At 41.3% G+C, this 61,844-nt stretch overlaps 1 protein-coding gene across 2 annotated transcripts; it reads right to left on the bottom strand.

Moving 5' to 3' along the window:
- Positions 1-9,044: 9,044 nt before the first annotated feature.
- Positions 9,045-56,445, bottom strand: rnf152 (ring finger protein 152). 2 transcript variants are annotated; one of them, XM_022767228.1, is made up of 3 exons: positions 56,234-56,445; positions 24,697-24,803; positions 9,045-9,889 (listed from the first exon to the last, which is right to left on the bottom strand). In XM_022767228.1, the coding sequence occupies exon 3, from the start codon at positions 9,687-9,689 to the stop codon at positions 9,045-9,047; it is 645 nt and encodes a 214-aa protein (XP_022622949.1). In that variant the 5' UTR covers positions 9,690-9,889; positions 24,697-24,803; positions 56,234-56,445. The 2 variants fall into 2 exon arrangements, with proteins under 2 accessions (XP_022622949.1, XP_022622950.1); XM_022767229.1 differs by lacking the exon at positions 24,697-24,803.
- Between the last annotated feature and the right edge of the window lie 5,399 nt (positions 56,446-61,844).

Here is a 61,844-nt window from a genome sequence, read left to right as displayed (position 1 = left end):
TTTTATGCCATACTATACTATGACATTTTTTGACATTTTTATTCCATTCTATATTATGACAGTTTTTGACATATTTATGCCATACTATACTATGATGTTTTCAGTCCTTACTATACTATGACGTTTTTTGACATTTTTATGCTGTACTATACTATGATGTTTTTTGACATTTTTATACCATACTATACTATGATGTTTTTATGCCATACTATATTATGACGTTTTTTGACATTTTTATGAAAAACTATATAATGACTTTATTTGACATTTTTATGCCATACTATACTATGACGTTTTTTGACATTTTTATGCCATAATATACTATGGCGTTTTTTTTACATTTTTATGCCATACTATACTATGACGTTATTTGACGTTTTTATTCCATACTATACTATGACGTTTTTTAACGTTTTTATACCATACTATACGATGAAATTTTTATACCATACTATACTATGACATTTTTATGCCATACTATACTATGATGTTTTTTGACGTTTTTATGCCTTACTATACTATGATGTTTTTTGACATTTTTATGCCATACTATACTATGATGTTTTTATGCCATACTATATTATGACTTTTCTTGACATTTTTATGAAAAACTATATAATGACTTTATTTGATGTTTTTATGCCATACTATACTATGACGTTTTTTTGACGTTTTTATGCCATACCATACTATGATAATTTTTGACGTTTTTATGCCATACTATACTACGACGTTTTTTGTTTACATTTTTATTCCATACTATACTATGACGTTTTTTGACATTTTTATGCTATACTATACTATGATGTTTTTTGACATTTTTATACCATACTATACTATGACGTTTTTTATGCCATACTATACTATGTTTTCAGTCCTTACTATACTATGACTTTTTTTGACGATTTTATTCCATACTATACTATGTTTTCAGTCCTTACCATACTATAACGGTTTTTGACATTTTTATGCCATGCTATAGTGTGACGTTTTTTATGCCATACTATACTATGTTTACAGTCCTTACTATACTATGATGTTTTTTCGACATTTTTATGCCATAGTATACTATGACGTTTTTTTTGACATTTTTATTCCATACTATACTATGACGTTTTTTGACATTTTTATGCCATACTACACTATGATGTTTTTATGCCATACTATACTATGACATTTTTTGACATTTTTATTCCATTCTATATTATGACAGTTTTTGACATATTTATGCCATACTATATTATGACGTTTTTTATGCCATACTATACTATGATGTTTTCAGTCCTTACTATACTATGATGTTTTTTCGACATTTTTATGCCATACTATACTATGACGTTTTTTGACATTTTTATACCATACTACACTATGATGTTTTTATGCCATACTATACTATGACATTTTTTGACATTTTTATTCCATTCTATATTATGACAGTTTTTGACATATTTATGCCATACTATACTATGATGTTTTCAGTCCTTGCTATACTATGCCTTTTTTTAACATTTTTATGCCATAATATACTATGACGTTTTTTTTACATTTTTATGCCATACTATACTATGATGTTTTCAGTCCTTATCATACCATAACGGTTTTTGACATTTTTATGCCATACTATACTATGATGTTTTCAGTCCTTATCATACCATAACGGTTTTTGACATTTTTATGCCATACTATACTATGATGTTTTCAGTCCTTATCATACCATAACGGTTTTTGACATTTTTATGCCATACTATACTATGATGTTTTCAGTCCTTATCATACCATAACGGTTTTTGACATTTTTATGCCATACTATACTATGATGTTTTCAGTCCTTATCATACCATAACGGTTTTTGACATTTTTATGCCATACTATACTATGATGTTTTCAGTCCTTATCATACCATAACGGTTTTTGACATTTTTATGCCATACTATACTATGATGTTTTCAGTCCTTATCATACCATAACGGTTTTTGACATTTTTATGCCATACTATACTATGATGTTTTCAGTCCTTATCATACCATAACGGTTTTTGACATTTTTATGCCATACTATACTATGATGTTTTCAGTCCTTATCATACCATAACGGTTTTTGACATTTTTATGCCATACTATACTATGATGTTTTCAGTCCTTATCATACCATAACGGTTTTTGACATTTTTATGCCATACTATACTATGATGTTTTCAGTCCTTATCATACCATAACGGTTTTTGACATTTTTATGCCATACTATACTATGATGTTTTCAGTCCTTATCATACCATAACGGTTTTTGACATTTTTATGCCATACTATACTATGATGTTTTCAGTCCTTATCATACCATAACGGTTTTTGACATTTTTATGCCATACTATACTATGATGTTTTCAGTCCTTATCATACCATAACGGTTTTTGACATTTTTATGCCATACTATACTATGATGTTTTCAGTCCTTATCATACCATAACGGTTTTTGACATTTTTATGCCATACTATACTATGATGTTTTCAGTCCTTATCATACCATAACGGTTTTTGACATTTTTATGCCATACTATACTATGATGTTTTCAGTCCTTATCATACCATAACGGTTTTTGACATTTTTATGCCATACTATACTATGATGTTTTCAGTCCTTATCATACCATAACGGTTTTTGACATTTTTATGCCATACTATACTATGATGTTTTCAGTCCTTATCATACCATAACGGTTTTTGACATTTTTATGCCATACTATACTATGATGTTTTCAGTCCTTATCATACCATAACGGTTTTTGACATTTTTATGCCATAACATACTGTGACGTTTTTTATGCCGTACTATACTATGTTTTCAGTCCTTACTATACTATGACTTTTTTTGACGTTTTTATTCCATACTATACTATGATGTTTTCAGTCCTTATCATACCATAACGGTTTTTGACATTTTTATGCCATAACATACTGTGACGTTTTTTATGCCGTACTATACTATGTTTTCAGTCCTTACTATACTATGTTTTTTCGACATTTTTATGCCATACTATACTATGATGGTTTTTGAAATTTTTATGCCATACTATACTGTGACATTTTTTAATATTTTTATGCCATACTATACTATGACGTTTTTTAACATTTTTATTCCGTACTATACTATGTTTTCAGTCCTTACTATTCTATGACGGTTTTTGACATTTTTATGCCATACTATACTATGAAACTTTTTGACATTTTTATTCCATACTATACTATGATGTTTTCAGTCCTTACTATACTATGACTTTTTTTGACATTTTCATTCCTTACTATACTATGATGGTTTTTGACATTTTAATGCCATACTATACTATGACTTTTTTTGATATTTTTATGCCATACTATACTATGTTTTTTTTAAATATTTTTATGCCTTACTGTACTCTGACATTTATGCCTTACTATACTATCACATTGACATTTTTGTGCCATACTGTACTATGACAGTTTTGATATTTTTATGTCTTATTGTACTATGTTTTTTTTTACATTTTTGTCTCAACGTATTATGATGTTTTTTGAAATTTTTATGCCATACATTACTGTGATATTTTGTATAATATAAACAGACATACTGAAACATATTATCCTATTAGCTAGACATATATGATATTTTCCAATTTCTATCAGGTTTCATATGTAATTTTTACTAAATTGGCTATTCTTTAAATACATATTATTTTACTTCATATGTACAAATATTTCATATAGCCTATTCAAATTCAAAACATGTACATATATAACATATGGGCATTCCTGAATGTAAATTCAGATCTTATATGTTAATAAACCATTTGGTTGACAGCATTAAAAAGCCAATCTCTTTGTTTTGGAGGGGTCACTAGGTTACCAATGTTGAGACCAAACCTACATCCTTGCTTGATCGTAATGTTTTGTCATTTTTTAGTCCCCCTACAGTCCATGCAGTCCATGATGAGTGTGGTCATCATTAGCAGCTGCTGCCTGTGAGGAATAGATGTGTTTTTCTGCAGCAAAGTCGGCTGCAATTGGCCCCCGGAGAGCGTTAATTACCTCCCTGACACTGTATCAATAAATATTTGAGGAGAAAAGAGGTTCCTGAGGGTAAACAAAGAGCGCCTGCTCTTCTACCAAGTTCACTCAACTGTGAAATATGGGACTTTGATAAATGAAGCTACAGGGAATAAGCTTGTTTTATTTTAAATCTTTTAGCGGAGTTCATTTCTTTAAAAATAGAGAGCATGGACATTTACGTTACAGCTGAAAACACACGCACGCACACACGCACACAGGCTATTAGGACGGTTAAATTTAAAATAAAGACAGGAGCCCTTGTCGTTCAGATTCAGAGCATTTGCTTTAATAGTTCACCAAAAACAGCTGCTGCTTGCGTCGTCAGACCCAACGCAAACAGGAAACTACAACAGGAACTTCACAGCATTTTACAAACACACAGGCACAGAAATGAAAAGCCTCCTTTCTACGCGTCTCTAGCCTTCACTCTTTTTTTAAGTTTCTGTAAAAATGTCATACAGGGCAGTTTCTGAATTTGAAAAAACGATGATTAACAGAGGGCAGGAAGGAGATTCAGAGGCAGGATATTCTTTCAAAGTTACAGACAAATGTCGTGTGACTGAAAGGACGAAAAGTTTGAATTATGGCAGGAACAGTGCTGTGTTAAAAGATGGAATAATTTCTATTTTTTAAATCAATTGTCACATATTATCTATTAGAACAAACAAGGTTGAATTGCATCATGTTTAGTGCCTCATTCATGCTGGATTGGCAAAAGGAAAAGACCTACAACAGGTTCATTTATCATAGAGTGAGACCTGTGTGTGGATAATCACCAAGAGCATGTTACAGCTGTTTATACTGCTTTAAATTGGAAGTGGTATGGGCTTGGATCCAAGAACAATTAATAATAATTAGAATAATTTAGCATAACAATCAATGTTATTATTGGTATTGATAGTGTAAAAAATGAGAGTGATTAGGTTGTGAGGCAAACAAGCTGATTGCTTAAGAGTTTGTGCCAAGCTTGAGGGCTTAATGAAGAGCTGGTTCACCAAAATTCCTACAAAATATTTTTCCACTTAATTATGCATTTGGTAATGTCGCCATTTCAGTCTGACTCATTCAGGATTTCTGAGGTTGATACTGATGTTGATATTTGAGAGTTCAAAAAACTCTAGCTGATAGATTTTCTGACATACAAAGATTTTCTTATTTCTTTAATGATTGCAAACAAGAAATAGTTGTGGGTGTAACACAAAGGTGACAGTTTCAAAACATCTTGAGTTTCTTTTATATCGTCTGATTTATCAGCCTTGACAGCTTTTGGTTTTATTTGTCCAGGTCTTTACAGTTGAGGTGAATGGACTTTCAGCAGCAACAACTGTGTCCCCATTACTCTGGTTATAATGCACTTTCTGCACACAGTGAAGAGTTTTCAAAGGGACAACTTTTTTGTTAGAAACTAGTTTCCTTCAAATCCGTCTTTTTTTTCTTCTTTTTTTTGTGAACTGGCCCATAAACACCCCCTCAGTGTCACAGTGGATCAGAGTTTGCCACAAAGCCCAAAAGATCCCACACTGTGCCTCTCACATTGTGTGTGATGTACTGTACTTGTGAGTGTAAAAGCCCATGATGAACAGTTAAGTCTGTATCTGCCAAATAAGTCTTTATACTTGGATTTTTTTTTTAAAATTCACTTTCCCAATGGAAATACAGTAAAATTGTGACAAGAAATTGTAAGATCAAACATGTATTTTCTTTAACCTCACGTTCATCTTTAATAAACAGTCTGTAAAACAATATAATGTAATTGTAAGCAGTTATAAATGATTAATATCGTATTTGCCAACAATTGATGTTATTATGCTCCCTTAAGTGGAAGCTGCTGTATAATGAATATATAACAGTGAATAATATAAAGTGTCTTCAAGTTATAATTGTATACTGTGCATTAATATACACTTAATGTCCATATATCTGCTTACAACTACATATACGTGTTGTAAACCAGTTATTTAATGTTAATATTGCTTATAAGGGGTTTGTAACTAATAGTTTAGCACTTGAGATGCCAAAAATTTCCGTTATTTCTTATTAGTTGTCTTGGGTGAAGCCATGCTAGAAAAACAACTTCAAACTCAAGTGCTGAGGAATCAATTTTTTTTTTTTAGACCCTACACAGAGCGCTGAGCATTGGGAGCTAAAAATATTTCAACTTTCAGCAAAGGAGCTCTGAACTTCAAAAGGGCTCTCAACGTAGTCTCATAGCAACAGCAGCCACATGTCCCACATGAACCAGTTCAGCTGAACCTAACACAGCCTCTCGCTGCATCTGCAAAATAAACAGTTGCCCTATTGTGACCCCAACGCCTTTTCAAAAGAATATTCATGTGCAATAAGCCTTGAGCTGCAAAATGGTGTCCAGACTCGTTTTTTCAGGTTTAAGGAGCAGGAAATCTCAGACTTTGCTTTGGGGGAAGGTGTTGAATCAAATAATTTACAAAAGCCCCAATGAAAAAAAAAAAAAAAAAAAAAGGAAAATTTGTTAATTTTGAAGGAAAGTAAAATACTTTTTTATGTTTGGCAGCAAGGAAACTTTGGTTTAAGGTGGTATGGTCATGCTGATATGTAAGATCAAAGCAGACTGAAAAAGCGGCAGTTTGAAAAAAACATCAGAGAAAAGTTCCTGTAATTTCACTCTTTTAACTGTGAGTGAATGGATCCTCCATAATTTAGATATTAAATAATATCAAGGAATTATTTTTAAGTGAACAAGTGGATATATGTATTTATATATAACATTTCGGTGCAGTTTATAATTCTTTATATGCTAAATTGCTAAATACCAAACTTGTTTTTTTTTTTGTTTTTTTTTAACTTTTTTTCCTCATGTTCCGAGTGCCCTGAAGTGAACTGAATAACTTGTAATGTTTGTTATTTAAAGAGCAAACACACAGACAGCGCTCCCTAATCTGAGATCGGAAGTAAAACATGTCAACAAAAGAAAATGATCAGAAAAAGACAAAAATTACAATCGTTCTGTACATGACGAGGCTGCTATACAAAAGAGTTCACCCTGTTTGTGTGTGCTGTGCACTCCATTGCTGTAACGATACAGTAAACAGACAAACTGCTTGCCTCAACATATAAAAGTGGAAAAACAAAAGAGAAACATCCATCTCTGTGGATACAAGAGATATTCAAAAGCAGATAAATCGATACAGTCGTCATTAACTGGAGCCCTGCAGTGCCCACCCACTCCTGACCCGTTACTGACCCATTACTCGCACACACAAACACACACCATCGCACTGTTGAGCCCATATATCCACCAGTTTCTAAATTAAGGGAGGTATTAAGATGAGAAGTCGATAGTGTGTGGGCTGCCGGCAAAGGTTTGGTCTGACCTGGAGAGTTCGTCTTTAGAGGACGATCGGTCTGAAGGAGGTCAGGATGAAAAGCAGATGAACAGAGTAAGTAATCGCTGGAGCATCCATGGGAAAACACAAAAATGGATGCACTGCTGAGGAAGCACAAAAAAACAAAAAACAAAAAAAACACTAAAAGCGACAATGTTTTCCTCATGAAGGCTTCTGTTAAATTTCAAATTTTGTAGCCTCTTGCTTTTATTTAAAAGGAATATTTTTGACATTTTGGCTTATTGGCTTTCTTGCAGAGAGTTAGACGAGAAAATCCATACCACTGTCATATGTGTGGTAAATGCAGAGCTGGAGCCAGGAGGCCATTAGCTTAGATTGGAATAAAAAAAATTCAAAAATCTACCAACACCTTTTATCTTGTTTATTTATTCGTCTTTTCCATAGCTAATTGACGTATAAAAGGTGGTATTGATCTTTTCATCCAAGTCTGAAAGGAGGCTGATAAACAAAATGTCAAACTTTTAAATTTTTTGCTAATTCAAGTATTTGAGCCACTTATAGCATCTTTGTTTAGCATCCTACTAGAAGGCTGCACAAATCTGTTATCATCTTAGTAAATAAAAACATTGTTTAGTAAAGCCAATGTCATAAAACGGTGACCATTGCATGTTCCGAGAACCCAAGTGACGTCTTCAAATTGCTCGTTTTGTGCAAACAAAATCCAAAGATATTCACTTAACGATATAAAACTGAAAAAAAACATTGAATCATCACATTTAAGAAGCTGGAGCCATCAAACGTTTCAAACGGCAATTTTGCTTAATAAATGACTTAAAGATTAATCAGGTATTTCCAATTAACCAATCAACACATAATTTAAGCACTAAATTATATTCTTAAGCCTAAAGCAACCCAGTATCCATTTTAGCTGAGCTGAATAATATGCTGGCATGTATGAACATTACAATCTGTGTTTTGTATTTTTTGACAACCCCTTTACTAACTAAATGGAACCATTACAGCAACAGTTCATTCTGAACAGGAACAGGTTGTGTGAAAGAAACAAAAGGAGAAAATGAAAGCCGTGTTGATTTTGAGTTTCCCAGACGATGCAGATGGGGGCCAGGCGTGCATCTTGCACAGTCAATTCCTGCAGCATCAGAGAATGGAGAGCAGCCAAGTCCGGACTCTCTGTACTGCAGCACCAGCTGGAGACGGCACACTTGGAACCTACACTCATCTAAACAACACTATGATAGCTGATGTACTTCTACAAACCACAGACTAAACAGGCACTCCAACCGCTGTGAGTGTGAGTGACTTGACTGGTCCCCAGCCAAAAAACATATCAGCGGGCAAAAAACAAAGAGGAAAGTGAAGGGTTGTTTTTCTATTTCTATTTTCATTTCAGTCTCCCAAATAAAAAAAAAAAAGGGACATGATGGCAGACCATTTGTGAGTCTCCTTCTTGCCCTCGCCCCCTTCATCTGTGTCTCTCTACATTGCTCTGTAGTCTCCTTGTATGCCCATGATGTAAGTTTAGTGTCCTCTCCTCAGCAGAGTCCTGCCCTGAGGAGAGGCAGGGCTAGTGGGGGAATCCGGGGGGGGGGTCTGCGGCAGTCCGAGCAGTCTCCCCCTGCCCTCAGCCGCAGGAGATGACAGTGAAGCGTTTGGAGATGCAGGACATGTTGTGCAGCACGATGCCCAGGAGGAAGAGCAGCACGCAGGCCACCAGGATCACCGTGCACACGCCGGACCACGTGGAGCCCTTCCCGCCTCCTCCCACCGGGCCAGTAACTCTCCTCTCGCCCTCGCCTCCCTCCAGCCCCACCCCCACACCCTCTAAACCCATAGCCAGGCCCAGGGGCTGCTGCTCAGGTACGGTCACCACGGTAACCCCTTTCTGCTGGCTGCCAGGCAGGAAGCGACATCCCAGCTCCCCCGGCAGGCCGAGCGCCCGCTCCTTGGCGACGGGCAGGGGCAGCATGTAGCAGCCATTGCTGGGGAGGCGGATGAAGACAGGCGTGTGCTCAGAGGCGTGAGGGATGGCGATGACAGTGATGATGTCCGGGTCATCCGGGAGCTGGGAGACGGACAGGCCCGGCGGCAGCTTGGTGACGCCACGGCACCAAGGACAACGAATCTCCTTCTGGCTGCTGCGCATCTGGGTCAAACACACCGAGCAGCACGTGTGTCGGCAATCCAGGAGTTTGGGCCGCCGGCGGGGGCTGTAGTAGTTAAAGCAGATCTGGCACTCCAGAATCGAATCCTGGGAAAGAGTCTCCATTTTGGAAAGGTGGGTTGGTCGTCCCTTCTTGTATTCACCGGCGGATATTTTCAGAGATCGTCAAAGTCAAACACAAACAGATCTAGTAGAAAGGTTGCACGGCTCCGCGTGAAGTTAGGAAAGTACAGCTGGCTCCGATACTTGACGGTTCACCACCGTCCACGACTTCACAGCCCTTTGGTGGCAGCATGGTCATCCATCTGCAACAGAGGAGAACGGAAAGCATTCAGGATGATGTGCCTTGGTGCTCATGAAATTGAGCATTGATGTGAGTTAATATGCAAGAAAGAGCAACAAAAACTCTACTTTCTGTGGAGGCCAATATTTCTAACTTTGTCAGGGAGTTTATGTCCTGACATGCACAGTGATTTTATGTTGCACTACAGCATACAGGACGACCTTGATTAGAAGATGACCTCACCATTGAAGACCTTTTCTCCCTGGTTCATTTCTGCAGTCAACTTACTCAAATAAACAGATTTTCAGTTGTCATGAATTCATAATGTACCCAACAATTCGTATTACCCAAATTCTATACCAACGCTTTCATGAAATTTCTATTCCTTTTCTTAAAATCATCATATTTTGGAGAAACTGGCCTCACTCTGAAGGTGTACAAATCAAACTCACAGCAACAAAAGGCTTACAAACTAAATCTAAAAGTATCGTGTGTATCAGTATTGTATGTGTATGTATTTTATTAATGTACTTAAAGTAGCAAAAGTATTCATTACGCAGGAAACACCCTCCTTTGATGGTGTTGTATTATACAAAGTAATATTAATTTTATATAAACAAATAATTAATATTACTGATACATTACATTTGTAACTATCCTGTTTGCTGTTAGGCAGCAGCCCAAAACTCCAAATCTCTCCTGCGTCCTTAAAACCTTATTTTCTTCAAACAAGTGAAAAAATATGTCAGTGAATACTTCAATGAGATTTTAGTTTTATATCAATGTGTTTAAAAATGCTCTAAAAAAAAAAAAGCAGAGACTGCAGCTTGAAACGAGACAGAATGAGGCCGGTCGCTGCACAAGAATCATGAAAAATGAAACTGTTGTAGAAAATACTTGCAACTGTAAGGAAAACAGTAATTTTCCTATTGAACTTTCCCTTTTATTAAAGGAAAATTAGACTCAATTAAATACTAAAATGTCTTGAAAGAGGGAGATTTTATGCACTTAACACTTATTATTATAGAACCAGAACCTACTGCAAAGTTACTACAGCTGCCCACTAAATTTAGTGGATTAAAAACTACAATATTTGCCCTAGAAATGTAGTGAAGTAGCATGAAATGGAACTCGACCTCAAAGCAGTTGAGTAAATGTACTTGGTTACTTTCGACCACTGTTTCTATTTAAAGAGATAAAACTTGTTTTAATGGTCCCAAAGTTTCAGTTAGAGGAACAAATGGCACTTCACAGACGACTGCTCTCACAGCAGGCAACTCACACTCAGCCCTGAGTCAGGAAGAGGCAGAGGTCAAACGACAACAATGCTTCATGAACGCCAGGGAGTCATTATTATGTACGGCACACATCGTACATATCAGCCGGCAGCTGACTGCAGCAGGGGCGAGTTCATGAGACCCTTCGCCTCAGTATCTGTGTTAAGTATGGCTAATTCTTTTAACTGTCTCCTTCAGGCCACAGACTACATAATCAATTTCCTCCTCCTCCTCCTCCTCCTCCTCCTCGTACTACTCCTACTCTTCTTGCATAATCACGTCTACCGTGTTAATCCATGCGGAAGCTGTGATAGTTTGCTTTTACAGATGATTAAACCCTGTCGAAATAGCACCAAGGAAACAATGAATACCAAACAGGGCCCTGTCGACTTTATATTTTATTCTTTTTGCCCAAATTGTCAAGTGTGAAAACTGCTGAGGAGGGAAGACGACTAGATTTTTCTTTCCCTTTCTCTTGGCAGCCATCTCAACAGAGCCGGTGTTGCTCCGGGCACGACCGTGGCTAGACAGCTAGAGTGAGGGGTGAGACAGATGGATTGGGGGATGGGGGGGGTGGGGGTAGGTGGGTGCAGTGGAGAGAAAAGTGGTGAGAGAAATGGAAAAAAGGTGAGCACGGATTGCCCTGCAACACCATACATTTCAGTCCCTTATCAGAAACAAGATCTCAGGCAATTAAACTCCTCATAGCGCCCTGTGGGGACACCGACGTGGCAATGACAGATTAGAGCATGTTCACACCGAGCATGCTGGGAGCAATTTATTCACTCTGGAGACCTTTAGTTTGGTTCATTTGGACAAGACAGTTTGATCACATTCGACCTTGGGCGGTGGTAAATAACTGCACCAAGACAAGGTTTAGAATTTGATAGCATTTTACTGAAATGAAATCCCACATAGAACCTGCATATCAAATCTGAACCCTTTGGAAAAATAATTTCATTGATTGGATCCATGAGTGTCTAGGTAACAAACGTGATCGCAGCAGAATAAATAAGGTGGTCTAGACACCCTTGTCCATAGCCATGTCCTTCAGCTCTTACTTGGAGGGATCCTGAGGCATACCCAGGCCAGACGGGATACATAATCCCTCCAGTTCGTTCAAGGCCTGCCCCAGGGTTTCCTCCAGGTCGCTCTGCCGAGAACACCTCCTTAGGAAGGTGTCCAGGAGGAATCCTGATCAGATGTCTGAGCCACCTCATTCGAATTCTTTCAGGGTAAAGAAGCAGCATTTCTACTCTTAAACTCTTTCCCAATGCCTTCAATCTACTATTCAAACCATTATTGATTTAGTTTTTTAGGATGCACCGACACAATCTTTTGAGTGGATCAGGTTTTGGCAAAACATGACCAATCCAAATTAAATGCAGTGTCTTTATTTCACGCTCTGCTATCAGCAAGTACATTCATTAAGTCACAGCAGGCCACAAACCTACGGCCTAATGTGACTTGCATAGAAATGATCCCAATTACTTGGACACAGTGTGGTTGCAGAAAAGGACGATACTCGTATCAGACTTGTAACTGGTGCCTGGAGTTGGGGTATCGGAATCAGTATTGCGACAGAAAGAGTCTTGGTGAACTGAGTTTTCCACAAGTTTTTTGTTTTGGATTGTTAGGCCTTTGCAATGACTTTGGACAAGAAGTTTCCGAAGATTTATTACATCGTGGACTGCCAGACTGCTTTGAAGGTAAGGAGACACCATATTTTCAGCCACAGTAGCAGCACGGCTCTATAGATGGAAATATCTATCCGTTATCGCTCCACTACTTTGGTCATGCAGGTATTCCAGTAATCGATAAAGATTACTGTCACTATTGATTAATCTGCTGATTATTTTCTTGATTATCGGTTTTGTCCAGAATCACTATTTTCCTCCCCACTGTCGCCAAGTGCTTGCTCATTGTGGGAACTGTTGGGTTTCTTCAAATGTCTTGTTTTGCCTGACCAACCAACCTTACCTCACCTATTTTCTGGTGATCAACTAGTCATTACAGCACTTTAAGTTAACAGTAATACTGCAGGGAGTGCCCCAGTAATACTCAATTTTATTGGACATGTGTTTGAATCATGTTGCACTTTGCCTCAGACAGTAAAGAAAACCAGGACTTCTCACACTGTAAAATGCTTCAGCAGAATAAGCACTTGAGCGAATCCTCGTTAGACTGCTAAACTCTACAGTCAAGTCAACCTATCTGTGTTCGTCAGCATCATCCACTTCACCACTCAGCCTCATGTGCATCTCCTTACTCTGCTCTGCACTCCCCAGCCGGGTCCGGGGGCCAGACCCTCCACTCCCTCCTGCTCCTGCTCCTGCCTCCTCACTCCGCACTCCCCCAGCTGACCTAGTTTCTCCACACCGTTACCGAGTAAAAGGCGAGGGAAAGTGCGGAAAAAATCCTGGTAGTTTTGACAGAGAAGTGAGGAGAGAGGAAGACGAGCAGAGGGAGACGGAGCCAGAGAAAGAGACCTGCCCTTGAGGGGGCGAGACAGCCCAGGGTATTACTGAATCCTTTTCCCAAAGATAAGGATTAGCTTTGATCTGACATAAATGCTTTGTGGCTCAATATTCCCATACACCCAGTCGCTCTCTCTTGCCCTCCTTCCATCTCCCCTTCTGACTGTAAAGCCTTTCCTGCTTTATACCAATGCGTCATACTTTTCACCAGGTACCTTCTTTCCTTTTTGCCCCTCAGTTTTTTCCTCCATCAACTACCTTTCCACTCTCTATATATTTACATTAATGGTGCACAATAAATCCAAACAGAAATATTACCTACTGCAATTATCAGATCACAAGAGGCTGCATTTTCCTGTGCATAGAAAGTGATTTCCAATATTTTAAACAAGTTAATATTGTGCTGTGCAGAATCAGAGGATCAGAATTTTAGTTATGTTTGTTTTTTTCTAAAATTATTTTTTTTTTAGATTTTACTCAAAATGAGCAACACAGGCAAATAATTCCCTAAATAATACTAATTTCATAATTAATAAAGTAATAATTTCCAAAAAGCCCAAGCTGTGTTCTTGCTTTGTCCAACCAACCCTCAATAAATCCAATTTAAGTCTAATATCATAGAAGACCAAGAAAGCTACAGAACTTGAAACTTTCCCTTTTCAGAGGCAGAAATCTGAATTTTTATCATATTTTCTAGGATAAATTTACCTAAACGATTATTTGCTTATGAAAATAGTTGTTGGTCCATTTTGTGCCTTTAAAATAGTCAGGTATTTGGCTTGTTGCAGCTCTATTAAGCAGGATATATGGCACAAACTTATGTTGGTATCATTCAGCTGCCATATCTGGGTATTTTATTTACAGGTTTGGTTGGACTGTTGCTTTCAGAGTCAACTCTCCGCAGCCTTGAAACACAGTCGTCACTCAAGACAAAGGAGATCGAAACATGGACATCCAGTAACATTTTTCTCTGAATCTGCTGAAGAAAATAACACGTCTGCTCTGGAGGTGCGCTCTGAGGTCATGAAACGACGGCGAGGAGCAACTACAGCTGCTACTTAACAAAATGATTTATCGGTTCAACTGCTGAGCTGTAACCAGGGCAACCTGGCTTAGTGGCGAAAGCTTGGTTTGTGACCCATTTTCACACCTACATAGAAACACAACAAAAGTCCACGAAAGGGGGCAGGAGCTGGTTTAAACAAGAGTGTACTGAACAAGACACAAATCAGGAGAACCATTAATGTGAAAGTCAAATTGATTTGATTTAACAGATGCACAAATATATAAATAAACCATACAATATATTTTGGTAAAAACTTGACTCCTTATAATTCTACCAGTGTTTCTGTGGCGTCATCAGGGGAGCAGGGAAGGACTGATGATTTAGTAATGATGCAGAGTGACCGGGCGGAGGCCTCCACCACCCCAACATTGCCTGTGGTCCACTGGGAGTAACCAACAGAAAACACACACACACAAAGAGGACTGAATGGGAATACACACTTATACGAACACACACACTCCCTCAGGGCCTCCACACACAATCAGCCGAGGAGAAAGTGCACCCGTCCTAGCAGACAGAAGTTAAAAATAACCGCCACAGCCAGAAGTACACACATGCACAGGGAAACACACACACACTGTATATATATATATATACACACACACACACACACACACAGCTCGATGTAATAAACTACCTGGAAGCAGCAGCAGGAGGAGGTGGGCTGTGAGCAGCATGGAGGAGGAGAAGCTAGTTAATCTGCAAACCCTGAGGTGGTGTGAACCACTGAAATGTCAGCAAGATGATGACGACGACGACGATGATGATGATGTACAGTGTGATGGAACTGTTCATATAATGCTGGTCTGCTACAGAGTGTGTGTTCACATCGAACACGTGCAAAGACGTTGAACTGATCAAGACTTTTCAGGCTGTGACGTCTCAACTCAGGTGACACCGAATAAACTGCAACGTGGGTGCAAATTGTTTTTGTAGTTGTGGTCATAGTTTTTGGAGTGGAATTTGGGAATTTCAAAAATTGATAAAATTGACTGATAATAATAATTAATAGGAAAAATCCAAATAAACAGACTGATGAGAGGGTTATAGGAGGCACTCATGACTTAGATCCTTTGTTACGGCCCTGCTGCCAACATAAATACCAATGATACTGACTGTAACAAGCCAATATCCTCTTATTATACTGTATCATCTGTGATTTATTTGCATCTGGATCTGGACTTACATTAAAAAAAAAAAATCACACAGGCATAAATTGTGTGGCAGCAAATGTGGCAAAATTCTCCCCACTTTCACCTACAAAAAACACGCCATCTGGCAATTTTACAAAATCATTTTTAAAGAAATTGTCCCTGAGCCCAAGGCTGAACTTCCACCAAATTTCATTTAAATCCGTTTCAGACAAACTCCAGGCCGCACTGAGAATAACATCTGCACTGATGCTTATATTTACCGGTTCCCTCATGAGAATAGATATCAACAGAGAAAGACTGAATTTATAAAGTTGCATGACTCCTCTTCTTTCCTTCCAAAAATGTTTTGATTTACCCAGCCTTCATCAGATACTAAATACTGACAGAAGCAAAGACACACACACTCTTCTCACTTTTAAATATGGCAGGAAAATGAAAGCCGAACTGCTCCATTTGTAGTCTGTCCATGCAATTTGTGGCATCACATTTCTAATATATTCCATTATGCTTCAATGGCCACTCACTCATTCAAATGACAGATAAAAGCGCTGTGCTGTGATACAGGTGTTGCGCGTGTTGGTTCTATGCCTGTCACTTCTGCATTTCAAGGTACGAAATGAATCTTAATCTCTCTGTTTTTTTCACTTGACATGAGAGCAGTTCATCAGCGGATAAAAGCTAAAGCGGTCGATTAATCTCTAACACGGGATTTTCTGCAGCAACATATATTCTACAGTGTAAACAAAACATACCAAATCAAACGTGCTCTCCTCCGCAGTCATGACTGTGGGCAGCTTGCTCAGCCACCATTTGCATATAGCTGGTGTGTCGATTTCCTCGCCCACACATCAAAACTTTGGATGGGAGTCAACACATCTCCTCCAGAGTACATTTAGCAGCTATAGCAGTCACGCAGGAGCTGCTGAGGCTAAAGGGCAACAGCAGCTAATTCGGGGCTTTTTATGCTGTGTGTGCATGTGTGTTAATCCAGAACTCATCAATTAACTTAAACTGCAGCCCATTTTTCATAAATGTCTCCATGTCAACTGCACAGGCGAGAAGGACAAAGAAGTGCGTCCTTGAGAATAGGTCGCAGCGTACAGTATGGATATGTGTCTTTTAAGCATCTATGTCTATTTTTGTGAGGACCAATTAGAGGGAAAAAAAAAAGTGACAACATTTTTTGCAAAATCAGCTGGGATTAGGCCAACCACAGCCGTGACTTAGAGGTTAATGCAAGGGAATTACTGCATAACAATGAGGCTCCTCGCAAGTGTACAAGTCCTGACCCCGGTTTCAATTCATCGCAGTAAGAGAGATCTGCAGATTTTCAGAATCAGAGTCTCAACTTTGGTGAACTCTCTGACATGCAAATTCACACCTCCGACCAACAGCAGCTCATCCCGACATTTGCTGACCCTCGAGTGAATGACGGGCAAATAATCCGACATGGGGTCGGGTATTGCGGCTTAACACTCCACAAATGAGTCATGGTCGTTGTTACTGGCTGGCTGGGTTTGTTAGCGTGTCAGCTACAGTAGCTCCTGACGTGTACAACGATATTTTAGACAATACTGTGCCAGTAGTTTGTGTTTCAACATGAGCAGCTCCATAAAGAAATGGTTTTCCCGGTTTGATGGTCAGAGCCCTGACCTCAACCCTACCCGACACATCACGAGCATCAGTGTTGGACCTCACTGATGCGCTTGTGGCTGAATGGGAGCAAATCCCTGCAGCAGGTTTTTTAAAGAGTGGTGGAAAGACCACATTAGTGTTTAAGCTTTTTGGTATAGTGTGACGTCTCTGCTGTATGCCCCACCACCAAGTGTAATGGGTGTTACATTGTGCGTGTGTGTGTGTGTGTGTGGGCTCAGCACAGATGGAGCCCCTGATAGAGGCCTGTGCAGCCGACCACTGCAGGACACATTATGGCAATTTCCAGCCTGAGGAGCCAGAGAGCGTCAGAGCTGGCAGGGGCTGCTGGATGGGCTTGGCCCCCACAGATCCGCCCGAGCGTGACGGGGCGCCACACTAACTCCCGCACCGCTGGGAGGTCGCCCAGCCAAAGAAGACTGGCAGAGTGCGAGAGGACAGCAGTGTTCATCCAGTACATCTCTCCAGGTATTTGGTTTCATTCTCTAAAACCAATATTTAACTACAGATGACCTTTTCCAGGCTTAAACAACAAACGCACCCAGGAAAATAGAGGGGCAGAGCTGATTGAATTACCTCTGTAGTCAGAATGTCCTCAAACACATATTACATGAATGACAACTACTGTGACTGAGAGAAATGTTTTCCATGGCTGGATAATGAGGTAACAACTGAATTAACGCATAGAAGCACATAACTCTCTTTACCAAAAGAGAGAGGAAACGTATGAAACTGGATGAGTTTACAAAAGTTAACCTAACAAGTGAAGCTGTTACTGAACGCAGAGTCAGATCCACTGTTTACAAAAAGCAGTTCTGTTACACGATCCGAGCGTTGAAAAGCTGTTAAAGCTTTGCTTCAGTCAGGTTTCCCAAAGATATAACTGGCCCGATGTCAGCGGTGGCATGTTGAGGTATTTCTTCTGCAGCCGTAATGGAGTTTCACAGCAAAAATGTGCCATCGATCCAAAACAACACCATCAGTCAGTCCCTCAAACAGTGGGGAGACTCTTTCTAGAGTCAACCATCATAAACAAGAAATCCATCAGAGGTACAACACGAAGGAGTGTCTCCTCTTTCACAGACTAGAACGAAAAGGGTTTTCGAGTGAGACAGGCGAGTGACTTTACTTGAAAAAGCTTGCTCTCTCTCGCTTTTAGGGGGGTTTAATTTCTTTTCGAAAAAGTAGTTCCAACAAAAAATGGCTGACATTGAGGTCTGTGGATGATTGTGGAGCTCAAACGAGTCCAGTCTCTTTTCTCCGATGTGGAGGAAGCAAAAATCTCAAAGCCAGGAAAAATAAATCAGAAAATATAGAAATAGCTACTTCTAGAAGGACCAACAAGTCCTCCGACATGAACGACCGTGTAGATCGTTTTTCTGTTTTCAACCCTGTGATATGACCCATATGAGTGTACCAAGACCTTGGTTGTCATAGTTACAATAATAAACAAGCGGACTGTGCCGAGAGCGGTGTACCTACTTTTGTCGCCGTGGATACTGTGATAATGGTCATGGCTTGGGGCTAGGTGTAGGCACTAAAAATGCTTGGTTAGGTTTAGGAAAAGATCGTGATGTGGGTTAAAGTAGGAATTTCCTCAACATTAGATGATGATTGTTGTCATGGTTACAATAATAACATGGTTTCAACTTTGTTGAACGGTCATGGATAATAGAAACATCATAAACTGCTACTTCCGCATGGGAGTCGAACACAGCGCTCCTGTGTCATACTCCTGTGTTTTGTTGACCCATCCATCCACCTCGACATCTTTCTCTTTATACTACATCACTGCACTTTTCCCTTTGCTCCTGTCATAATCATTACGACCCCTCTTCTCCTTTAAACATGCTCAGCACCAGTAGCTGAACATGTTAAGCTACAACCCATCAAAAAAAAAAAAACTCAAACCAATGATAAACACACAGCTTTGAGATGATCTGAGGTTAGATTTGCCTGCAAAGTCTTTTGCGATTCTGTCACATCTATTATTAAAAAGCCAGGCCAGTGAGAATTTAAATTGCAATAATGTCAGCCGTAATTTGTTTTTGATGCTCTGTCATGAAAAATGGAGGAGACAGGGGGATTGATAGAGTGAGGGATGCACTTTAATTTTTTTTTTTTCTTTTTAAACCGCCGATTCAGAAATGGATGAACTATAAAATCCTGACCTTTAAAGCCAGATTCACACCCATTGGCAGGATTTGGGCTAATTTATTCATTAAATTTGAGGTGGCTGGAAAACATGGCTGCAACAGAGAGAAAATGTCTTCACACACAGTAAATATAAAGTTGGACTATTTAATTAATCTGTGACTGTGTTTGTGCACGTGCATGCATGTTGGCCTGAGCTCACCAACCCGTACGCATGTGAGTGGCAGGCTGGCGGCATATCGCTGATGCTCCTACGCCATTTCCCATCAATCCTCAGCGAGGTCACGCAGAGTCCAAAAAACTCTCATCAGCAAAACAAATCACCGGCCTTCTGCCGCTCTTTGATGAAAGGCGTCTCTCTACACTGAGAAACTGAGCAATTTTCAAAGCAGATGAAAGAGGTGAATGCTGTGATTTCAGCAGCCCCGAGGCCTGATCTCCATCTACAGATCCAAATAAAGATCCAGGAGGTCTGAGATAAAGGGGAGCACAGCGGCTCTGCCAAAACTTCAAACGGCGCTGACACTTTTAATTAAGCTAATCTGCGACGAGGCTGCTTATGGAAACTATGTAAATGAGGATTATTTAAAAACTATTAACTGTGGGACAATGGCACTGTCAATGTTTGGGATTTTTTTTTTTTGGAAATAAAAATTACATCCTGAAAAGTTTCAAGCAATGTTTCAAAAACAAAAGATAACTCTCTTGAAAACATTTCATAAGTGAAAGTGGTCTTTAGATGACTCATAACTTTTACCAGGGGCCGTAATGTGCTTTTTTCCTCTCAAGCCAGAAATCATTTTGTAAGAGCAGGTCTCATTTCTTCAAATGGAGTATATCTCGCGGTGGAATGAAACACTTCGATTCACTTATTAAATAACAGAGTTCACCACAGAGGAAGGTGATAAAAATTTACTGCTAAGGACAGGCCTCTAGGCTCAGTTCCTCCAGAGGAGATGGCTCTGAAAACATGTTTGAAAATCTAAGTTTTATGGAAAAGAGCTTGCGATCTCACGACTCTACCTGGAAGTCTGGGTTCATGCTTTTTTAAGTCTGATAGGAAGTGGTAAATAAGAGTCATTCCTGGTGAGGTGTTACCCCGGAGGGCAGATTTTTACCTCCCAGCACAGGGGCACGCAGCAGGTAGCGAACGCACCCTAACCCCCTGTTCTTGCAACTGAGTACGAGATCATTCGCACATCAGCAAGCAGCACACCAGGAGTGCGTGTGCCCTGCACATGTGGTTGAATGTGTGTTTGCAGCGCTTCCATTACACGGGCGTAATAGGAAACAGCTTGAGTTTTTCAGAAGCTCAGCAGGTAAATGTTCAGGAAAAAAACCCAAAAAAAACACCTTCACTCAAATGCTTAAAACTGCCAGCGTCGACATTTATTGTCTTCTGTTCAACCTGCACCTCGACTCGCACATGTATCGCACTTACGGCAACGCTGCGAGCTAACACCTTCAAGAGTCTATCAGTCAATTTGAACCACAAGACGGGAGATGTAGCGTGTTGCTAGGAGACAGAAGTTGCCATATTTTGTCAAAGCGTTGCTCTGTGATTCTCAGGGTGGGCGGTGGGTGGGTGGGGTGGGGGGGACCAGAGGGTGACGAGGTGACGAGGTGACGAGGCGACGGCGCGGCACATTTTTAGAGTTGCTGTCAAACTGTTTCATGTCACCTTGTCAGCGTTAACACCTCAAAGCCATCGCTGGTGCTTTGACACGTTAATTATGGGCAAACCCAAACAAATGAGGCAGGCGACATCATCTACAACACAAAGCAATCTCTCCCACACACACACACAGATGTGTGTTCTCAACAGGGAAACAGAGTTGTCAGGCGAAGAGAATCAGTGGCAAGCCTGAGGAAACCATGGATGAACCTACCTGAGAGAATTTTCTTCTTTTTTTTTGATGAACTGCCTGCTTGGGTGTCTTTCAGCACTTTCTGACAACTTAATTTTACACACAGTCTTAATTGTTGAGCATCTATTTACAGTTCTTATATAAGCATGTGTTCTACTCTACAACAGCAGAGAGAAGTAACAAAAAAGGTTTGAAGTTTATTATCATTATTATTATTATTATGATTATTCATCTTTAATTTTTCAGATTTTTGGTCCATTTGAACTAATAAGCAATAAATTGATTTACAATTAATACATTTAGATTGTGAATTAACCACATGAAATTACATTAATCTCTGTAGTCAGAGGCTGAAAACACCTGTTCAACCCTAGTTAGCATTTAGAAGGACTAGTTTATCTGGTGTTATTTTTTCATATCTCATTTTATGATTTAAGTTTTTATTTATGTGGTAACAAACTGAACTGACTGACTTTGTAAGTCAGTATAGCAACTGCTAAAAACAATGTTAAGGTGGGAAAAGACCAAACAATTAGTGAAACCAAGACTAGACAACCCAAACATTATAACTCGACAGTCAGCAAGGAGCACATAATGGATGACTGAGGACAACAGATTCAGGTCACTAGAAAAACCCCCAAAATCCCATGAAAACACAAAATCTACTGTGCTGTTGTACCAACTTCTTAACTTCTACTGCAACTACTGCAGAAAACGCAAAAAAATGCATGTTCCCAATCAGAACAACAGGAGACAATGTGATGACATATGATTAAAATCCTTCAACGCCACAAACAACATCAACTCACCCAGATGAGGAGAACAGATGTGACGCCCCAAATCATAAATATAATCAACACAATAAAGTGAAGAACAGCATTATTCCCGCCTTCAGATAGAAAACACAGGTCCAACATGCTCCAGAGACATCATGTCAAAGTCCACCACCAACAGTCAGACTCGCCCCTTCCTCTACTCTGAGGCCTGAGGCAGTAAAAGAGTCAGTAACCTGTTTTTCTGGAGCGGACTGATGATCCTCTCAGCTGTTTGGTCCGTGTGTTTTACTGAAGAATCTCAGACACACCTATAGCTTGTTTTCCTGGTGCAGGTTACAGAGCCTGTCTGTGCTCTTGGTGGGTGGGACACACCACAGTAAACTCCCCCCCAGCTGAAGACTCTTACACCAGAGAAACCTCAGTGGGAGTCAGTGGAGACAAAATGAAGTTTGAAATGTATTATTTTATATATTCTGCTTTGGCCAAATTAAAAAAAAAAAAAAAAAAAAAAAAAAAACACAAAGCAAAGGAGTAAATATTTAAAACAATTTCATGGTTTAGTTTAGGCCCCTTAGTTCAAATGAAAGGAAATTTGAATACTAAATGATAAAGTCATATTTTAAATAACAGAGTGCTTCCAACACTGTGACAGTTTGGCACTGGCTCAATATTAAAGTTACTCTCCAAACATGTTTTAAACTCTGTAAAAAATAAAAAAATACTCCGCTATCATTAACAGTTTGTTTAATGTGATTTTCCCACCAGAAAAACTGTGGCTGGAAGCACATCTAGTCTTACTTCCTCATTGAGAAATTCTGGATCAGTCATAAATACACGTTGACTGCTTATTTCACTCATAATATGTCTTGTATTATATTAAAAAACACCATATGGACATGTTAACAAGGTTGTCATGGGAGGGGTTCTTTAAAACAAATATCATATGAATCATTTTCATGGGGAAACGCAGCATTAAAAGACAAAGAATTACAATTAAAAAAAAATATGAAAATACATGCAAACAAACTGAACAGACGTGAACATGTTTTCTTCCTCAAATCTTTTGCTGTGAAGGTCGTCCTCATATCAATAAAAACACACGACTATACTCTCACATGTTACATTACACACTGTGCAACTGTCCCTGACCCTTCACTAACAGGCACATGATGGCTTCCATATTGTTCAATAAGGAGTTTAACCTTCATGCATTAGTTTCCTCTCCAGTGTGACTCATATTTAAATGGCGGATTATTTCCCTTTTGGACTGGCGTTTTCCCCCATTAGCTCTGATCATGTCGGAACCCCACTAAACCCTATCCATAACAGCTACTTCCCTTTTTAACGCAATCAAGATTTGAAATGCCAATTAAACAGGGCGTATCATTCTGAATAACATGAAAGGACATGAGGAGGTTGGAGTACCACAACAAGGCTGTAGGCTGATGGAGTGTGTGCTGTTGCCAGGCAATGGGAAGCTGAGAAAAAAAAAAAAAATCTGTCTTTCGATCAAAACAATAGTAACTATTAAAAGCAGATACTGGAAAACGTGCAGCATCCTCTATCAGTGAGAGGCTGTGTGTTCAGTAATCCATACCGTGTAAACAGTCTGACTGCAGTCATTAAAGGGACACAGGAATCAGCAGAGAGAGAGAGAGTAAACAATTACCCTGCTTAGTTTTTCGATCTAGGATCAGCAGCATAAAGACGGTGTAAGCAGACTTTATCTGAGCACACGACACTAACACAAAACATGATTAATATGGCCAGTGTGTGCGGCGCAAGCTCAATCTGAGGACAGAAGAGATGTCTGGATATTTTATAGCCTCACGATTGGATTAGATGGTGGTTCATGTTAATCCCAATTTTTGACTTTCACGCGTCTGTGATGAAAAAAGTGAAATTAATTTACCATCACCGTCATTTATCAACATAACTCACAGATTGATGTGTGAACTTTGAATATGCAGCATGGGAGAGAAATGTGCCGCTTTGACACTTGCTCGAGGATTTTCGGTTTGGCAACAACAACAACAACAAGAACAACAACAGGTTGTTTTGCTTCCAAATCCTCACAGAGACATGTAATGTGATTTCCAGCTCAGCTTCTTTTCTTCTCTCTCTCTCACTCTCTGTTTTCTTTGTAAAAACCAGAATGTGTCAATTTGGACGGACGGAAAATCCGAAATGACAGTTCAGTCTCAGGAGAAGAAAAAAAAAAAAAAAGCTGCAGTCTGGGCTCTGAATGTTTAACTAATTTAAATTTTGACATCATCTCATCAGAGCGGGAGAAACAGGAGCTGCAGCGTCAGTGTGTCAACAGGAAGACATTTCTTAGAAATACGATTTCCCTGCAATATTATATAATTAGACTTTGACTATTTGGGTTTGTTTGCCGTCTTACCAGAGTCTGATGGAGGTCTTCTCTGTGCGATCAGAGGGTAGACCGGTCCAGGATGTGTTGGCTTGTTGCAGGGGCTGGAGGTGAGGGGGGAAGCTGCTCCTCTCTGCCTTAAATAAGAAGAAGAAGAAGAAGGAGAAGAAGAAGAAGGAGAATATTCATTCAACTTTGCTAGTTGAGCCACTGGTAAGTCGTTAGGAGATGATCAACACTATTCGCTTCATCTGCGAGAGGTCGTCATGTTTTCGGTCATCACTGCGTATGAGGAATCTGGAGCTGAGAGGACGTCGAGCTCTCCATCATGTCAGCTGACATTTTTTCTTTTTCTGAACATGTTCGTACAGTAGATGATGTGATGGTTTTAGGGCTTTGGAGTAGTTTAAATCCACTTTTGACTGAACTCGGCTGTCTGTGTGAAGAATGTTACCAATGACCTCTGCTGTTAAGTAATTAGTAAAGGAGCACAATTACTTACAAAGTAATATATTATACCTACACAAAACAGTAGCAGAACTATAAGTTTTCTAATAGATCAAATGCCAAAACTGAAAACCTCGTCAAAACCCCTCCGTCCTCTACCTGCTCAGCAGCAGAACAGATAAGACTCAGCTAGAGACCGGCCGGTGAACACAGTGGAGCGTTTAGCAGCTGCTTCATGCCTTCATCTCCAGCTGGGTGGACTTTTCTAATGGTCTCCTCACTGGTGTTAACCATGAGGAATCGGTCAGAACGCTGCTGCCACATCACTCCTGTTCTTAAGTCTTTACACTGACTTCCAATTACTACTTATAGACTTTAAAGTGCTGCTTCTAGATAATAAATTGGTTTCAGGTCAAAATAAATTTCTGATCTTGAAGAACAGAAACCCAGTATGGCTGTTGGATCGATTTTAATTTTGGTTTTTATTGCTTATTGCTTTTCTTTGCCTTATGTAAAACACTCTGGTATAAACAAAGCTGTCTTGCCAAAAGAGACAGATATTTCCCTCCTGACACAAACACCGCCCCCGAGTGAAAGTTGATGTCGCTCTGTAACTGCCGGCTGTGTAAAATACAAACCTGCCTGCTAACATGTTGACCATAAACACTTAAAAAAGGCGATGATACTGTATGTCAATGTTGTGCTCACAGCTTGTTGACGCTGCCCCCAAGTGGCCGAAAAGATCAGTTATTATGACGCACAGGACAACGCTTCAAAACAACAGGAAGTGAAGACATGCTTTCAGTCGGGATTGATTGATTGAACTTGATTAAATGAAATAAAGCCAAGTGGCCCATTGGCTCGACCTGATTACATCAGCCAATAATGTTGAGTCATTGGTCGACTCCACCCTCCTGTAAAACTACTTGGAGAAACCAATAGCCGTTTTTTTGTGCGTTGATTCAGAATTTGTAAAGATGGAGAGTCACAATCCATCGGAGACTCGTTGATTTTTCTTAATTATCAATGAGGAATCAACGCTCCATAGACTGCTCCATCGTTATCAATAAATGGTGCTTTTTTAGCAGCAGCTGGCTGCAGGCGTTGTGGGGTAAACGCTCCTCGTGTCCCAGTTTGACTGTCCTTTAAAAGGAAGCTCACTTTTTTCGCTGATAATTCCAACTTTTAAGCAAGTTAAAATACTTCATTATTATAATCCTAAATCCTTTGAGTATAAACCAATTAGGAATATTTAATCCCTTTATTTAACATGCAAATTGAAATCTTAAAAACAAGGAAAAGTGAGCAAACAGCAGCACAGATAGCAGACATCATTCAGTAACAGCTGTAGTGTCCCTGGAAGGAGACGGGGATGGAGGACGTGTTGCTAAAGACATTTAAAAAAAGGACCTTGAAATAATGCACATTACACAGGCACAATTAGAGGCTATTTTTCAGCAGGATTAAATGGCAAGCTTAATGATAAAAGGCTGTAAACCAAGGTAAAGTAAGCAGCAGCATCTTCTGTGCTTTCTGTAAGAAGCAGAGCCAAGAAGTGAGGCTGCCGGCTGCCGGCCCACCTGCTACTACAAGCTCTGAGTTTGAGAAATGGCCGTGATGTCTTCCATCGGCTATTTTAACACCCTCCCCTCCCCAACCACCACCACCACCTCCTCCTCCTCCTCCTCCTCCTCCTCCTCCTCCTGCCTCCCGCCTTCTCCCTGCTCATCTCTTTCAGTGAGATAGACAGCGGCGAGGCTGAGGACGGGTTTGACACTCAGCCAAGGAGAGGAATATTTCACCGAGACTGATGTCAGCGCGGACACCTCCGGCCGGTGAAAACACAAACGGGTCGATGTGCTGATTGGCATGTAGCTCCAGAGTCACGGGTCAGGTCTCCCTCTGACAAATCCATCAGGACGGACCACATACTGACACTGTAGGTGGGGGAGCTGTCAGCCTCCTGCTAATTTACATTTCTGTAGCGGCAACCTCACAGTCTTTGTACGGCCACCTGTTAATTTGAATTTTAAACATGGATTTCTTTTCCTCGAGAGAGTCCTATCAAACAAAGTGAATACAGAGATAATGTCTCACCTTTTATCAGCGACAGCAGCTGTTCTCAGTCCTACTCAGAACTGGTGAAATACGAGAAGCTAGAGTTTATTTTTAAGAAACATTCTTCACATTTTTAGCAGAGCAGCTTGACTCTAGGATTATTTCACAATATCATCTTCAGCTGCAATGAGATTCAGATTTGAATTCAGCTTCTTCCAGCTCCAGTTGTGAGGATTTGAGGCTTTTTTTTTTCCCCCCACACACGATAGCAAACTGAATATTGTTGTGTTTTCGACTGTTGGTCGAACAAAACAAGACATATGACAACAGGTATTTTCACTGTTTACTGTCCTTTAATGGACAAACTGATTAACCGATTACTCAATAATAAAAAGAGTAGTGAGTTTCAGCTTTAACATCCTCCAACAATTGGATGGGTCAGCGTTGGACAACAGCCCAAATCGATCAAATGAACTTGCCTCACAATTTTCAATCCAATTAATGGTCTGAATCATAAAAATCAAAGCGACAACAGCTACAACACTCATTAAAAACTAATCATAATAACGTTCAACCAACTAATCCATCAACAGTTCAGTCTAGGAGTCCTAAATCCCACACGTTCATGCACGGGCCGCAGCTATAGCATGTGTTTTGAATGGTTCAGCGATTCACAGTCAATAGGAAATGATGTCATGTTGCAAGTCACAGCTTTTATGGTGCAGCGGAAGTTCGAATTAATCGCAATAAACTCATGGAATATCATGCACAGGTGAATTAACGCAACTGTTTTGACGCCATTCCATCATCAGTCTAAGCTGACCGAATCCAAATGGGAAAAAAAATATAAAGTTTTCCACGGCGGTCCAGGCGAAAGACAAAGAGCTGTGGGTGTAAACACGTGGAAACTCTCACCATATGCCCTCAGCTTCTGCACTAACACACCAACACAGCCTTAAAGCCTCTGCTCTCTCTCCAGAGGAAAACTGAAGTGAAAACACACCGGGGTGGTTGTGAAATAAGAAGCCAGTCCTCAGTGATGTATGGGGACTGGCAGCTTTGCAAGCTCTTTATAAAGGAAAAAAAAAAAAAAAGCAACACAGTTCTCTTGGCTTGCTAATTCCCACTTTAAGGACAGCTTTAAGGACGTAGTTTCTCTTCCAGTCATCCTCCAGAAAAAGTGTCCCCAGATGTTGCCAAATAAATAGGCTTTGATATTCCTACATGCCTTATCCCTGGCTGGCAAGCTCGCAGTCTTTAAAGGGAGCGCGGCGTCGGTGCGTCTGACAGCTGAGCGGGACCCTGTGATGCCGGTAACGACATGAGGGATGACAACAGAAGCTCCGACATCAAAGCCCTGCAGCTCTCTCGCACGCATACATATACAGGAGAAATTTGCAGCAGATTACCGAGGCCAGTTATTCATCAGTGCTTACAAGAGCTGGGTTACAAGTCAAAAGAGACACACACACATACTCACACAGTGCAGCTCTGAAACGACTCCTGCTGCTCATTTGTACATGGAGAAGAAAAAGAGTGCGCCTCTCAGCCTCCTATCGACACTCACTTAAGATAATGGGCCCTGTTGGGAAGGATATAGATTGGAAAACGAATCTCTGCGCTTGTGTTCACCGGCGAACGGGCGGGCGAGGCAGATACAGGCCTTTAGGAAGGGACTCTCCAGCACCCGCGCTGGCAATTTGTCAGGATTAAAGCTGGATGGTGTCTGTCATTGTGTGTGTGTGTGTGTGTGTGCATGGCCGTCACAGCGTCAGGTGTTGTTCATTACCCCCCCCCCCCCCCGAGGTTGTCAGGGAAGCGCAGCACTGATCTGCGAGCACGCTGAGGTCATTTGAGGCTGTGCTTTCATCCCGAGCTCCAGCACAAGCTCGTGTGCAGATCCTGACTGAGGCAGCATTGTTTTCATTTTCTGTTTATCTGCTGATTAGAGTTTCCAGTTCATTTTTTGCTTTCTAAAAATGACTGTCAAGCCAAGAGTCCAAAATCCAATTACATATTCAATTTACAGTCATATAAAAAAAACTGAGAAAAACAGCAAATCCTCACATCTGAGAAGCTGGAAACGCAATTTTTCTTGATAAATGATCAATTTATCAATTTCATGTTGATATAATTTAGTCTTTAAAGGGTCAGTTTTAGTGGTGAAACTATTGTAAGTCACTCAACAGTTTTAACGAAGCACTGGCTGGTTAAAGCTTCTCTAATGTGAGGATTTGATATCTTCTGTTCTGATCTACATCACTGTCAACTGAATATCTGGATATTCTTTTGTTTTTTTTACTCTTGGTGGAACGAAGCAGTAATTCTGAAGACGTCACCATGGACCTTAAGTCCGCTTATCCAAATGGCAAAGACCATTTCCCACTCTCTCCCAGTGGTGTCTTAGCATGCAGATAGTTTTAGTTTCAGCTGCTGAGGTTTTCAGATCTGCGACTTCCGCTGCCCCTGAATGAAATTTCATTCGTGATGGTCAAGCGGCGACCTTCAGGGCTGAAGAATGAAGCCAACATTGAAGTGCAAAAAGAAAAACTGCAGTTCCTTGAATGACCACTTGAGGGCTGGCTCCAAAAGTGAGTCAATCCCCTAGACTCCCCCACAGCAGAAATAAACATGTTTACAGCTTACAACTGTGCATGGAGGGGTGATTTTTTATATATAACTATTATATATAACTATTACTTTATATAATATATTGTTTATGAGAAGAGCAGGTTCATTGGGATACGTTTCTAGAAAACATTAAAACAGATATCAGCGTTTTTCAAACAGGCCTGGTGTTTACTGCGCCAGAGCTAGAATCTGCATTTTTTTTTTCCTCTCTTGTCTGGACATGAAAAACCTTAACTGCTCCTAACAATCACCAGACACTGACTGAAAATAATGTAGACGGATGAGTTACATCAGTCACTGCTGATTTGGTTTGAGCAACAGAAGCCTCCCTCCCAAACAGAGGAAAAAGGCCGGCATGGACAAGTTGTCAGACTGAATAATGGAGGGAAAATAAAATGGCAATTCGGTCTGACTATCAGGCTGCAACTGATAACAAAGTTGTCCTTCTACCTTTTTTGTTCTGCAGATTCCATCCCTGGCTATTTAATCAATCAATTAATCATTGTTTATCAAGCACAAATGGCAAACAGGGGCTGGTCCCTGCATTTCAAATGTGGGGATTTGCTGCTTTTGTCACAAGAAAAAAATGTTATATATTGGATGTTATATAGTCTAAACTATTACAATTACAATAGCAATTAATTAATAACGCTTATACCAATGTTTCTGCAGTGTTGAGTATGAACAGGTGTAGGTGGTGGAACAGAGAGAAGAGGAAAATAAGAACGAGAGGATGTTGTGATTGTCTCCGTAATCACATGAGCTGAACGACGCCCTTTGACCTGAACAGATGTCTCTCACACAAACACACCATCACTGACGAACCTGTGATTACCTCCCTCTCCATCTCCAACACCACCCTCTCTTCTCTCTCTTGCAGCATAGCAGAGCCCTGCAGCAGAGAGAGCTGGAAAAACAGACAAATGTCAAACATAAAACACACACACTGTACATACACAGCGGACACGCCTGACCTTCACCGGCGTCTCCCGGGGGCCAAACATGTGAAAGGCTACCTGTGTTCAAGCAAAGCTCCCCTGACGGCCCCGCCGCTCATGCTTTCAAGGCACCTCTAATGAAATCGGTTCAGCCTCACAGCGCTGAGCCGATTCTGCTTCACGGAGTCGGCCGATAGGAAGAAACAACAGAGAGCTCCTCAGCCCTGCAGCTGACAGTGAGAGCTGTTATCGCAGCGGTCGACAACATGTGGCCTGTAACATTAACGAAACATCTTGGTCTGAGCACAGACAAAGGGACACACTGTCGACACACTGTCGTCCCCCCCTCCCCTGGCAGAGGTTAGGAAACGTGTTGATATTATGCAAATGGATTCCCCCAGCACTTCCTCCTACACACTGTGACACAAAGCCACCGTGTCAGATAAATTCATTACAGTGGCTGTCAGAGCTATCTTTGCACAGATCCAACAGAAATCATCACGACCAGAGCTGTGAGATTCAGTTCCTATGATGTGGCACTGCAGAGAAATACACAGAACAATGTGTTTTATGATACTCTAGACTGACGAGTGTAAAGACTCTTTTTTTTCCCATTTAAAAAAAGTTTTCAAATGTGAAATGTTGTCTAAACACAAGCAACTGAACAAGAACTTGACCAAAATAAAATCTGAAATTGGCAAAAATTACAGCCAATTATCAATTGATCAATTCAAGAAGAAAATTGTCACGAGCTCTAGGTCCTAAATTGTGATGATTTACTGCTTTTCTTTATCATTTTGGGTTTTAGTCCAAAGCTTCTGCATATACTGTACGTACATACAATAATGTACACACAGAAAAATCAACCAATCCTAAAGAAATCAACAATCTAAGAACAACAGGTGAATTTTTCACATATTCGTCAATAAAAATCTAATTATCGTTCCGTAACAAGCAGCGATTTCGACTCGTGAAAAATCCTAATTCAAAATAAACCTCACAGAAATGATTGAAAAGAAATAAATAGGGTAACAAAAAATATTAGGCTTTAGGGAGTTGTGTCTGCGAAAAGTTGTGATTTTTTTTTTCTCTTTTTTTTTTTAAACTATTTCTGACACTTCAGAGACCAAACAAGCCAAGGAATAATTAGCCCATTAAAATGAGAATAAGACCACACAATTCATTGCCAGTTTTGGCGAAAAAGAAGTGAAAATTGAGGCGTTTGCAGTTCTAAGGTTCATTCAGAACAACAACAAAAAAGAAACAGCCTCCTCATTGATTTCAGTGTGACCTCTGTGTTCTACAGTGAGTGTGCTGAAGAAATAAACAGATGAAAAAACGTATTGTTTGGGGAAAAAACTTAAACTTAAAGAAAGACTTTCCCCTGAGGCAAGGAGACATCACTGGCCAGTCACATTCCTGGTAGATTATTCTGTAACATAAACAGCATATTTCTGCTGTTCATCTATTTACTACTGTTGTCAAATCTGCTCTAATGGCTTTATAAACCACTGAGCATCTGATAATACTTAAACCACTCATAGCAGTGCTTAGAGTGGAGAATGTGCATCATATTTCAACCTTTCATTGAAACAAAGAAAAACATCCCCAACCTTCTTTGAAAGTTCAATAAAATACAGTATTTACACTTTACCAGTTCCCTGCTTCTGATGAGCGTCATTTGTTTTTTTTAAACTGCAATTCCAACAGGCAGATATTAAGCCTTGAAAGATGTGTATGTTCGCTGCCGTGCTGGTTTGACTGACAGCTGTCTCAGCCCATCACCCTCAGTCAGCCGCAGCGGTTGCCAGTTGCTCGACCTCGTTCGGCTCCACGCGGGCCAAAAATGTAAAGTTTCTGCCTGAAGCAGCTGACAAAATTGCTGCCGAGTGTAAACTGAAACTCCAGGCTTCAAACGGTCCTTCCACGGGCCCGGAGGCAACGTCACAAGACACCGAATCGATCTTCATCCGCAGCTGACGTCACAAAGTCTCCAAAGACACCGATGGTTACAGTTTACAGGGATATTATCTGTATGAAGGTGCCAATTTTACAATTTTACGGGTTCAAATAAACCATTTCAGTACCGCTTCCTGATGAGGCGCCAATTATAAAAGGCTTTATGAGCTGTAACTAATTGATTTATTAACGATTTATTACTTCATTTGCTAATGCTTTTATAGATAAGTTATAGGCCATTAATAAGAATACATTTTGTGGTAGAAAACCTTTCTCCAGTTGACTGTTTGTCCACTCGTCCATCTTCTGAAAAACAGCTGCAGAACATCTGGACCAAAATCCATTTATAAACTGCTTATTCACAAACACAATTTATTATCATCTATTGCAGGTGATGAACTTTTGCGAACGGCTGATTACAAATTGAGAAACCCAGGAGCCTTTATTAAAGTCACACTAACCTCTCCGACTGCATTATTACTGAATAGAAACACACAGTCATGTTATAACCAAGAGATTCTATGCAAGAGAGCCTTTACTCAAACAACAGAGTGGGAACTTCTTCACTAAAGATGTCAGAGAAACAGCTGCTACCATCAACATTTTCACATTCACTGTGTTGTTCTCTCTATTTCAAGTTCTGCACACATACCAGCAGTTGGTCAAACTCTATGTATAAGGTAATAAATGGTTCTACAATAACAAGTCTGTTGTGAATGTTATAAGATCATAAATAAGCAGTTTATGATTAGACTTTGGTCCAGATGTCCTGCAGCTCTTGTGCGGAAGATATTGAGAGGTCTGCAGTGCTGGAGGAGGTTTTTCCACAGTTTGGCAACCCGAAAACTGTTGTTATTAATGGCTTATAGTTTATCTGTAACGAATAAGTACATTATAATTATTATGAATCATTAATAAAGCCATTAATTACAGCTTATAAACATGTTATAAATGGTGCCTTATGAGAGAGTGGTACCATATTTTTCTAACAGCTGCCGAGGAAACAAGAGAGACTCGACTCGTGTTTTAGTTCTGCTGCATCTCTCCATCACATTTCCACATCACTCTGTTCTCTGACAGCAAGCACAGGTGTGTGGCTGAGCTACAGCAACACCTGGTGAAGCATTCTGCACGGTAACCTAAATGTTAATGACTTAAGCAGTTGGTGAGAAAATTGACAGGATAACAAGCTCTGACGAGGCCGGCGGAGTTAATCAATGCCAGTGACATCCGATGAGACGGTCGTAAAGGAAGCAGGAAACCCGCACAAAGACACAGTCAATGGGAGGCAGCGAGGAGCCACAAGCACAGTCAATGAAAAGCACAATGCAAACCCAGCAAGTAAGAGCTAAAGAGCCTTTCAGCAACAATGGGGGGGGGGTCCAGGTTTCCAGGGTCAATATGGAATGAAATGCACCAACTCCTCTGCTCAAGTGGCAGTCCTCGTGGAAGCAGATGGGAGATGAGTTTCACAGCGGGAGCGTTGGAGAGGTCGGAGCGCCGGTGTGCTACAGAGGTCATAGATCAGCCGCCTGGCATCGCGTGTCGTCAGTCAGGCAGCAGAGTCTGACCACGGGCATGTTTCAATCAACAGGCCCAACAGACAAACTGGCAGCATGAGACACACACACACACACACACACACACACACACACACACACACACACACACACACACACACACACACACACACACACACACACACACACACACACACACACAAAACAACAACCCTGAGACGCCCAAGGACTACGACCAGCTCGACTGGGATGTGAGACGCCACAGAGAGAGACATACATCAAGCTTCGAAGAGGAGGGAAGAGACGAGACAATGAGTGAACTTCTCAAAAGAGAAACAACATATGCAAATCAACCCTTCCAACAGAGGTCAGATATCTCCAGAGCTGATAATCATGGCAGCTTTTAACATGCTGCTGTCACATACACCGAAGCACACAGACAGACTCATGAATATCCTCTCCTCTTTATTAGCTGATCTGTCCCCTAAAAACGCCCTTTACTCCCTCCACCTAAAATCAACATCCAAGTTACAATAGGTAAAATGAATGTTTCAGGGGCCATAAAAATGACTTCACACCAAGAAATAAGGTCCAACTCCATCAATCCAGCTCGCTCACACCATTTCTTGTTGGTTCACATGTCCAAACAGACAGCAGAATCTAATTCCAACAAACACAACAAATCTACAAATCTGCTCAAGTCTTGCCTTCTGCGGGACTCGTTTGAGATTTAGTTGGATCTAATGGGCATAATTATACATGCAAAGCCCGCCTGGTCCGGCATTAAGTAAACACAGCCGCAGGAGATGCAAAGTGTGGACATTTGCAGATGCAATCTCATAAAATCCTGCATTTGGGATTTCAAAAATAGCAAGTGCATAGGCAGCCAAAGAGATGCGCTCAATTCCTTGTGGAGATCAAGAAAAAAAACATCAATACCACTTAGAGATTCTGTGATTACAAAACCTGCAGTTTCGCAAAATGAAAACTCCACCTGCCTCAAGGTCATCAACTGTTCTCCACCTGTGATTTTTTTTTTTTTTGGCAACAAAGCTGAAAAATAATTTACTTGCCAAGGAAACAAAGGGGAGGGAAGCAAGAAGCTGGTTTGTTTGATCTGGCAGCCAGCTCGTGATTTCTCTCAGGCCACCCGAGGAGTGGACAGATTATCATCAGCTGTCTGGGAGGAAGCAAAACTGCAGGATCAGTCCCCGACCCACCGAGGTTAGGCCTCTGGATGCAGATAAAGCTTTTTGTTTTTATCAAACATCTCACACAGAAAACCAATCCCAAAAAGCTGCTGCGTGGCGAGGCAGAACTGTCAGACTTAATGCTGCAAAGTGGTTAAATTATAAAGAGAAGTAATGGCAGCCATTTCAAAGGGCAGCTTTTCTTAGAATAACCAATATGATGAGAATCAGGAAATTGCATGACTCAAAATGCTGTATTTCTATTTAGAAAAAAAAAGTAATCTGTCAAATTTAAATTCAGGTAAATCAGACTTTAGAAGGTGCAAACATCCTGTCATTTCCTTTAAACCTGAACTTCATACACTGGCAGCTACATACTCGTAGCGAGAGGTAACTTTTGAGATCGATGCCCAGAAATCCTGCGAGCTGACATCAAGTAAAAGTGAACACAGCTCGCTCATGTTTGTTGTCCTGTCCAAACTTTGAGGCCTGAACCCAAAAGGAACCCGCAGAGGCAACACACTTGCCGCTGCCGAGTCCAGCTTTCTCCGGACGGAGACACTCGCAGCTCTCTAACTCCACTTCATCCTTCCCTGTGAACGAGGATGTGATCATAACACATGCCAGAATTCAATTTGGAGGGAATCCATACCGTCTCGGTCGGTGGGAATGAACGAGACACTCTGGTGTGGCCTCTCTTTCCGGCTGATAATGGCTGCATTTTCACAGAAAACTCCACTGCAGCTTTAAAAAGTAAATTAGTTTATATGTAATGTGGTATTGTTTTAGCATTAGTATCCAATTTACATCATCATGCATTATGTGTCTGGAAAATGACATGATCACAAACATTTGCATTCACACAAGTCTGGTGTTTTCCAACCTATGTCTTCTTATAATTGTGAACAGTCTGGAAAACATGCTCATTCATTTTCTTGCAGAGAGTTTGATGAAAAGATCAATACTCTACGCTTTATGTGTTAATCATAAAACGTAGAGCCTGCTGGCGATTAGCTTGGCTCAGCTCACTTTAGAGACACGGGGAAACAGCTAACCTCGTCTTGTCCAAAGTCCAAAACTCCACCTAAAAGCAGGTCTAAAGCCGACCAATTAACACATCTTGTTTACTTAACATACAAACAAACAAAAATGGCAAGTTGTGGCTTTGCATGGAAGCTAGCCGTTGTCTTTTGCTTCCTGTCTTTATCCTAAGATAAGCTTATCACCTCCTGGCTTTATGCTGCATGTGTTCAAGCATTATTCCAATGTAGTTATCTCCAGTGCTGACCTTGTGGTCACACCAGACAAACAGCCTAAATTAGCTACTTCTGTTGTGTTCCTATAAAACTAGCCAAATCAACTGTATTAGTGTTCATATTAGAGTATAGCATATATTTTATTAGGATGTATCTACAAGTGGTGGTGGATTTGCAGCGGTTATTCTGCCAAGGGTTTGTTGACATGTCTGTAAACGGGAAATATCGTCTGTGTCAGAAATTCCTGATATCTCAAATTCAAAATTAGAAGTCTGTGGCTGATGCGAACGGGTTTTCTCCACTCGGTTGATCGTCATTACTGTTTAAATGATATGCACCAACTGTAGATGTGATATAAATGAGTCTTTATCCAAATAAAAATGTCTCAACGGGGAAGAAAACTCCTCGTTTCTTGGGAGAATTCTGCAGCCAATCCAGGTGAGCTGCTCCTCCACAGTGTGGATAAACAGCACCTGGTGCAAAGTGCTGAATGTAAATCCAGCCCACTGAGGGAATAGCTACCTCAACAAAGATATCAATATGGACACCTGTGGGCCCTCCTGTTGCCATGACCACCAGCAACAGAGGCAGCAGCAGAGTCGCTGTAGCGCTGTCATCACCGGCTGCCGGCGGGGGGAATCAGCGTATCCTAAACAAATTAGCCCCGAGAAAACTGCTGAGGCCCGAGCCCTTTAATTACATCAACCTGAAACCAAATTATAGGCCGACACTGCTGCGTGTAATAACTAATGCACATCAAACAAGCCTCACTCTCCACTCCTCCTCCTCCTCCTCTTCCTCCTGTTCCACTCCATCATCAGTTTGGAACATTTATATCGGGGTATTCATTCCCAGGAGAGACAGAGAGAAATGTCAAGACAAGGGAGACATGGCTTATCCTCCCTCCCTGGCCTTTTCCCCCTTCTCGTTCCATCGCTCCCTCCATTCTTTTTGCTCGCCTGTTCCCCTTCCTCATTCATTCTCCGCCACTCTTGTCTCTTTCTCTTTTTATCCTGTCATCTACATTGTGAGGAGCGTCTGCGGTTCCTCTGAGCCTCGGCTGTGTAAGCAGAGCAGGCGAGATGAGAAGCAGAGGTGCTGTACTCAGAATAGTGAAGCGCAATAGCTGAGGAGGTTTAAAATTCTGCCACCGCTGGAGCAAACTCACTCACGCTGAAATCAAAGATTAAAGAAAGAAAAAAAAAACAGGCTTCAATTAAAGTTATGTCCCATGAAGTATGTTTGAGAAGGAAGAATTCTGTGCTGAAACAATTGGGATGAATAATCAATTCCCAACATGAAGGTTGCAAAAGGAGGTCATGTGGATTGAAAACTAGGAAATAATACATTTCTACTAAATCAAGGAAGTTCATCTGCAGCTAATTTGTCAATTTTCAAGAAGAAATGCCGAAAGTCCTCGAGTTCCAGCTTCTAAAAAAGGTGAGAATTTGCTGCTTTTTTTAATCTTAAACAACAATCAAATGAAAATCTTTCCTATACGATTAGTCGTGAAAATGATCAGCAGGTTCATCGATAATGAAAATAATCAGTAGTTGCGTAGTAGTGTTTTTTTCAGATGTCTCTCCGATCCTCGGCTTTACATTATGAAAAAGTTTTAGCTCAAAAACTACTAATATTCAATGATCTAAAGAGACTTTGGTTGATTCGTTCACATCTCCTCACATCAGTTTCAACCACAGGAACTTTTGCAGGGGTAAAAACCATTTCAGGAACTTTATGTTTCAACCGCCCAGGATCCACAGGGGCAGAGTTTTCAGTTTTGAACGTGGGTCAAACACAAAACTCTATATAATAGTATTAATATTAGGACATGGGTCGGATTATACAAAGTTATTTTGTTGGCTTCACGGATGGTTAAGAAGGTAAAGAGATCAAGAGAGCACTCATTATCAAAACCTGTTTTCTGTTAGTGAAGATTTGTCTGAAACATCACTGTCATTTTGGATTCCATCATCGGTCTAATTGGCCTCATCTTTAAGGTTCTTTAGATGCTAGAATCGTAAAAATTAATGCACTTAAAGGGACTTTTGGTTCCTGGAACCATCTGGTGAAAAGGGTCTAACAGCTCATAGACATTGTGTCAGTTTAAAGGGCTACAAACCTAAAAAGAATGACCACTAGATTTACCAAGCAACAGAAAATGAACTGACACTAAGTTCAACATTGAATCTATCAAAGAAAACTGTTTCCATTTACCAGTTCCAGCTTCTCAAATGACAGAATTTGCTGCCATTTTATTTTATATTATTGTATATCTACTGACTTTACTGTTGGCAGGACAAAACAATATATTTATTGACATCATATTGTCACTATCTTATGACATTTTATAGTAAATGATTAACCGATTGCTCAATATAGTGACTATTACAGTGTCAGTCCGAGAATTCTTCATATGGTTAAAATATTCACAAGTTACAGTCAGGCAACGGCGTCTTTCAAAAAATGAATATATGAAAGTGTTTTCCAGAACATGTGCCACTGCATAACCCCCGAAGCTCTTATCAATTCATTATAAAAACATTAGTCTGACTCCACGTCCTCCTGCTTAGCTTTTAAGATAGAAAGACAAGCACAGCAGCGGTGACAACACCTTGTGAAGGCAAGTCATACTGTTTATCTTCAGTTACAAATTAAATTCAATTGCAGCACCATCCAGGCACTAAGGCAATTAATTACTGAATTATACCATGATGGTGCACAATGAATGCAATAGGCCCTAGGGGCTTTTTTTCTCATTACCAGGTACACACTGTCCTACACAGATGAAGCAGGGGAGGCTTTTAATAACATTTAGTATTCAGATTAAACTCTTGTATGCAGCCAAAAGTCGGGCTTCCAGGGTTTTGGCTCCAAAACAGGATCAATTTACAATCCAATTAATTCAAATTGTGTGGAAACATGCTCACAAGGAGGGAAACAATCAGCTGTCCCATTTAGACAAAGACAAATGTGGGTCTGGAGCAGAAAGAAGAGGTCCACCTGATGTGTTCGACATGCCTCCTTTGATGATTCACTACGCCGCCAAAGCAACAATAAAGGAGCCTGTTACACGATTTAAAACAGTCGGCTGCTTAAATGCTTTGCAGTGACTGTTTGCTGTGTTTAAACGCCGGTGAGGGGCTGCGACTGGGTTCGATTTGGATTCGAAGTGCGCTCCAAATACATTGTTCACTTTGTCTGTTAATAACGGCGGATTTATCACAGCTCACCAAACGCCGCTGCAGCAAAGTGCTTCGTTTCCGTCTCACTTTAAATAAAACAAATTGCTCCACAGACAACACAAATACAAACATGGGCGCAAGACACACAAAACTCAAAAGACTGTGTGCCTCTCTCGCAGCAGCAACACCTGAATCCAGCAACCTCCTTAGATAAGGCTCTTCACTTCGAGGTGTAGATGCACCAACTTAATGCTCAGAGTAAATAACATGCAAAGGAACGCATTCAGATGAAGCTCATCGAAAATTCATTCATTCAAATAAAAACATAAAAAATTGTGTATCTGCGAATCTAAAATACTTAAAATATAAATATAGAGCTAAAATATAAAAACATATCTACGAGCAACCGTTAGTAATTTTAAAATTCACTGTACAACATATTTCCAACATATTTCTGATAAAGTCAAATATAAAACAAACTAGAAAAATAGCAAATCCTTACCACTATCACTGCAACCCTCACTTCCATCGGATTGTGTGTCTTTCTGCGTATATGTGTTAGAGTCTTTGTGTGTGTGTGTGTGTGTGTGTGTGTGTGTGTGTGTGTGTGTGTGTGTGTGTGTGTGCGTGTGTGTGTGTCAAAAAGGGTCAGTTTCCGCTGCGCCACATGTGACCATCAACCTCCCCGCTGGCAAGGTGCGGGGCGAGGCCGGCTGCTCTGGAGACACAGACACTGAGACGCTTAATGTAGCAGAGGGGAAAGCAGCCTGGCCCAGTTTGTCATTCTGTTTGTGTGCTGATTCAGACTTAAAAACAGGTAAAGCAAAAAAAGAGAGGGAGGAGGGAGGGAGGCGGGGGGGGGGGGGGAGGGGGGGGGGGGGGGGGGGGGGGGGGGTTAAAGTCAGTGAAGCACTTCCCTGTGGCAGTAAAGACACATTAGAGGCCCAGTGGAGGATTTGTACTGGATGAAGTAAATGAGATGCTGCTGCAGACTCCCTGGTGGCCGGGACGATATGAGGACGTTTTTTTTTTTTTTTTTTACTGCTCTGCTAAGTTATCTTCTGAGGAGCATGTGTGAAATTCTCACCGATATTCCCCTTTCTGCATAACATGGAAAACCATTTTCAGAATGTGGATTGCATTAAAAACAGCATTCCCCTGTGACATAATGTGACAGACTAGTCTATCAGTATCAAAGGCAATCACACATGTGACATCTAATTTCGACAACCTGTCTCAGGACTCTGTCCTGTCTGAATGAAAATGAAAGAAATGAAAAATATTCATCCCTCCATCCCCGCTACCCATGACTTGTTTTATGTCCAACAATGATCTGTGGAATGGCTGCCAAGATTATAAATTTGGCTCTGAGGACAGGCTCGCTGGCAGCGCTAAGCAGAGTGAGCAGTGGTAAATCTAAAGACAGTACGTCTTTATTATGGTGTGAATGGATGGAACGACAGACAGGCACAGAAAGATATGATTCAAAATGTGAAGTGGTGGACAAAGGATAAAGGATGGAGAGGAAATGTATCAAGCTTTCCTGTGGTACAAACAATCACCTGTTTTACGAGTCAGTTAATCTCACGTAGGGGGCAAAAACAGATGAAAAACATTCAGCGTTAGAATAAAAAGTGATGTAATGAGACTAAAAGTCTATGGCCACGTTATCAGCACACCAGAAAACAAATGTTGCATGCATTACCCCAGTAGTGGACTAAAAATAAAAAACAAGACTAGGTATAAACCACGTATATGGCTGGAGCGTGTCTGGGTAAGAACCGTGGGCACAGGGCCATGACTCTTTACATGCAGTCACCCAGCCACCCTGGCCTCTCGGCTCCATCACAACAAATAAACTGCATTTATCAGGTACTATGTACCATCATCGCTAAAGGAGGCGGAGGAATGACTAAACATTACGACATTAGCTAACTGCTAAGCTAATGAAACTAGAAGATCTGAATAACATGTAAGCGACAGAAACAGCAACCAGAAAATGAGGCAATGCCAGACTTAGCTGTACATCAAACTGAATGCTAACATTAGCATATTAAAGCACCAACATGATGTAAATAGTGTTGGGATGATTATTAGCCCAGTTTGGGGGATGGTGCCACCAAGAAGTCCGACATTAAAATACATGGATGTTCCGTTGATACATCACGTCACTTGCTGCTTCTGAAATGTCTGATTATTTTTAGGTCGATATTTTCTCCTTCACTTTCTCTTGAACAAAGTTTGGTTAACTTGGAGGTTTGTTTTTCAACCTGACTGCTCGGATTTCTCACTTCAACAATGTCGTGTTCCCAAACTTGGTAAGTACAGTGCTATCATACCCAACACAGATGAAACAAAACAAAAATAGGTTCCAAGTTGGATTAAAGCTGAAGTCTCTTTTACTACGCATGTTCACGTGGCTTCAGTCAGTACGCATGCAAAAGCCTTGCAGACGTTATAATGCATGTTATACTCATTTATCATGCCAGAATTTACCATGTACGGCTCAGTATGTTGGTTTAATACCATGCAAACTTACATGCATGTAATTAATGTTGCATGTAACATTTAGTATAACTTTTAGCACGTTACATCTCTGGTAGTCGCTCACCACAGCAGTGCCATCCTCTCGCTCAGGAGGGAACCAACACTTGATCAACTTAAGACGTCCACTTTAGCTAATCAGGCGTGGGCAGAGAAGGGGGAGAGATGGAAATTATGAAGTAGTTAAGCAAGACGAGCAATTACCACTGGTCTAAAAGATCAACCAAATTAAATCTGTCCCATCATGAACTCTAGCGGAAGATTTTACCTTTGAGTTTGTGGTGCTACGTAAAAACTAAGTGGTTCACTCAAGTCATCAGTCCATACAAAGTTGTTGAGATGTTTAACTCTGGATCAAAGTGTTTGACTGACAGATTCAGTTTTGTGCCTCTAGCGTGGTTAAAAACCAAATTAACTCGCCTGCTGCTCATCTGCCTACGAGCCTCAAGCCGTCTTTCTTTCATCTGCCTTTCCCTCTCAACTTCCCTTGATCACTCATCTTTCTCCTCTCCTCTGTCTCTCCCTCCTCATTGGAGCTCATTGCCAAGGTTCCATCAGGCCACATCCCTTTAGGGGTTGTGTCCTTGTGTACCTGGGAAAAAAAATGAGGAAGAAAAGAAGAACACAATCTCAATCACAGCAGGCATGTGTTGTGACTCCTCTACCCTACAGACACAACACAGCACGCAGCCTTTTTCCACAGAATGTCCCCCAAACAAGCTCCGTCAGGTTCCAAAAGGGAGGTCACCCTGAAAAAAATACATTTCAACAAAAGGCCTTCCCCTCCCGGGATAGCAACCATATTAACAACTCTCCTCATGGGCCCCTGCCCGCCAGAACCAGGGACAGACAAAGAAAAATGTATATACGCGCTACACCTGACTCAACCAAGCCACCATTGCATGGTACTTTTTATGAAGTGAAATAGCTTTCAAATTCAGGCTCGCCAAGTTAAATCTGAAAGTAAAATTAGACGCCAGTGGCTACTACATGTCGGAAGAGGCAGGGAGATATCTGCCTCCCTGGCCGGCGAAAACAGGACAGAGAAAAGAGATCTAGATTTTATTTTTATTTTTTTAAAAAGGTTAAAGATAAATAAATGTATGTTGCATAGCCTTTGTAAAATCATTAAGTCACCATATGCTGAATGTGTGATGATGCTCTCATGAAGAAGGTTTGTCAGAGATTGTGTCATGTCCCTGTAATAAATAATGAAGGCATGTGCGAGCGGCAGAGGCAGACAGCCCCAGATGTTGGAATAAAAGAAAAGTGGGTCAGGCGTCTAGCTGATGCTAACCACACCGGGCGAACAGACGGCGCTAATCAGAGAGCGGCACTCAAAGAATGGATGGATATAATTCATCATGCTTTAATCTATATGCAAAACTGGTCACCTGATGGACATCGGTTCCACCTGAGGCGAGCGGCGTGTGAAATTCAGAGCATGATGAGTCTATTGTCTGCAGTTCTTCGTCTGTTTTATTAAAAAGGTCAGGCGGTCAGGTGCAGAGTTGTGTCTCCTGTCTCGCGTGGTAAATGACTCGCAGGGGTCTTGTATAGCTCTGTCAATACATCATTCACAGGGGGGGGAGGGGAGGGGGTGTACTGTGGACCTTCACAGCTCAATGATGTTACACAGGCTCATCCATCTAAAATACCGCACATCCATCACCCTCCATATCTGCCACTGATGTGTGTACCCCACACACCCACCGGTCCAGCATCCCATTGGCATCTGATCAAAAGTGACACATTAACGCTCCTCCACTCAGCACCGGACCATCGCGTTAATCCCGGTGTTTACGACGGGCGTCTTCCTCTTTCATCGTAAATCGACCGCAAACCATCCAGCTCGTCAATCACATCCGGATCATTTGACGAATCGCGCACCACGCCCCTGTCAAATTAAATAACAACAATTATCGCTGCAAAAGTTAAGGAGTCTCCTCTGGTTTTTGCTCGCTGATAAAAACCCAATTACTCCTAAAGGTTTACGAACAAAAACATTTATTAACGCCTCTCAAAGGCTCAAGCTTCAGGTCCGTGGTTTAATGATCAGTATATATCAATATTCTGACAGTGTACAGTGTCTATGATTTGTCTTGCACTGTTGGTTTTCTTACACAACACTGGCTGCCTGTATGTTTTATGAAAACTAGTAAATTATTTGTGGGTATGTACCTGTATGGGTGAATGCAACTGCACATAGGGCATGTTCAGAAAAAAAAACACAGAAAAAAAAACAGACAATTTCTTTTTCCAGCATGTCAAGAAGTAAGATGAAATATCCAGGAAATCCAGTTTAAATAACAAGACCATCACTTTGAAGTCATATCAGGCACCGACACACAGCCTACACACGGGTTAATGAACACGACGGTATGATTTTAAGCCTGTGGAAAGTTCCCACAGAGGCAACCGTTAGCTGCTCCTCAATGGGACTCTTCTGTATTCTGTTCAAACATACTGAGGCAAAAACTACCTGCTAAAAAAAAAAAAAACCTTCGAATTTTAAAAGTGCACATCATTTTGAATTATTTAAATGCATTCTGCTTTAAGCCCATTTTAAAATAAAATGACCACTATCACAGTCAACGGTTTTTATATTTAAGACCAAATGTTGATGTTTCTCTGTGCTCCGAGGCAAAATGAATCTCAAACGAAACAATGCAGTTCAGGCATAGTTTGCACTCAAGCCCAGTTTTCATCAAGTTTGTGTTGCCATAATTCACACATTAGATTATATTTGGGCAAATGCATAAAAAAAAACAAAAAAAAAAAAAACAATTTTAACAAGAATTAAGTTTGAACAAATTCAAACAATCAGGTATTTTTTGTAATTTGAGCTCAGCCCACCTCGCCTACACTATGTCGTAGAACTGATGTGCATTCGCGGTGCCTCCACTTCCTCTTCCACTAGCTACCAATAATGTAAGGCAGCTGTATTTCAGACTCCATTTTTCTTCAGCAAACGGAACAAGTGACTAGTTCACTTACACAGCAACAGGGCATGCACTGGGTCAGATGGCAGACAAGTCACAACCTGTCATGCTTGTGCACTGAAAACTGTGGAATTCAAACAGCTGCTTACTGATTTAATATTTACCTTTGTTCCCCACTTTTTTCACTCTCTACTAAGTGGTAACTACCCAATCTGAAATCTGTAACATCTGTACACAGATCAGACTGTGCAGACTGTCACTGATGTTTGTGGTATGTTTTTAATATATGTATCCTGGAATCCATGAAAAGCAGTATTCCGGTAAATAAAGCAGGTATTCTACCTGGATTGTGTTCAATGTTTTTGCAGCGGTTTCATTTAAATGAATGAGGGGATTGTGTTTTTTTTATGCAGTAATTCTGCCAGCAGTCTTATTCTGCTCAGGAAATGGAAGTAACTCTCATCACATAAGCAATTATTGCTTAACTGCTTGCAAAATGTTCTTTTTCACAATCCACTTTAATGAGCAATTTAACCTTCAAAAGTATTTTCCGAATTTCCCAGTGTTTTCAAATATTTCGCCGTTTAAAAAAAAAAAAAAAAAAAAAAGAGGGTCAGAACGGGAGTACACTCCATGTCACTGATGTGGATAGATTTTTCATATACGCTATAAAAACCTAGAGTACTGAGGTGTGATGGCACCTTGCAGTCTGTCCTTGGGGTACGAATCACCCAGTGACACATGTCTGACGCCAGACTGCAGGTGACTCAGAGGAGCAGAGACCTTTGTCCTGAAGGCTGAACGCGCTTTCATGAACGCTCGGGTGCAGATGTGCACGAAACACAGACACGCACACACACCGGTGGGGTCCTTGTGCTTTAATGGAGACAGTATCTTTGTGTCTGTTCCTGTCTCTCAATTCCGTACTCGCTCTTGTTATTTTGAGCGCATAAGTGCGTTCACATCGACAGGTACGGCAACATGCAGTGCCACTCAAAATGGAACACTATAAAGTTGAGTGTAAAACGACGGACACTTCGACCGCCATCTTGGCTACGTAGCAGAAGGGGAGGGACCACCGACGTGTTTTCAAATTTGTGAAAACGTTGGACACGTTGTCGGCACTGATGGCGACCTAATGTTCATGTCGTATTACACGGGAAAGTAAAACATTCATTTTGAAGTCAAGTGAGAAAAGCAGCCGGCAGGTGGGTGTCCATCGCAGTCGCCTGCACAATGGCAGTGTTTGATTTGGGACAACACTACCCTGTTGAGGCTCATGCACTCTACCAGTGAGTATACTGTGTGCACAGTGTGCTACATGTGAGCGACTCAAAGACATTTGCCAGAACAGGAAACCCACAGTGGAGCTAACAACTCAGTTCAGGATTTCCACTTGTATCGTGCTTTCAGGTTCAGTGGCATCACTTTCTGACACACTCCATTGTAACTGAGACAGTCCTTCAATGAAAGACTCATCTGCAACTATTTTCATAAGCGTTCCAGTCATTTTTTTTAAAGCAAAATATAATTATGGTTCCTGATTTTTTAAAAAAAAAGGTCCCATATTTGACACTTTTCCACTGTTTGATTTGAAGTTTTGATCCATAAGAAGATTCTTTTTTTTTTTTAAGAACCAAAAACCATCTCAATGTAGTTTAACATCTCCTCTCTCAGGCCTCTATTCAGAGCAGATTGGCTCTGAGCCCTCTCTTCTGATTGGCTGACTGTTTTCTGAGTGATCTAGCAAAAAATGTAGCAGATTTCATGCAAACACTCAGAGAAACCAAATCCCACAAGGTCGGATGGTGGGTCCAGGTCGGCGGGGCTTGGGGCGTGGCTGAGGGAGGTGACTGCTTTGTTGTGACATCACAAAATGAAGGAAGTCCTGACGGCTCATTTTAAGGCTCAGTTTCTGTGTGTTTCTCTGTGGACTGAGCGCTTTGATACTTTCACAGTATTACTATAGAACCTAAGCTTGCTTTATTATCAAAAAAGACATGGATATCTCACTTTATACAATATGGAACCTTTAAATATGAGGATTTACCGCTTTTCTGTGTGATGGTAAATGAGATATCTTTGGGCTTTGGACTGTCAAACAGTTTGAAGACAAGATTAATGCACTTAAAGGGACTTGTTTGACGTGTATCCGCAGATATCTTGCAGCCTATACTCTGCCCTTTGTCATGTACAGAGTGAAATACTCTCTGCAGATCTAACTTTTCTTCTCACTGTGGACTTAATGGATTGTGAAAGCAAGGTAAATGATTTTCCTCTGACATCAGAGGATGCATTAGCCTTCACCATTCGTCACCGTTTACAATCCATCCTGCAAACGGAAACAACAGCATCTATCATCAGAGAAAGACGCCCACAAAACAATGGGAACACTGGGGAGACGATGATTGATTCCAATTGGATCCTTCTCAGGAATCCCAGGCAGGAGAGGAAACAAGAAAAGCCAGATGCCACAGGTTCACGGTTTCTCCCCACACCCACCCAAAAAAAAAAAAAAGCATTAAATACTGTCATTAAGGATGGATCGACGGCTCAGCGGGTGTATCAATATGCCCGTATGTATGCTTGCAAGTCATTTTAGATAGAGCGGCTAAACAAATCGAGTGTCAGGCAGCAGGAAAGAGAAACTCAGCGGTATCAGCTCACGAGCCTGCTGCAGACAATCAAAACCCTTGATATCGGGGAAGTAAAAACACGATAATAACTGCATTAATAAGACGTCTACTGACGTGTGCAATTCTCTGAAAAGCGTCTCAATTTTGTGGGATAACCTTAGAGGCCCAGCCCTGCGAGTTACTTCTGTCATCTTCCTTCAATTGCCACTTTAAACCTCATCCGCTTCTCTCCTGTTTCCCCCTTTTTCTTTTTTTCTTTTTAATGGCAAATTAAATTTACCCAAGCAATGCAGCTCTGCACTCCAAGTCTGCCCATTCACCCTCTCCTTCCGCTTTTTTTTCCTCTTCCACCCTCGCTGGCACATCGCGGACGCCTTACCTCATTACAGAAGGTCAACGCTGGCACCCCATCAATTGTCAGGAGGCTCTCAAAAAGAGCTTGAAATTGATTCATCAGCAACAGCTCTCTCAGCGGGGGATCATGTGACAAACATTATGATTAAAAATGCACAGATGCAGAGCGATGAGGGAGACGGAGGAGAGGTGAAGGCCGCGGAGAGAAGAGCCTCGTCGTGAGATGTGAACAATGAGAGGCAGCACGGGTGTTTGACACCGTTAAGAGCTGAAAAAACACACTGATACAATACTGCGTCATACCAGGAGACAAACGTACCGAAATAACACAAGTCATCCCTTTTTACAGTCAAAACTCATGTCAAATGTATTAGTAATATTTTTTGGAGTATTTTGCTATTGAAAGAAAAAGAAAAACATCTTTAGGGATACATCAGAAATGCTCTTGAGTACAATGCTTATTATGAGCAAATCCTGGAACCAGAGGATGATTCACATTTTTTCCCTGATAAGCAATTAATCACATGGAATTAAAGTTTAAATGTGCAAGACGTATTGAGACAGCAAAAGGAGAAGTTGCATTTGCACTTGCATTTCGCATATGCACAACAGGAAAACCTGCGGTCTGTGATCGATTTCGATAAAATTACATTCATCAGTACGTGTGACAGAATAGGATTACAAAAGATGTTTACTTCAGCCATGACATTCCTCTTGCACTTTGATGTGGGTGTTTCTTACTTGATTTGAGGTGATGCAGTTTTGGATTTAAGGATTAGTTTTACTGTATGTTGTGTATCTTGTTGTTTTAACATCTCGGGATCATGTTGGAAAACGGTGTTTCCGCTTAAGCATGATATCACTTCAATATTGTTTAAAGGTGATAAATGCCAAACTGACTCATGGGTGAATGGAGTGGAAAGGTGCCAGAAAAGTGCTGTATGGACGAGAGCCAACAACATCAGCACAGGTAGCGCAGAAGTAAACAGAACTGTCGTCTTAGTGGTTCTCATGTCTGTGTGAACAAGCGTTTCAGGGTTTCCTGTCACTTCCTGTTTTGAGTTTTCTAGACCTGGCCACTTCCTCCCACAGAAGCAGATAGCGCTTGTGAAATAAAAGTGCAGCGATCGAAACAGCGATGAGGCCGTGGAGCCGCTGATGATGAAGTGGTTGCAAAAATAGTGAACAATAACAGTTTACCCCAAAGGCTACTGAACACAAAACATTATCCACTTTCTGATGAAGCACCACTCATAAACGGTAATTAGTCAATTCATTAATGGTTAATAAATTACTTTCTAGCGCTTTAAGCCATTAATAACAACTTCTGGATTGTCCTCTAGATGTCCTGCAGCTGTTTTCTAAAAGATAAGTTGTCTAACAGCTCATTGAAGAGGTGTCATGCTGGAGGAGGATTGCGCCAGAATCTGTTTTTCTCATAATTGGATTACAACTGAGATATAAAGGATTAGTAACTGATTTAGGAACCACTAATAAGGCTATTTATTATAGCTTAAAATCCATTAATTAAGAGTTCCTTATCAGAAAGTGCTACCAAAACACGTTATGAAAAATTTCTAAAATGCTAGCGCAAACACAAACAAAAAGATAACAGTCTGAACTCTGGACAGAGGGAAGAAAACTAATTCAATATGGTAAAACTCCTGACACAAATTACCCATGATCCCGTAAAGGCCGCTTTCTCCCAACAGATGGGAACCAATTAGCCACCTGACTCCCAGAAAACACTTGGGCAGCCGTGTGGAGCCAAGATGCAAATGAAGCAGAGGGAAAGGTGGGAGCTGACCTGCCAACTTCTTGGGAGAGGAGAAATTAATGAAGCCGAGGCACAGTTTTGGAAAAAGGGAAAGAGAATAAAGTGGGAAATGATGTATGGAGGGCTCGCGGAGCCGGACCGAGCGTCTCCGGAGAGGTTTACGGAAATGACGAGTGCGGGGCAAAAAAATTTTTAAAAAAAATCTGTTGATGGGAAAACGTCGTCTTAATCCTGCAGGCGGTGAGTCTTCCATCAGCCGCCATTAACATCAGCTCGACATATTCAATTTGAGACTAACATGAAACCGTTGATCTAGTTAATGAGCGGCTTGTCATATTTATTTAACTGATGCGCCGACTAGACCAGAGGCAGCGAGCACTGCGCAGCGACACAACTTTCAATCACAATTCTGAGGGCAAAACATGCTGCACAAAATTAAACAGAATCAAGTCTTCTTCATTCTCTCCATGACATACTGTTTAACTGTTGAAAGCTTATTTTTTAAAATATTTTAAGGAGATCAGGATCTAATCACGCCTCATTAGCTTTACTGTGTGTTCTCTACACTTACCCAGAGGGTTTTCAGAAGGATTTACAAACCTGAACAGTAAGAGTAGGGTTATTTTTAGACAGCATTTTAGCTAATCTGTCTAATCTATTGAATCTTTGATCAGATTCACTTATATGCCAATTTCAACATTTTTAAGTAGCTAAAACGGAAACACAACCCAACTAAAGTTAAAAATCTCAAATCTGGGTTTTGTTTTTGCTGTGTGAAATGTTTGCAGACGAGAGACAAATGTTCTTCTCGTCTTAAAAGGACCAGTGTGTAGAATTTAGAGGGATCTAATGTTCAAAGGTATGTTGTCATTTCTGTGTAATCACCTGAAACGCAAATCGCTCTGTTTTCGTGAGCTTACAATGAACCCTTCATATCTAACAGGTCCCTCTTCCATGGAGCCCGCCATGTTTCTACAGTAGCCCGGAACGGACACACCAAAGATTTTCTTCTTTTTTTTTTTTTTTTTACATTACCTGACGACCTTCGTAGCTTTTCCTACGAGCTTGGGAAAGGGGGCGGTGAGGGGAGAGGTATTCAGTTGGTTACGGGTCCTGAATTAAAAGATTTCAAATCTTAAAATTGTAGGTGTTTAATCTGTTTATTTTTTACTCTATGTTTAAAGAGAAACAGGCCTACACTCGCCTAATAAGCCCACCATGTCAAAGATGTGAATTTATTTCAACTTTTACTATTTTACTTAAACTATTGTTTACTGTTTCTATTTAATTTATTCTTGTGCAGATTTATTTGTTTATTATGTTTAGAAGTAGACATATCCTGTTGAAGATCCTGTTGTTTTTTAATGTATAAAGTGGAATTTAAGAGCTTGATATAAACAATATAATATCAACAAATTTCGTATCCTTACATTATATGTTCCCATGGCTCTGTTGCATTTGACTATGTTAATGTGTTTAAAATCAGCACTGAAGTATATGCCAGCGGACTTTCTGATTGCCAGAGAGTCAATATAGAACGAGTCTGGTACAGCCCTAGTATGAACGCATCTAAAGCTCCGTGCCTCAGCAAACTCCGAGGATATGTTTACCTTCATTCCCTTTTAACTGCTCACACAAAGCATCAGGCAGCTGTTAGATAAAGCCGAGTAAACATTGTTAAGTGTAGGTGATATAAGGTGACGTGTGCCCCCAGAGATTTGGTCGCCCTGGCTGCAACGGCTGAATTCTGTCGCTCTGTCGCTGTTCCTTCAAATTGTGCACTTTTAATTTAAAATCTCATTGATTCTGCTTCAGCTTCCCCCCGGAAGGTTTGTTAGCAGGGCACGGGCTCCTGTTTGAAAAGTCGCCTCTGCAACATCCCAATAGGAATTTAACTGAACAGTTGATTTCATGTACAAGGAATACACCAAATATAATGCAGTGGGAGACATTTGGACGCCACCTGGGGGCAACAAATTTGGCAAAATTCTGTGTTTATTGTGCACTTTCTATCCATCCACCCATTCTCTACCTGTTATTACCTTCCACTATATGACGAAAAAGTATGAGGACACTAAAAACACCCACATGTGATTCTTGCGCATCTAATTCTAAGACAATAGGCAGTAATCTGCAGCTTTAACAGCCTCCAGTCGCTCTGCCAGACTTTAAAAACCCACCGCAGGGATTTGCTCCCATTCAGCCACAAGAGCATTAGTAAGGTCCAAAGCACTGATGTTGGGTAATAAGTTCTGACTCACAGTCGGTGTTCCAGTTCATCCCAAAGGTGTTGGATGAGGCTGAGGTCAGGGCTCTGTGCAGGTCAGGTAAGTTCTTCCACATCACACTGGGTAAAGTATTTCTTTATGGAGCTGGCTTTGAGCACGGGGGACACAGACACCTTTAAATAGGAATTATAACTAAACTGTTGCCACAAAGTTGGAGGCCCACTATTGCCTAAATATCACATGATTGGTTTTACTTTGTTTGGCCCAAACAGTGACAAAAAGAAAAAGAAAAAAAAAAAAAAATTGAATTTCAGTTACACAGTCAAAACAAAAAATAGGCTTGACAAAAGTTGGGTTTGCTGTCATGGACAGCTGTTCCTGTTCCTATTACATAAGTCCAATATGTTATCTCGTTCCAACAATGCATGTGAATGACTGCGATAACCGATTTCTCTGCAGACCTTTGGTCTTTCTCACATTGTTCTACATTTTTGCTTCAAACAAAGACTGCAATGTTTCAGAGAAATGCCTCAGCAGCTTTGACATTACCGTGAGCCCAAATCTATGAGAGGCTTAGTGGAACATTTACTGTTTTTGTTTTGTTATTTATTTGTCCAGGTAGGACTGATCCCACTTGGACTCTGAAAAAGGTCTGAAATTCGTCCCAAGAATGAGGGAGCAAAAACAGACATGGGGTTATGTTTAAAAACCCTGCTTTTAATTTCAGACTGTACAAACACAAAAGCCCCGTCAAATCCATCACATTTCACTTAAAGTGCTGGGAGCCGTCAGATTTGTTTTGACTGCCTGCCCTCCTCACTGCCAAAAACCTAACCTGGCAGGTTGACAGGTCGCCACGACGCCATCCAATAAATAAGCAACTTATGAATTCATGTGACTGTTGTTTGGAGGAATGGCTTATAATGAACGAGTGTTAACAAAGCAAAGACAGAAACGCAGCAGTGTAAACCTTCCTCCAACAGTTTAATCCACAGAATGTAAACTGCAGATTTGTGCTTTGGGAAAATACTTCATTTATCTCTCAGTAAGGGAAGTATAACATTGTGGCTGAATGACTCCACCGAGTGAACTATTTGTCCTCTTGCACTCGGTTTGACATCCTGTTGTTACTGTAACACGCAGAGCTGTTTGTTCTTGTTACGGCATCGTCTTCTCATGAGTCACCAGCGCTGATCCCAGTTCAGTTATTGCACTTGACAACACTGTATGCACTGACACCTCATCTGAACTCGGCACTCTGCAGCTGACGACTATCTTCACTATCTATTATTATTCCATCTCGATTGTTGTCCAAAGAAAATGTGGGAGACGACCGTCACAACCGGGTCAAGACAACAATACCAACCACGCAAAGTGGGCACCAGGCCCGGGGCGACAAGAGCTGCAGTCTCAACGACGTCAGCTAACATCAACCTCTGTGGCCTTAAAGGAGTACTCCAGCCATCTAACACTGTATCTCTATGAAGTTACAAATTTGCAAGACACAGGTTAATGAAAAATGGTGAAAGTGCATGACACATGCGATAACCCTGGTTCTAGACCTTTGTGGCATGTCATACTCCTCGCTTTCTTTTCCGACGCGAGGCACCATGAAATCATGAAATCAACCCTAGATCCTACATTTAATCATTTTCTGGTTGTATATTTTTTTTCAATTAATCGCTTAATCTCCAAAACACATCACAGACCGACCATCACAACTTCTCAGAGGCAAACATGACGTTTTCAAAAGCCCCAAACCCTATAAATATTGACTTTACAATGCAACGGTCCTGTTCATTAGACCCTCTGTTTCCAAGATGACCCTGAAAGCATTATCAGTATTTTAGCACACTATGACCCCCCTCCCCTCCAAGAGCCACATGAGACATTATACAACATGTTTCACAGGCTTTGTTGCAGATACTCCCTGTGAGGGGTCTTGATGTCTTTAAATGTGGGTCAGATTTTATCACCCAATCTTCAGGTTCAGTTTTTAAGTGTCAAAATCTGGTTTTAAGAGCGTTGTTTCCTCATGTTGTGCTTGTAAGTTGTGTTTAATAGCATTACCACACAGGAAATCTGGGGGTCATCCCTGCACAGTGAATAAAGAGTGAGGAACTTGCGTGAGGACAACAGGGGCCCAAGCAGCTCATTCTTGCCCCCGGGGCCTTCTAGCTGGTTAATCAGGCCGTGATCATAAATTCCCAAAGCTCATGGTGACGTCTTCAAATTCCTTGTTTTGTCCAAACAACACACCAAGCCCTCCAAAAAGGTATTCAATTAACCACAATGTGAAACGGAAGTAAAGCAACAAATCCTCCCTTTTGGCGAGGCCGGAGCCAAAAAATGTTTGGCATTTGTGCTGCAGCACTAATCTGAACACACGTGCATTATCACACATCAGCACAGACAGCTAATAGCTCACAGACTTCTGCTGTAAATGGCTCTTGTTTAGGCAGAGATCTCTTTTAGACTACAGTAAACACCAGTGAAGCAGGCAGTAAGTTACACAGAAGTAAGCACACATACAATGGCCAGAAATAACTGTCATCTGCTGTACTGTATGTCATCATCAGTGCAAGGCACACACAAAAAAAACTGCAGGAAATGATTTAACAGACAGGGAGGAAACAGCTCACAAAGCAGTAAAAAGCTTACTACTTGCAGAACAAGAAATCAAACTGACATAAACTCTCATTCGAACACAGTAATCCTGCAGGCCATTAAGTTAGCAGAGAATTAAGTAAGAGTTGACACATCCGAAATGTTGGATGAAGTCCAGCTGCAGCAAATCAGGCGTCTTTTTATGAAAAAGCAGGAGGATTACAAGGTTTTTTTTTTTTCAAGAAGATGAAGAAGACCTAAATACAAATGGAATGGGAAATGAGGGATGCAGCATTCACCAAGTGAAACCAAACTCAAATTCAGATAACTGGCAACCAGCACGCAGAGTCTCATTAAAACCACCCTCTATCTTCTTGCTGAAAATCCTCCTCATTTCACCACTTGTTTTCTATTTCTTTGTAGCATTTCACAGAACTGAAAACAACTAAACCAGCACCGCATCAGGCAGAACACTGGAAGGGCCTGTGGCACAGCTGGAGCGCTGATCGATTCTAATCCTGCATCTGAAAACAACACTGTAGAGAGAGGAAACAAGCCACTTCCACTTCATTACTGCCTGGCACTTCCCACTCCAGAGGTGGCTGGAAGTAAAGATGCTTTTCTTAATAAACAGAAATCAGCTTTTCAATCTCACACCAAAACCATAAGATGATAATGGAAGGGGGGCGGCAGCAGGGTGCAGGAGTAGAGTCACTAAACCACACACAATAAAAAGCTCTAATTCCTGTTTGTAAGAATGCAGGGGTGACGTTCAAAAGTTTACTTTTGTCTTAACCGGATCCAATCAGTGGAACAATGGGTGACAATGACATTAGTGCAGACCATCACTGTAGCTGTGTGGTGAAGGTAGAAGATCCCAGATAACAACAACACAGAGGATATGTGATGGTGAAACAACAAAAGGAATAAAACGGTTCAGATAAAAAGGTGGATATCAAACTAAGTCAATGTTTTAAGTCCATTAAAAATCAGCATTTCTCCAATGGCAGCGTTTATCTAGCTTACACGTGCCCCTAAAATCAATGCAACAATCGCGCATTTCGTGTTGCGTGAACGTCTGAACACAATGCTCCCTGCAAAAAGTATGAAGACAAAGCCAAACAAGAGGGATGCTGCTTCCATCCGTCCACCGCAAAACAAAACAAAAAAAAAGCAATTCCTGCTCTCGGAAATAACTTTTGTTTGCGTTTCCTCAACGCTCCGAAGCCCTTCGGCCAGACGCCGTACAATGCAATCATCGTTTTTACGACAGGTAGAGAAACAACAGCGCTCACCTTTTGTTAGTTCCTCTGTCGGGTAAGAGCAGCAGTCCTCTGTCTGCCCGTGTGTGTGTGCGCGTGTGTATGTGTCTGCGGGTGTCTGCTCTCCTCCGCTCCCCTGTACATTTAAACGGGGCAGCAGCAGCGGTTGCGAAATTGTTGATGCGCGCTTCGCCTTGTTTGGTGGGCGGCGTGGCTGCTCGCTGTTTTTTCTTCCTATGTTTCAAACCCAGCGAAAAACACCGTAAAGCCCTCCCACTCCTTCCACTGGCGCTTCACTGGCTCAGCCTCCTCCCGAAAGCGGATACGCCGTCGCGCCGCGGCAGGAAGAAAAATAACGCGCAACACGCGTTTACATGCTTCAGGGTCCGAATAAAAACCGTGTCACCGCGGGCTGGTGTCTGGTGTGGGTGTGAGTCCGGCGGTGAGCAGCCAGAGCAGGCGGTCGGGAGTCCTGCTGCACCGCTGCGCTCCGCTGGCTTTGGTGGCTCTCACTGCACTGCAAAAAATGTCCATCCTGACGAGGCTCCGTGGTCTCACACTCAGTTTTTTAAAGTCACAACAGAGGCGCGCGCAAGGGGGCACAGCCCGTCCTCTCTGGGCGAAGTGCCATCTTACCACCTTGTCCTAATGGGGCATTTTCAAGCTTTATATCTGCCCTAGTATGACAACAAAGAGGGGCAAATGAGCCCCAATTGCCCCTCTTGTTACCCAAATTACCCCTCTGAATGACCCAGTTTGCCTCTTGGTTACCCAAGTGCCTTTCCTATCCTGCCCGCTGTCCCTTTGATTAGTCCAAGTGCCCCCTTTTTTCACCCTAAATGCCCCCTTGGTTACTCAAGTGTTTTCTTCTGTTGCTTTTGGTTTGCCCTAAATGCCCCTCTGGTCAGACTAAATGCCCCTCTGGTCGGCCTTATCGGCACCTGTCGTCACCCAATTGCCCCTCTGTTTGGCCCAAGTGTCCCTCATCTTTTCAGCCCAAATGCACTTGTTTCTAACTGTTTACCCAAGTGGCCCTGGGGTCACCCTAGTACCCTCCGGTTACTCAGTAACTGCTTTACATGTCGCCCAGTTGCCCCTCTGATTGGTCCATGTGTCTCTCATTTCAGCCTAAATGCCCCTTTTAAAACCAGGTGCCTTTACCCTCACCCAATCATTCATCTGGTTAGCGCAAGTGACCTTCTTGTTGCTAAAATGCCCCTTTGGTTGGTACAGGTTTCCCTCTGGTTGGCCTACATGCCCCTTTGTTTATCCAAATGCCCCTCTGGTCAATCCAGTGCCTTTCTTGTCACCCAAATATCTCTCTAGTTGGATCAAGTGCCCTGCTGCTACTCCTCCAGTTTCTCTCTGGTCAAACCAAATTGGCTCATGGTTCCACCAGATGCCCCTCTGGTCAGCCAAAATGCCCATTCAGTCAGCCAAGTACCCCTCTGCTTGGCCCAAACGCCCCGGCCCAATTGGACCAAGTTCCACACAGTTGGGATAAACACCCTTCAAGTGCAGCTCTACCGTGGCATTAGCACACATTTCTGCTGTATCATACAGAAACTCTGTGACTATCCTTAGGGCTGCCCCTTGCCCCTACAGGGGGCAAAGAGCAGAATCTATTATTAGCCCCCCTCTTACAAATAGGACCCTGACCATAACCAGCAATGCTTTTAATTTAACATCCCCCTATAAAAGTCAGAGGAGAGCGAATATAAGGCCCCAGGGAATAGAGGAGGGGTTCTGGACAGAGAGTTGATGATTAATCTCCTTTCAACACCAGAGAGAGAAATTAAAATATATATCAAACAAATGTGATGCCTTTTTAAAATAGAAAACATATCAAAACATATATTTTTTAAATCTTATAATTCTTTTTTGCAGTGTGTGGCTGCTCCGCTAGCTCTCTATAAAGAAATGTGCAAGTGTTTCCTCTGTGATAAGTCAAGTTAGGACACATCTACTGTATTCGGACTGATTATCACTCAACCGTAGACAGAGGAGGTGTATAAACCCTTATCATTAAAACATAAAGGACTCTGCCTGTAAAATAAAAGGAAGCTGTCTGATATAATTGCCTTGACAAGAGTGGAATAGAACTATATTCCTTCATAGGAGATAAAAAAAAAAGTAGCAGAAATTATGATAAAGTCAGTGTTAATTCCCCGTTGAGCAGCACAGACACTCTCAGTGTTCCTCTGAGAGTATTACAGGAGTATTATAACGATCTCATGTCGGTGAAAAAAGCTCTGATTTGTTCCAAGAGTGATTTCCCCGGCATCAGACTGAACAAATTAAATGAGTGTAATTAAAAGTAGTGGCAATTACGCTTTTTAAGGCTGCAATATATGCGGGTACGGCTCACAGTTTTGGGTTAAATTATTAAAGGGGAACCCCTGAGGATGCATTTAACAAGATGCTATATTTATATATGTGTGTGTGTGTGTGTGTGTGTGTGTGTGTGTGTGTGTGTAAGAGTGAATGTGTGTTTGGATAAGTTAGAAGCCACCTGGGCTGCGGGCCTCAGCCTCGGTCCCTCTGGAGTTCACCGACGGGATCGCTGCAGCGTAAGCAGTCTTTCATATATATTTGCTTTAATTATGGAGGATAATGAATTTAAATTTGTGATGCATTAAGGATCTGAAATGGCAAAGCACCCCAGGAGCCTGTAAATGTCTGATACTGCTTCAGGCTCCAGGGGGAGTTGGGAAATCTTATACAAGACTGAGTTAATGAAACTAGATCGGCCTCTGAAATGCTAATGTTGACTTTTGGTGCCTAAATCTGGCTGCAGCCCACAAGACACACCAAGCTGCAGTGGCCCACTGGTTCGTGTGTGTGTGTGTGTGTGTGTCTGTGTGTATGTGTGTGTGTGTGTGTGTGTGTGTGTGTGTGTGTGTGTGTGTGTGAGAAGGCTAACCTTTAGCTTACCCTCAGATAAATGTTGTACATTTTGTTCCTCACTCAGACAAATTGCTCTGCAGAAACCAACAAATTGTGCTTCTGAGATCAATCGCATGGAACCAAAAATAAATAAATAAATAAATAAATTACTTCATTCTGTCAGAAAGCAGCAAAGCTTCACTCTTCCCCAATTTCTCACCCTTTGTTTCACACAAAAATTACACAAAGCACGAGTCTCTGCTCTCTGTCGACATCCATATTTGCTCTGTCCACCCACACGCAGCCGAGCCGCTGGCAATTAATTAAAAGGAGGCACATGCACGGCTCAGCCGGCTTGTCAGGCCTGCCAGTCATCAGCACGCCGCGACAATGATCTGACCATCACCGGCTTAATTGGCAGTCGGAGGACATGCTCTCTTCGACTGTAGACTAAATAAACACACAGGCGGGCAGGAAGCAACCTCCAGTCCTCGTCCCCTCCTGATCGATATCTCTGCAACACCACGTCTGACGCGCAGAAACAGCTACAGGAGCATTTTTAACCTCTGTGCTGTTGTGTCGACTTGCGTTTTCACACATATCGATTCACACGTTTACAAATTCAAGTCAAGGCGCTGCCAAGAACAATTAGAGACTGCCTCTGAAGGAAAAGTTGATGTTTTTTTTTTTCCTGATGGAAAATTTGGCTTCATGCCTCAAGAGCTGCTACAAAGACGTGTTGATTAGTGAGATTAGTGAGGTTTGGGATGACTTCAGGACCTCAATGAAAATAACTCACAGCAACTTTTAGTGTTTTTATTCACTTACAAAGAAATAATTTAATAGTGGACAATATGCACCTCATGAGTTACATCCAGATGTGCATCAAGTGTGTCACCTAACCCTCGGCTTCAGGCCTCCTCTGAAAACACTTGTGATGGTTCAAGGATCATAAAGTACTTGACAACTTGTAATTAAGTAAATTATCAACCGGTGATTTGTTGAAACAGGATAGTGGTAATTTTATGATTTGTGCTTTTAAAGTTTTAATTAAAAAGTGATAGTTTAGTTTGGAGAAATCTAACGGCTGAAAAAGGATGTTCTGTTAAGTAGGAGATTCAGAAAATTGGCATCGGATGAAAGAGCGAAGGCCATGAAACATCTATCCAACAAAAGGTTTTTATTCTCAGATATCTATTTCAAGTGCACATGGGCTGCGCAACAGATCAAAATAGTCTCATTAGGTACGTATTAAAGAAATAAGGATAAAGAAGGTTTTCTGAGACTAACAGACAAATTATAGGAACTAAAGAGTAACACGCTTCTCTTACCAGAAACTGCTGCCACGTGACGGTGAAAAAGAGTGAATGGGGGGAGTGACGCCCTTAAATAATCTATATAATGCCCAGGTGAACTCTACCAGGTAAATGAGGGGTGGATGGAGAAAAACAAGAGCCAGTCGGTGATAAAGAAAGGAAAGGAAGTGAGGTAGGTGAAGAAAGGAAGAGGAAAATAAAAGAAAATGGGGATCTTTACGACATGTCACCAAATAAAGTGGTTTGGATAATACGTTTTGTTTGTGAACAACCCGTCTGATTGTGCGACCTTGTCTGCAGTCAGACTTCACTCGAGCGTTGTCGCAGGACGCATTTGCGTTCACACCGCAAAAAGAATGTGGTCTGAGCGATTGGATCTCACACTCGTCTCGGGTGCGTTCACACCTGTACCACGTGGTCGGATCACCTGAGATGGATGTTAATACGAGGCCATAGGTACAGTATATGGAGAGTTGTTGACACCTGATTGGTTTGATGGATTAAGGGACCTCCCCACCTCCGCTTCCTTCATTGCGTGGTATGAATGAGTGATAAAAACACAGAGCACTTACATTCCTGGAAAATTAGGTCATCCACCGAACAGAGCAAAACTCCAACTGGGACGTGGAGGGTGGGGGGTTGGATGAGATGAAAGCCGGCACACTTCTGTGTAAATTTTTACCACTCCTGTCGACTTTTACATCACAAAACATCAACCACCTGGTACCACTTCAGTCTGAATAGATAGTAATTGAGGGAGGATGGGGGAGATAAAGGGCGGGGGATGGGGTTTCTGCCTCTTCTTTCTGAGTGTTGTGTAATTGCGACGGCACACAGGCAAAATCCTCGGGACTGCAGTGTTTTTCTCACGAGCAAATAAAGGTGATTGTGATTTTTCTCCTGCAGGGATCAGACTCTTCAAAAGGATGCAACAATCCCCAACTCTTCTTCCTCCTCCACCTCCCCGAGTCCCCCCCCCACCCCCCACCCCTTTCCCCATTATATAGACTGTGTTTCCTGTGCTTCCATGGGAGCTTCTAATTGCCTATTGTGCTTGCTGCTCGGCTGTCTGGGTGATGTGCAGTGACAAGCCGCATCCTCAAAAAGTGGTGATGTACACTCCGGAGGTTCTCTGAGAAGAGCTTTATCTGTCTCTCACATGATTTCTCGCCCACACAAGTCCCCCCCCCCCCCCCCTATGTCTGATGTGATGTAAAGTACATATGTCAAGTGGAAATGTAATGTATGTCAAGTGGAAAGGGAGCATGCATGTCTTGTTCCCAGGGCAACCGAATAAAAAGAAAAAGAAAAAAAAAAAGAAAGAAAAAAAAGTTGAGCAATTTGTCAGTTGTTCTCGCTGCTCGTCCAAAAAAAGTTTGTTCAAAGTTGTTCTCAGAAGCTGTGAGCCGTTCTGTTTCCACTCAGATGAGTTGGAAATTCTT

The sequence above is a fragment of the Seriola dumerili genome, unplaced genomic scaffold, assembly GCF_002260705.1.
Source record: "Seriola dumerili isolate Sdu_G_001 unplaced genomic scaffold, Sdu_1.0 BDQW01001124.1, whole genome shotgun sequence".
Lineage (NCBI taxonomy): Eukaryota > Metazoa > Chordata > Actinopteri > Carangiformes > Carangidae > Seriola > Seriola dumerili.
This window is presented reverse-complemented; position numbering and strand designations above follow the sequence as displayed.

Coding starts and splice junctions, on each gene's coding strand:
- rnf152 (XM_022767228.1), bottom strand. CDS start 9,689: ATGGAGACTCTTTCCCAGGATTCGATTCTGGAGTGCCAGATCTGCTTT.